Raw genomic sequence first — 72,089 nt, 5'->3', positions numbered from 1 at the left:
AGTCCTAGACGGTGTAAGAATAGAGATAACAAGACTGAATTCTAGTCAGTGTGCACGCCATGATTCATTGTTCCCCACCCGTGGCTAGCACTGGACTGTAAGCTGTTTCAAGTCCCTGTTCCTCCAGTTTCCTCCAACAATGGCTTGCAAGCTGGAAGTTCGAACCAGATACATTCTTTTATGTTGCTTTTGTCTGGGTATTTTATCACAGAAATAAGAAAGGAAACTAAGAGGTGAGCATAAACATGTTGCTTGTTGCTTAAAATGAAGTGATAATTTACATCCTGTGGGGTACTGAGCAAGTTCATAGAAAATGGCTAATCTCATCAGATAGCATACCATTTTATTTCAATATATATATTTTATTTCACTTCTTCCCATTCCTCCCTCATTACCCCAATTCAGGTAATTATCATTTTATAGATCTACAGTACTGTATTGGGGGGTGGTTGTCAAGTCAGGGTTTTTCTGAATACCCTGCTTCTCTTGGAACTGACTGTGTAAACCAGGGTTGGCTCAAACTCATAGATCCTCCTGACTTTGCCTCAAGCATACTGGGATTAAAGGCATGTATCACCACATTGGCAAGATCTACTCTCTGAACCATGAAGCTATTTCACCCTTGTAATGAACACACCAGTTAGTGCTATAGGACTAGATGGCAGACTGAAATGCATGCATGTCAATCCATCAAACTATATCCCTCAAAAATGTGTAAGCAGAAAGGAGAACTAAGATTTCGTCAAGGGGCCATCAAATCTGCTTTTCCAGGTGTTACAACACATAAAGCATTCACTCTATTTGCTCTTTACTCTGAGATCTCCAGTCTCCCCTCAGAATACCATTTGTTTCAGGACTTAACCTTTGTACTTCTATTTACACTAATGAAAATTTAGTTCTTGGCTCAAAACTCAGTTGGCATATGCCATCTGAATGTGTCTTCTGTTTTCTGACTGCTCTTCGCAAACTTATTTTATACCATCTACCCCATCCTTAAACATAGGTGGTTTATCCATTTTCTGGTATCTACTTCAGACTAAGAACTGAATTTGAATACTGATCTGGCTAATTTGTACTGAAATAAACTCTGTTAATGTATTAAATGTCATTGAACCTCCTCACAACAGGAAAGGATTACACATGATCACTATTCACAGAATAATGAAAATACAAGAGAAAAATAGAGGCTCCCTCAGAGAGGCTAATTAATCCAACTCTGTCCCTGGGGCTTCCTATTCATCACCTCCTGCTACAGTTCTTTTTCTAGTTTTTCTGTTTTTCACAGAAGCCTTCTTTTCTAGTTCAAATCTAAGTCATAGTTATTCTATAATCTCATGTTTTTCATACTCTATGACCTTCCTGGAGTAATCCTTCATATACTCCACTGTCTAGCTCTATCTACCTTTCCCCACCCAAGTAACATTGCTGATAACCTCAATGGCCTTTCCCTGTGTCACTTCTAACTGACTCACCTGGAAACCCGACTCGGTACACATTTGCTTAGTGATTTTTACTTTAATCACTTAATTTCAATTAAAATTAGGAAAGTTTATAAGTTGAGGAATGGCAAATTAGTATAGATAAGCAAACTGCACAATGGAAATTTCTGCATTATGGTAGCAACTTATGGTAAGTACTTACAAATATTTGATGATCCTTTTGGTTATTATAAAGATAAATTGTCTGTACTTACGTCTAAACACCTCAGTGATTACCATGTACATAGTTATAAATGTAATGAGAGTCTTTATAGGAACCATCAAAGGTTAATAATCAGAGTAGGTTCAAAAGCATGGGAATGGAATGATACTAATATTAATGCTAATAGACTCATATCCCAATCTATTTATTATGTTTCAGATAAACCACACTGCATAATTGCCGCATAGCAGGAAACATAAAATCTACTCATTTCTCAGATCCTAATATAATGCCTTTTCTTTCTGTTTTGTTTTATATTATGCCCACTGGTAGGGCAAAAGACATTTAAAACTGAACTGTCGAAAGAAATAAGAACTAGAATCAAACTTAGTTCCTGGTGAGCAAGGTAACTTAGAATCTTGGCTAAATACTGATTTTTAAAATTATTTATTTATCTATTCTCTCTTGCATATTAAACAAACACATTTGCAGCTACCTCTTTTCAGGGTCATACTCAGTGTTTAAAAAAATATTAGCCTTTAGGCCAGTGGTTCTCAACATGTGGGTCATACTACTTTGGGGCCTCAAATGACTCTATCAGAGGTTAATAACAGATAACTTAAATATCAGATATTTGTATTATGATTCACAACAGTAGCAAAGTAACAGTTATAAAGTAGCAGTGAAATAATTGTATGGTTGAGGGACACCACAACATGAAGATGGTTGCGAACCACTGGCAAACTAACTCTTCATTAGCTTTTATCTTTCCCTAATACATACCTGTCTACCACTAAAGTCTTCCCAAGCTCAGAGGTTCTGGACTCTAGAGAGGAGGTTCCTGAAGTATGCTCTTTTCCCTGTGACCCACAGAAAAACTCTTTGGGTCTGGAATTGGACATAGTTATTTTTTAAAAATCAATGTAATATTAATCCATGTAATATATAACTAGTTATTTATTTTTTGAAAAATTGTTTTAATGTATTCAAATATTTAATAAATGTAATACATGTTTATGATGTACAATGTGACCTTTTAATATATATATTATACAACAACAGGTCTGGCAAATTGGTATATCTATTGTTTCAGACATTAACCTTTGCTTTGTATTAAGGATATTTAATATTCTTTCAACTATAATAAAATATTCAGGGGTTAGGGAGAGAGTTCGGATAGTAAAGTGTTCAGATAGTAGTAAGCACAAAGATGTAAGTTCATATTATCTAGCAGCCATATAAGCCCAGGTGTCATGGTATTCACCTATAATTCCAGCAGGCAGAGAGAGGAGGATCTCAGGATCCTGTTCACTGGCCAGCCAACACATATGACATGCTAACTCCCTGTTCAGGAAGAGACTATCTCAAAATATAATATTGGCCTCTAGCTTCTAATTGCATATGCACATGCATGAGAAAGATAAAAATCTAATTAATTATTGTCAACAATGTCTGTAACAGTGCACCATAGAATATAGGTTATATCTCTCAATCCACTATAACTTCATAACAGCCATGTGCCTTGTACTTTCTTTCTCTGTAATCTGTGTTACTGATATTATTTTATTTTATTTCTACAAGATCAACCTGTTAGCTTCCACATTCTACTAAGAATGGGCACTATTTATGTTTAAAGACCGGACTCATTTCACTTAGCAAAATATTCTCCCATTTTGTCCATTGTGTCTGGAAATGGAAGATTTATACATTTTTGTGGATAAATACTGTTCCATGCATTCCACATTTTAAAATCTATTCAAGCATTAGAATTACCGATGCAGATTGTGTGACTGGGGACTCTAAATAGTAAGGCAATACATATGCAAATACGTATGAATTTTTAGCGTACTAGATTCTTAGAAGTGGGATTGTTGGGTCATTGGGTAGTTCAGTCCTAGGGATTTAGGAGCTATGTCTTTGTACTAGCTATGCTATTATGCTAATATGCATGTACTGGCAATGCAGTCACAGTTGCATGAGGCTTCATTATATGCATCTTTGTCATTCTGTGTCATTTTGATTATGTTCCTTCTAATTGAAGTGAGATGACATCTCATTGTGGATTTGAATTTTATTTTTCTGATCATTAGTGAAGTTGACATCTCCGCAAATAAATCTCCTACTTTTAATTGATTATTGTTATTATTTTTGTTGAAACAATTTCTTATATTTTTGGGTTCTAATTTCTCACAATACTGTCTCTCAATCTACAGACTTACTATTCATAGTTTTTCCCTCATTATATGAGACTTTCTTGTTGAAGTTATGCCTGGTTCTGTCTCCCATTCCCATGCTCCCAGAAATAAGACTCAAATTCAAAATATATTTACAAATACCTTGGACATATTGCTAGGCTCTTTTCTGACTAGAATTATAAAGTAAGATAACCCATTTATTTTAGAACCTAAACTCTGCCACATGGCTAGTTACTTGTGCTCAGGTAACATGCATCCATCTCCTCACATCTTCCTAGGCTGATCTCTTGTCTGCTATATCCCAGAATTCTTTCTATTCCTAGCTGACCCACCATTTATTTCCTGCCTGAGCCATAGGATATAGGCTTCCCCCCATCTTTATTAAATTGGGTATTTCTTATTTACATTTCAAATGTTATTCCCTTTCCCAGTTTCCAGGACAACAGCCCCCTATCCCCACCCACTCCCCTTATATGTGGGTGTTCCCCTCCCCATCCTTCCCCCATTACCAACTTCCCCCAACAAGCTGGTTCACTGGAGGTCCAGCCTTGGCAGGGCCAAGGGCTTCCCCTTCCACTGATGATCTTACTAGGCTATTCATTGCTACCTATGAATTTGGAGCCAAGGGCCAGTCCATGTATAGTCTTTGGGTAGTGGCTTAGTCCCCAGAAGCTCTGGTTGGTTGGCATTGTTGTTCATATGGGTTCTCAAACCCCTTCAGCTCTTTCACTCTTTTCTCTGACTCCATCAACGGGGGTCCCGTTCTCAGTTCAGTGGTTTTTTGCTGGCATAAGCCTATTTATTTGCCATATTTTGACTGTGTCTCTCAGGAGAGATCTACTTCCGGTTCCTGTCAGCCCACCTCTTTGCTTAATACATCTTATCTAGTTTTGTGGCTGTATATGTATGGGCCACATGTGGGGCAGGCTATGAATGGGTGTTCCATCAGTCTCTGCTTAGACTTTGCCTCCCTATCCTCTCCTAAGGATATTCTTGTTCCCCTTTTAAAGACGGAGTGAAGCATCGCATTTTTCTCATTCTTTTTGAGTTTCGTGTATTCTGTGCATCTTGGGTAATTCTAGCATTTGGGCTAATATCCATTTATCAATGAGTGCATACCATGTGTTTATTCTGTGATTGAGTTACCTCACTCAGGATGATATTTTCCAGTTCCATCCATTTGCCTATGAATTTCATAAAGTCAATGTTTTTGATGGCTGAGTAGTATTTTATTATGTAGATGTACCACATTTTCTGTATCCATTCCTCTGTTGAAGGGCATCTGGGTTCTTTCCAGCTTCTGACTATTATAAATAAGGCTGTTATGAACATAGTGGAGCACGTGTCTCTTTTATATGTTGAGGCATCTTTTGGGTATATGCCCAGGAGTGGTATGGCTGGATCCTCAAGTAGTGCAATGTCCAATTTTCTGAGAAGCCTCCAGACTGATTTCCAGAATGGTTGTACCAGTCTGCAATACCACCAACAATGGAGGAGTGTTCCTCTTTCTCCACCTCTTCCAAAACATCTGCTGTCCCCAGAGTTTTTGATTTTAGCCATTCGGACTGGTGTAAGTTGGAATTCACTTGAGACTGAAGATGTTCATCATTTGTTTAGGTGCTTCTCAGCCATTCGATTTTCCTCAGCTGTGAATTCTTTGTTTAGCTCTGAACCCCATTTTTTAATAGGGTTATTTGTTTCCCTGCGGTCTAACTTCTTGAGTTCTTTATATATTTTGGATATAAGGCCTCTATCTGTTGTAGGATTGGTACAGATATTTTCCCAATCTGTTGGTTGCCATTTTGTCCTAACCACAGTGTCCTTTGCCTTACAGAAGCTTTAAACCTTTATGAGATCCCATTTGTCCATTCTTGATCTTAGAGCATAAGCCATTGGTGTTTTGTTCAGGAAATTTTCTCCAGTTCCCATGTGTTCGAGATGCTTCTCCACTTTTCCTTCTATTACCTTGAATGTATCTGGTTTGGTGTGGAGGTCCTTGATCCACTTGGACTTAAGCTTTGTACAGGGTGATAAGCATGGATCTATCTGCATTCTTCTACATGCTGACCTCCAGTTGAACCAGCACCATTTGCCTAAAATACTCTTTTTTCCATTGGATGGTTTTGACTTCTTTCTCAAAAATCAAGTGACCATAGGTGTGTGGGTTCATTTCTGGGTCTTCAATTCTATTCCAGTGGTCTATCTGTCTGTCTCTGTACCAATACCATGCAGTTTTTATCACTATTGCTCTGTAATACTGCTTGAGTTCAGGGATAGTGATTCCCCCTGAAGTCCTTTTATTGTTGAGGATAGCTTTAGCTATCCTGGGTTTTTTGTTATTCCAGATGAATTTGCAAATTGTTCTGTCTAACCCTTTGAAGAATTGGATTGGTATTTTAATGGGGATTGCATTGAATCTGCAGATCGCTTTTGGTAAAATGGTCATTTTTACTATATTAATCCTGCCAATCCATGAGCATGGGAGATCTTTCCATCTTCTGAGGTCTTATTCAATTTCTTTCTTCAGAGGCTTGAAGTTCTTATTATAAAGATCTTTTATTTGCTTGGTTAAAGTCACATCGATATATTTTATATTATTTGGGACTATTATGAAGGGTGTCATTTCCCTAATTTCTTTCTCGGCTTGTTTCTCTTTTGTGTAGAGGAAGGCTACTGATTTATTTGAGTTAAATTTATACCCAGCCACTTTGCTGAAGTTGTTTATCAGCTTTAATAGTTCTCTGGTGGAACTTTTGGGATCACTTAAATATACTATCATATCATCTGCAAATAGTGATATTTTGACTTCTTCTTTTCCAATCTGTATCCCCTTGATCTCCTTTTGTTGTCTGATTGCTCTGGCTAGAACTTCAAGAACTATATTGAATAAGTAGGGAGAGAGTGGGCAGCCTTGTCTAGTCTCTGATTTCAGTGGGATTGCTTCAAGTTTCTCTCCATTTAGTTTAAAGTTAGCAACTGGTTTTCTGTATATGGCTTTTACTATGTTTAGGTATGGGCCTTGAATTCCTATTCTTTCCAGGACTCTTATCATGAAGGGGTGTTGAATTTTGTCAAATGCTTTCTCAGCATCTAATGAAATGATCATGTGGTTTTTTTCTTTCAGTTAGTTTATATAATGGATCACGTTGGTGGTTTTCGATATATTAAACCATCCCTGCATGCCTGGAATGAAGCCTACTAGTTCATGGTGGATGATTGTTTTGATGTGCTCTTGGATTAGGTTTGCCAGAATTTTATTGAGTATTTTTGTGTCGGTATTCATAAGGGAAATTGGTCTGAAGTTCTCTTTCTTTGTTTGGTCTTTGTGTGGTTTAAGTATAAGAGTAATTGTGGCTTCATAGAAGGAATTCAGTAGTGCTCCATCTGTTTCAATTTTGTGGAATAGTTTGGATAGTATTGGTATGAGGCCTTCTATGAAGGTCAGATAGAATTCTGCACTAAACCCGTCTGGACCTGGGCTCTTTTTGGTTGGGAGAACGTTTATGACTGCTTCTACTTCTTTAGGAGTTATGGGGTTGTTTAAATGGTTTATCTGTTCCTGATTTAACTTCAGTACCTGGTATCTGTCTAGGAAATTGTCCATTTCCCGCAGATTTTCAAGTTTTGTTGAATATACGCTTTTGTAGTAGGACCTGATTTTTTTTTTATTTCCTCTGATTCTGTAGTTATGTCTCCTTTTTCATTTCTGATTTTGTTAATTTGTACAGTCTCTCTGTGTCCTCTCATTAGTCTGGCTATGGGTTTATCTATCTTGTTGACTTTCTCAAAGAACCAACTTTTGGTTCTGTTGTTTCTTTCTATGGTCCTTTTTGTTTCTACTTGGTTGATTTCAGCTCTGAGTTTGATTATTTCCTGCCTTCTACTCCTCCTGGGTTTATTTGCTTCTTTTTGTTCTAGAGCTTTTAGCTGTGTGTCAAGCTGCTGAAATATGCTCTCTCCTTTTTCTTTCTGCAGGCAGTCAGAGCTATGGGTTTTCCTCTTAGCACAGCTTTCATTGTGTTCCATAAGTTTGGGTATGTTGTACCTTTGTTTTCATTAAATTCGAAGAAGTCTTTAATTTCTTTCTTTATTTCTTCCTTGACCAGGTTATCATTTAGTAGAGCATTGTTCAACTTCTACGTATATGTGGGTGTTCTTCCCTTATTGTTATTGAAGACCAACTTTAGCCCGTGGTGGTCTGATAGGACGCATGGGATTATTTCTATCTTTCTGTATATGTTGAGGCTTGTTTTATGACCAATTATGTGGTCAATTTTGGAGAAAGTACCATGAGGAGCTGAGAGGAATGTATATCCTTTAGCTTTAGGATAGAATGTTCTATAAATATCTGTTAAGTCCATTTGGTTCATGACTTCTCTTATTTTGTCTATGTCTCTGTTTAATTTCTGTTTCCATGATCTGTCCATTGTTGAGAGTGGAGTGTTGAAATATCATACTATTATTGCGTGAGGTGCAATGTGTGTTTTGAGCTTTAGTAAGGTTTCTTTTATGTATGTAGGTGCCCTTGTATTTGGGGCATAGATATTTAAGATTGAGAGTTCATCTTGGTGGATTTTTCCTTTGATAAATATGAAATGTCCTTCCTTATCTTTTTTGATGACTTTTAGTTGAAAATCGATTTTATTCGACAGTAGAATGGATACTCCACCTTACTTCTTCTGACCATTTGCTTGGAAAGTTGTTTTCAAGCCTTTCACTCTGAGGTAGTGTCTGTATTTGTCTCTGAGGTGGGTTTCCTGTAGGCAGCAGAATGCAGGGTCCTCGTTGCAAATCCAGTTTGTTAATCTATGTCTTTTTATTGGGGAGTTGAGGCCATTGATGTTGAGAGATATTAAGGAATAGTTATTATTGTTTCCTGCTATATTCATATTTGGATATGATATTATGTTTGTATGCTTTTCGTCTCTTTGTTTTGTTGCTGAACGATTAGTTTCTTGCTTTTTCTAAGGTGTAGCTTGCCGCCTTATGTTGGGTTTTACCATTTATTATCCTTTGTAGAACTGTATTTGTAGAAAGATATTGTGTAAATTTGGTTTTGTCATGGAATATCTTCGTTTTTCCATCTATGTTAATTGAGAGTTTTGCAAGATACAGTAACCTTGGCTGACATTTGTGTTCCCTTAGTGTCTGTATGACATCTGTCCAGGATCTTCTGGCTTTCATAGTCTCTGGTGAGAAGTCTGGTGTGATTCTGATAGGTCTGCCTTTATATGTTACTTGACCTTTTTCCCTTACTGCTTTTAATATTCTTTCTTTATTTTGTGCATTTGGGGTTTTGACTATTATGTGACGGGAGGAGTTTCTTTTCTGGTCCAATCTATTTGGAGTTCTTTAGGCTTCTTGTATGTTTATGGGCATCTCTTTCTTTAGGTTAGGGAAGTTTTCTTCTATGATTTTGTTGAAGATATTTGCTGCTCCTTTGAGCTGGGAGTCTTCACTTTCTTCTATACCTATTATCCTTAGGTTTGATCTTCTCATTGAGTCCTGGATTTCCTGTATGTTTTGGACCAGTAGTTTTTCCACTTTACATTATCTTTGACAGTTGTGTCAATGATTTACATGGAATCTTCTGCTCCTGAGATTCTCTCTTCTATCTCTTCTATCCCCAAGGGTTTGGGAGCAGTGAGCTGAGGGCCTAAAAACTGAAAGTGTCCAGTCCCAGAGGAATTTTGCCTCTGTGTGTCCTGAGACCACCAGGCAGGTCACTTGGAGCAGAAAAGTTGGTCTTACCTATGGTCCCGCAGCTCCAAGATTCTCTCTTCTATCTATTGTATTCTGTTGGTGATGCTTGTATCTACGGGTCCTTGTCTCTTCCTTTGGTTTTCTATAACCAGGTTGTGCTTTCTTTATTGTTTCTATTTCCATTTTCAATTCTTTCACCTGTTTGATTGTGTTTACCTGTAATTCTTGCAAGGATTTTTGTGTTTCCTCTCTAAGGTCTTCTACTTGTTTACTTGTGTTTTCCTACATTTCTCTAAGTGATTTCTTTATATCTTTCTTAAAGTCCTCCGTCATCATGATCAAATGTGATTTTAAATCTCGATCTTGCTATTCTGGTGTGTTTCGATATTCAGTGTTTGCTTTGGTGGGAGAATTGGGCTCTGATGATGCCATGTAGTCTTGGTTTCTGTAGCTTGGGTTCCTGTGCTTGCCTCTTGCCATCAGGTTGTCTCTGGTGTTACCTTGTTTTGCTATTTCTGACAGTGCCTTGACCGTCCTATAGGCCTGTGTGTCAGGAGTGCTATAGACCTGTTTTTCTTGTTTTCTTTCAGGTGTGTAGTTGTTCCTGTCCACTGGGCTTCAGCTGTTCTTGTGGGTGGGAACCAGAAGGCCCTGCCCCTACTTCTCCTGGGTCCCTGTGTGCAGGGAGCCCAGATGGTGCAAGGCTTTTCCTCTGGAGTCAGAAATGTGGGCAGAGAGTAGTCTCCTCTGGTTTTCCAGGCATGTCTGCCCCTCTGAAGTTCTAGCTCTCCCTCCCATTGGATATGGATGCAGGAGGCTTTTTGACCAGGTCTTTTCAGATCCAGAGGGCAGTCTGGACCACAGGGCTCCTGCAGCTTGGTTGCTGCAATCTTCCCGTGCTCAGAGGCACTATACAGTTTCGTCTTGTGTCAAGGATGTGAGCAAAGGTGGGCAGAAGTGGCAGTCTCTCCTGTCCTGCAGTCTCAGGTGTGCTCACACTTCTGGGTGATCTGTTCTCTCTCCCACGGGGTTTGGAAGCTGGGAGCTGTGGTCAGGGATCAACGAGGTCTGAGAGCCTGCTAGAAACTGGAAGTGTCTGGTCCCATAGGAACTTTGCCTTTGTGTGTCCTGAGTCCACCAGGCAGGTCACTTGGAGCAGAAAAGTTGGTCTTACCTCTGGTCTCAGGCCTGAAGTCGCTCCTTTCAGCTGTCCTTGTTTGGTAACCAGTCGGGCCTGCCCCTACTTATACTGGGTCCCTGTGCACAGGTGGCCTAGATGGTGCTAGGCATTTTCCTCTAGAGTCAGAAATGTGTACAGAGAGTAGTCTCCTTTGGTTTCCCAGGCATGTCTGCCCCTCTGAAGGTCTAGCTTCCCATGGGATTTGGGTGCAGGGAGCTATTTGACTCGGTCCTTTCAGATCAGGTGCAGTCTGGACCACAGGCTCCTGTAGCTTGACTGCTGCAATCTTTCCATGTCCAGAGGCACTATACAGTTTCCTCTTATGCCAAGGATGTGGGCAAGGGTGGGCAGAAGTGGTGGTCTCTCCTGTCTTGCAGTCTCACAATTGCCCACACTTCTGGGCGATCCATCCACAGGCTTTTATGTTGACAGGAGATCATCCATACAATACATAAGGTATCCTTTCTATTCCTTCTTGCTTGATTTAATCTATATGCTCATTTTTTGATGACTATTGTATTGGATGCATGTTGAAAACATCTATGACCAGACCAGTGTTTGAAAACATCAGTCACGGGATATCCTCTACTCATGTCACCACATAGCATTTCAACTCATCTTTAGTTAATGCTTCTATGGTGAACAATAGGTATTTTCTTCCTCCTGTGACTGGATATGCAGTATTTTAAGCATCATTTACTGAAGAGACAGTTGTCCATTTTCTACAGTTGTTAGCCTTGTCACAAACCAGTTAACTGTAAATGCATAGATTTATACATGCATTCATTTTTGTCTATGGTGTTCCATTTCTCTATGTCTCTGTTGGGTGCCAGTGCCATACTGTTTTAGCTATTCTAGATTTGCAGTATGTTTAAATCCAGGAAGTGGGCTATCTCCAACTTTGTTGTTTTCGCTCACATTTACTCTACCCAGTCTATTGTGAGCATGTATAAATTTCATGAGTGTTTTCTACTTCTGTATTCAATGTTATTAGTATCTTGAATGGAATTTCACTGTAACTCTTTTTTATAATACTAATCTTCCCATTCATACATGTGGACTGTAACTCTTTTTTATAATACTAATCTTCCCATTCATACATGTAGGAAATCTTTATAAGCTCTTACCTTTCCAATTTATTTCATTGAAGTTTCATAATTATATTTCTTTATTGGTATCCTTTAAGGACTAATGTTGTTCTTTCCAAATACAATGGCTTTACATGTGATTTATTGTGAACAATGACATCATTCTATATGAACTCAAGCAAACTGTTTGGACACTGAAAGCCTTAATTATACATTTATATATTGGAAACTAAAACTTAGTGCAGTTGCTTTCCCAGCCATGATCACACAGCTCCTGTTACATAGTTATAGTCAGGTCTTTAAATTCCCAATTGGCCTCCACAGTAATGAACTTTCAATCTAATTAATTATCAGTTAAAGAATCAGTCAATAAGAAACCCAAATTTGTAGACAAGACAACTTACACCTATACCTCATTGATAAAACTGGCTTATACTATTTTTACGAGAGACTATCTTAAAAGTCTTAGCATAAAAATTTCCCACATTCTCACTTTTTAAATTATAAAAAGTATAATTAAAAAATAAAAAGTAGTTATTATAGTAGCAAGAAACAGAAGAAATGGTGGTGGTTTTTCCTCCAAAGGTAATTTTGGATGATCATGTATCAATTCCTTAGTGATAAAGGAATGGCAGTCTCTGCAAACTAGTTACCCTAGAACAGTGCCCCCTTTCTTAATAAAATTGTCAGATGTTCTCCCGGGTGGCTTTACTAGATGTTCTCTAGTTGCTGCTATCTCTTCTCTAGTTAAAATGTGTATTTTGTTTATTGTTTGAGAGTTCTGGCTGCCAAGATCATTATTTCCTCATCTTCAATCATCATATTAAACAATTCTTCCCAGACATATATTGGTAGAGGTTACTCTCTCAAGCACACTCACAACATCTGATGCTTTTCCACCCTAGAAATTAAGAAGGCTTTTGGCTCTTTCCATGAATACCAAACTTTTGGTGTTGGGATTTGCTTCTTTTTTTAAATTTTTTAATTGGATACTTTAAGAATTTACAGTTCAAATGTTATTCCTTTCCCTGGTTCCCTCCTTTCCCCATCTCACCTCTTCCTCCCCCTTCTTCAGTGAGGATGCTCCCCCTCACACCTACCCACTCCCACCTCACCTCCCTAATATTCCCAAACTCTGGGGAACCCAGCCTTCACAGGACCAAGGGCTTCTCCTCCTGTTGATGCCAGGCAATGCCATCCTCTGCTACATATGCAGCTGGAGCCATGGGTCCATGTGTACTCTTTGGTTGGCCGTTTAGTCCCTGGGAGCTCTGGGCGGGTCTGGTTGGTTGATATTGTTGTTGTTCCTGTGGGGTTTCAGTCCTTTTTCTAACTCACCCATTGGTGTCTTCGTGCTCAATCTGATGGTTAGTTGCAAGAGTCCTCATCTGTATCAGTAAGTCTCTGGTAAAGCCTCTCAGGAGACATCCATATCAGGCTCCTGTCAGCAAGCACTTCTTGGCATCAGCAATAGTAACTGGGCTTGATGACTGTATATGGGATGGATCCCCAGTTGGGGCAGTCTCTGGATGGCCTTTTCTTCAGTCTCAGCTCCATTGTTTGTCCCTGTATTTCTTTTAGACGGGAGCAATTCTGGGTTAATATTCTTATTGTAGAGACAGTTCACTAGCTTTGTTAGACTTATTTGTACATAATTTGCTTCCTTGATCAACTGTAAATTATGAATAACAATGCTTCCTTTATTCCTTTCTTGGTAATTTCAGTGTTCATGAATAAATGGTAGCTGAATTTACTGTTGATATATATATATATATATATATATATATATATATATGTATATATATATATATATCAATCTTCCTAAATTATTTTATAAGGTATAATAGATTCTTTCATGGTTGTCTTAATTAGGGTTTTATTGCTTTGAAGAGGTACCATGGCTAAGGCAACTTTTAAGAAGAAAATCACTTAATTGGGGCTGGCTTACAGTTTCAGAAGTTCAGTCTCTTATCATCATGAAAGGAAGCATGGCAGAGTGCAGGCAGAGATGGTATGGTGCTAGGAGAATGGAGACGTTTGCATCTTGATCCACAATTAGTAGAAGAGGACTGTGTTCAACATTGGGCAGAGTTTGATAATATATATATATTTGATCTCAAAGCTCATCTCCAAGGTGACATGTTTCCTCCTCCAAGGTCACCCCTATAATAGTGCCAATCCCTATGGGCCAAGCATTCTCACACCTGACTCTATGGGGGAAGGCAAAAGTATTCAAACCACCAAAGTTGTCTTTTTTCTTTTCTACATACATAAAAGTGTGTTGTCATACAAACAGGGTATAATTTAATTTCCTTTTCTCATTTTTATGTCTTTTCTTTTTTTCCACTTGCTTTCTTGGCCTAACAAACACTTCAAAGATGTCATTGAATAATAGTGGTAAAGCTTGAAATCCTATCCTGTTCCCAATCTTTGAGAAAATGACATTAGAGTTTCCTAATTAGGTACTGTGTTGGCTATAAGTTTATCATAAAAAACTTTTTAGTATTGAAGCACATTTCTTTCATACCTTATTTATTAATGATTTTCATGATGAAGGGATGCTAATGTCTGCTAGATTATTTTTCTGTTTCTACTTAGATGATTTTGTGGTTTGGGTATTTTATTTTGTTTTGTTTTACTTTGTTTTGTTTTATTTTGATGAGGTTATCCATTAATTTATATATTTTTTACTTTGATTGTATTTCTTGGACAAATATTTTTAACGTGCTATTGGTTTCATTTTGTTAATAACTGGATGAGAATTTTCCATTTATGTTCATTAAGGACATTGGTCTGCATTTGCATTTTTGTATTTTTATTTGATCGTTTTACTTTATTTTATTTTGATGAGGTTATCATTTCCATTAATTTATAATTTTTTTACTTTGATTGCATTTCTTGAACAAATATTTTTAATGTGCTATTGGTTTCAGTTTGTTAATAACTGGATGAGAATTTTCCACTTATGTTCACTAAGGACATTGGTCTGCATTTGCATTTTTGTTTGTATTTTTATTTGATTTTGGTATCAGTATAAATCTTTGGAATTTGGAAAGATCTCCCTTTCAGTTCATTGGAATAGCTTGAGAAGAATTAACATTTGCTATTCTTTAGAAGATTGGCAAAATTAAACCATCTGGTGAGACCATCTGTGTTTTTTTATTTGTTTGGAGAAATTTAATTAATAATTCATTGGTGCTGATAGTTGTTGGTTGATTCAAGCTCTCTACTTCTTATGGGCTCAATTTTGGTAGGCTACATGAGTCCAGAAACTTGTCCATTTTTATACCCTTCAGATATTTTGGCATATCCATATTCATAGTCTCTGTTGAGTTCTTATGATCTTTTATGTCTTCTTTTTTTTTTCTTTTTTTTTTTCGGAGCTGGGGACCGAACCCAGGGCCTTGTGCTTGCTAGGCAAGTGCTCTACCACTGAGCTAAATCCCCAACCCCTCTTATGATCTTTTACTCTGTGTCCATTCCTTTTTCTGTGTCACATTTCTGCCACACTGAAAATTGAACTTGAGACCTTACATATAAAACAAGTGTTCTATCATTGAACTAAATCACTGGGTTTCGTCTCTAGCGTTCATCTTTTCATTTTTCATCTCTTTATTGATAAGGTTGAATCTCTTTTTCCCTCTTATGTATGAACTAGTGAGTTTCATACTTTTGTGGATAACAATTGCCCTTTTGTTTCCAGTGTAGGAAAATTTAAGGATTTCTTCAAGAATGAATTACTGACAACTAATTTTCTTCTTTTGACTTCTCTAAGAAAGACTTTATCATTCTTTTATATCTTAAAATTATTTTGGTGGTATGTTATTTGAGACTGGAAATCTCTTTTTGGAGATACTATCTCTTTTCCTCAAAATATATGCCAAAATTCTGTACATATGTGTTGTATATAGATTCTTATATATATGTGTGTTCTCCACTCCACGGCAGCTCTCATGATTAGAGCAGGTTTTCTGATAGCTATGAAAAGAGTGGAACCAGTATGGGTATAAAAAAATCCCAATTGATTCCATAGATTATATGAGGATGTTGCCTCTGGTCCAATGTTAACTGATGACTGAAAAAACTCCCAATAAAAAATGGGATTTTCAATTTCTGATGATAGAGTGGGATGAAATATTAACAAGTATTTCAAATTCAAAGTAAAATTAAATACCGAACAAAAATCCTCTTAGTTATATTTTAAAAGATTACTGGCCAGAAATAGTTTGTAGGCTAAACGATATCAACATGACTTCAAGAGTATGGACATAGCACGACAGAACAGTAGCTGCCTCAGGACAATTATCAAGTGGAGATAACTCTTCCAGTCTTTTAAAAAGTCTTATAAAGGTTCCAGAAAAAAATGTAGAGCTTAGCCTTCAAGTTTGTAAAACATTAGAGGATTCTGTCGCAGACTGGAGACACAAATGTTTATATCCTCAATGAAAGGAAAATTCGCCCACAGAAAAAAAACAAGAAAGGTACTTCTTCATTCTAACCATCTATTCCTGCTGAGACACTGTGCAAAGGAGACCATTTGTAACCAAACTTCTCTCCCCATGTGACTGTAAGTTTTAAGTTCATGCTACATATCTGGACTTCATCAAAGTGTTTAGATGATGGCTGGCTAGAAGTAACCCTGACATCTGGCAGAAATATGAAAAGGACATTTCTTATGGAACTTATAATCTTGGTTCTTAATTTTCCCAAAATGGAAGTTTAGCTACACTTTTAGAAAGAAACAGACACACATATCCAAATACACACAAACATGAACACACAGATATACCTCGACGTCCCACAAATGTAAAAATGTGAAAGCAAATAATAATGGTAGAAATTGATCCATCAAATATCCTATTTAAAAAGAGGCAACAAATGGAAAACTACTTTTAGTAAGTTAAAATAACAGTTTAAAAATTTCAGGGGAATTATAAAACTTTAAGCAGATTAAAAATAACCCAATTAAAAATTTAGAAATAAAATAAAAAGAAATAAAATAAAATAAAAACCTCAAAAGAAATGATTATTAGCTCATACTACAGAAAATAATATGGCGAGATTTACATAAAATTGGACTTGCTGACTTTCTAGAAAGTAAGAGAAACATTACCTCTGAGTAGTAGAAGATATTTTGAGTACCAGAAAAAAAACCAACCCAAAGTAAAAATATTCAAATTAGACTTTCTCAAAATACACTGTGCTCATTAAAATACATCATTCAGAAAACAAAATTTCAAAACAGAGATTGTTACAAAAATAAATTCAAAACATTCATCTTACAAGGAACTTGCATCTAGGGACATAAAAATTCTTTACAACCACATTAACATAATACACTCAACATTTAAGTAGCTGCTGACATCCCAGCACTTAGAGGCTGAGTCATGAGAGGAAGAAGTTCAAGGTCAGCCTGAGGTACATATAAGCAACTCTCTTTCATAAAACCAAAATTAAATGGATGAGTAAACTGCACAATTTTAAAAAAGTAAATAAAAGTCCTGAGCTATTGTATTAGCCATTCTGTAAAGGAGGCCTAAGCTAGAAATAGCCCAGTGTTTATCTGTAGTAAAAGAGCTATATGCAACATCCATTCACGATAAAAGTCACAGTCTTGAAACTGAGCAGAGAGTTCTCCAAGGGATATTTACAAATAGCTAGTAAACACCTTAAAAAGTGTTCAACATTCTTGATCATTGGGAACAAGAATATTAAACCTAAGACTGACTCCATCTCTTCCTACTGAGGGTGGCTATTATCAAGAATTCAAATGACAACTAATTCTGGCAAAGATGTGGGAAAAGGGTAACCCTTATTCACTATTGGAGGAAGTGACAACTGGGACAGATACTAAGGAGAGTGTGGAAGAACCTTACAAATCTAGAAATAGAAATATGACCCAGATATACCACTACTGAACACAACCCAAGAAACTTTATACCATACTTCAGAGATCATGCTCACAACTACACTTAATGCTGTTCTTATCACAACAACAAGGAAATGAACCTAACCTAGGTGCCCGTCAGATGATGAATGGACAATTTAAAATAGGAGATATATACACAGTGGAATTTTATTGAGCTGAAAAGAACAAATTTTAAATATTTAAATAAATAAAGAGTTGGGCAAAATGAGCTGAGTGAGATCACCACGCCCAGCATTATAAATGTTACATGTTCTCTTCTAAATTTAGATTATGGCTTCAAATTTTCAGTTGTGTTGTTTAGCTTGGAGTGCTTGTGGAAGCCAGCAAACTTTCAAAACTGCACCATGAGAGACAGGGTGCCTCAAGGGAGTGGTAATAGTACAATCTTGGTAGAGAAGGCAGAGAAGGAGCAAAATATGTAAGAATTGAAATTGATTGAGGGTGGGTGAAATACAGATATGGAGGATGTGTACCAAAACTAAGGATATACTGGAAAGTTATATGGAAATCTAGTATTTTACAATTCAAGTAAATGTAAAATACTAATAAAAGAGATAAAAGGAGGGTACTTTGCATGGGTGGATAAGGCTGCTTATTCAAAGCCAGGGATTACAAAACAAATACTCAAGCAATGGGTAGGAAATACCACACATGAATTATTAGTTACAGAGGACCCAGGCCCCCTAAAAAACCACATTCTTGCCATCCCTCTTAGTTGCCCAACAGAATTAGATGGCAAGACCTGATTGCTGACAATATCGTGGCATCCTTGGTCTAAGATGTAGAGAATCAAAGCTGGTGATGGACTGGAAGCAGCCTCTTTGTGTGCTACCTTTCATACTCAACAGCCAGGTAGGCTGTTCTGGAAAGAAATCCATCAAAGGTCTTACCCAGCTGAGAAAACTATGAATTCCAGTACCAATCTGCCCTACAAGATGTATGCCCATCTGTTTTCTCTGATTGCATCTGAGCCCACTACACTGAGAGAACCTGTGTTTGGTACTATGAACCATGCAAGAGACATGTGTTGGTGAAGCCATAAGGCTCTGGAGAAAGTTATTACAGGTTTTCAGCTAGAAGGGTGAAGTGTCAAGTTGCCTTTCAAATATATGTTTTAGACCTGTAGACAAATGTTACTCTAGCCTTAATCAGAGAATCCTTTTCTGAATTGAAAGGTGGTGAGCTCACGGCAGCTCAAGGTTCTGAGACTGACAGGTGAGGATCTAGCCCTGAACAAGATGTTTTTAACACCTCCTTTAAGGGTCAGGGAACACTGTGGAAGAGTTCATAGAAAGAGCATAAGAATGGAAGAAGGGCTGTGAAATGTCATATTCTGGTCCTGAAACAGCCATGGAAATCATAATAAATTGAGCTCCCAGTAACTGTGATTACCTCTACTGAGCCTGTACAAGATTGACCCTGTCAATAATTAGTCATGAAGGGGGAGGGGTTGCTCACAAGGCCTTTCCTCACATTGCTGAGCTATCAACAACTAACGGATTCTAGGAAGGAAGACTCATTGTCTCTAGTTGGGTATACACTGGGAAGTCCACCAAACTCCAGTATATAGTTCCAAACTCACAGTGACACAGACTGCCTGGTTAAACTCAGTGAGTCACAAAACAAACGATGGCATTCATATAGGAAAGAGATGTGTTGGAAGAGCTTAATTTAAATGGGATGAAAGAGAAAATATTTTTGAATAATAATATTATTAAATAAAATTGTTCTGATAACAAAATAATTTGCATAATAAAACCTGGGTGAAACTGACAAAGAACAAATTCATTAATACCAAAAGAAAATATGTAAGAATTAAATGTAATAAAAAAGACTTCAGAAGGTGAAAACCAAGATAAATACATCAGCAATTTTTGCTATAAACATGATGGGATAGTAATAAAAAGAACTAGTTAGTAATATATGCAGGAATGTAGAGTCACAATTCAAATATATTTATATGTTGTGAAATCTGAAAATGGGCAAAACTAATTTATACTGGAAGGCATCTATGGAAAGAAGACTAATCCAAACAGAACCTGATAGACTTATTCTAGATATGCCAGTGTTGGTCTTCTTACATCTATATCTACATTGCAAATTTTCATCAAAATGGAGACATATCAGTACATTTGTTCTTCAAAAACACATCAATATAAATAAATCCCAAATAACTATCACGAGGTTAATGCATTGCCTCAGCACTTATATTATAAAGTAAGAGGCATTAGAAATGAAGCATTTGATCTAAGATTTTATAAAATTTATTATATATGTATTCAATGAGTAGCAAGATAAACACTTAGCAAATCCACAGCATAGGAAGTATAAGACTGAAATTAAAAAATACTACAGCAGACATTAAAATTTCTGTAGCCTAATAAAAGTCTATAAATATACTAAACATATATATATTTATATATAGGTTATATATAGTTATATAGTTATAGTCTAAGAAACATTGACAGTCTTAGGCAAAAGGCAAAGAGCAAAAGAAAGAAATTGGAACAGTGTCATGAATTAAAATCTGGATACACTTGTTGTAAAAATAGGAAAATAGGGTTTTATGAATGAATCTTCAAAAATGAAGTGAAATAATTGTAAAAGTACACACCTTCCTGAAAAATTTATCCAAATCAACTTGTCACTAGCAGCATAAACTTTGGGTTCAATTTGAACCAATGAGATGCCATCCATAATTTTAACATTTTCAGCATCGGAAATGACACATTCAAATGAGTTTCCGTTGAATTTCTATTAAACTGTTGGGGAATGATTCATTGAAACCTTATAGAAACGCTTCCAGAAAATACCATACGAGCTGCCACTCTCTAACTCATTTTATGAAACTAATATGACCTTGATACATTTCAGTGAAGGAAAACAGCAAAACACAAAATTCTAGGTTATAATATGTATAAACAAATATGAGAAATCCTAGTTAACTTGTTAGCAATTTTATTTAGCAGTGTACACAAAGATAATTGTTGATGATCAAGTCAGGTTAAGTCTAGAAATAGAATACTGATTCAATTTAGAAAAATTACATGAAATGAGTAAATTTAAGAGGAAAATTGACTGTCAAAAAAATAAGGAAAAAAGAACCATACTATTGAATTCAAAATGACATCCTGCCATACTAACAGCCAGTAGGATACTGGGAATAGCTAATTCTCAAGGGAATCATAACATAAGGGGAGAAAACTCATTCTGGTGTCTCCTCTTCACATTTAACTACAAATCCTAAATAAATCCACGGTAGGGAACTGAAGGCTTCACATGCTGAAAGAGAAGAACAAAACCTATGTCATTATGATCGTCCATGTAAGTAGAAAATTAGCTTTTAAATTAGAAGAATGAGTTATGTTTTAGTAAAAACCTCATGTACAAAAATCAATTTGAAAATTAATTGCCTACACCAAAACTACATACATTTAATTTTAAAGTAGCCACCATTTAAAATAGTAACTAGTAACATAGCATACCTAATAACAGATATATAAAACATATAATAAAACATATATGACATAAATAGCTATTTAGATACAATCATAAATAGTCAAATAAATGAGAGGACATGTTATATTTGTGAAGAAAATTCAATTATTCATTTGATAAATTATAAATTCAATTAAAATTACAAAGCTTTACAGAATTTGAAATTGTTTAGTCTAAAACAGTTACTGCTTAGAATGCCAAAGCCTAAGGGTCATAACACACTGATTTTGTTGCTGTATAACAGAGTGCCTTACCTTGCTCTACCTCAAAATCCATCGCAGTCCACAGTGGATTAGACAGCATTATATTCATCCTCTCTTGACTAAATGAGCAGTAAATCAGGCCAGAGAATAGAAATGTCTTTTGTGGAAATGGAAGCTTGATTCATGGTACGGTTTCTGTTACTGAATAGTGAGCAAAGGATGGATTGCTTAATAAACATAGTGGGATTCCTTATCCACATAGACCATGGATATAAAACTGGCTACAAGCTTAATTCAAGAAGGACAGGCACAGTAAGCATTACTAATAGGAGAAAACAAGCCAAAAATATTAAGGAAAGATAAAAGAGGGCATGATTATAGTCTTAAAGTTTACAGGAGCATTTTGAAGAATTTTAAAACAGAACAAAACGTAATTTTATTATTAAGGTCTTTCATTTTTTTCCAATTAAGAACACGATCTGCCTGTGGTAGTACAAAACACAGACCCTAGTACTCCAGAGACAAAGGGTAGAGGACTGTGAGTTTGCTATGGTCCGGGTTATATCCTGTCTCAAACAAACTCACTAAACACAGAAAAATAGGTAAAATTAAGAAGTTTATCAAATGAAACGATTAACAAAAAGGAAATTATGACACAGATTAGAGGTTTTTTTGGTGCATAAAACTTGCAAAAATCCTTTTTTCTAAGACGTGAAATTGATGTGATAAAATTCTGAAATAAATAAAAAGTTAATGAAAAGTAAAAATAGGAAAAGAAGTGGATAAGATGTTAATAGGTACTTTAGAAGTGATGAGTAATAAATTTAAAAAGATAATATGTTGATCACATCAGGTACAAGTTATTAACATGGAAAATATGGGTCTATATCTATTGGCAAAACAAAGCATTCATTAAGATAAAGAATTGATAAGTTTGCATAAAAGTAGAAATTTTAATTTATATTGTTGGAAATATTTTGGAAACTTTTATAAAATACTAATATTACCAATAAGTTATAATAATTTATAATTTTAATACTTTTCTTTTTAAGTATGTTCTTGCTGCCAACCATTACCAGAAGAAAGATCATGGTGGTGGTTCTGGAACATTCTGTCCTCCATTTCCTAGAAGACCACATTCAGTCATCCAACTAAAGATGGATTCACAGGCTTTGGGAAAAAGTGAATCTGTGAGGACATATACAGACCGTGTATTATTACTCCCTGAACAGTTGCAGTTTGACAACATTGCACAGCTTCTCCACTGAGCTGGGACTATAAATCAGTGACATAACTTAGCCTATAGGAAAGATGTTTCTTGCAAACAAATTTACAAGGTGTGTTGGCCACAGGAAGATTCTAGAATCCACAACTCTTTCACTCTGTCTCTAGTGCCAACACTAATGTTCACTTTTATTAGCAAGTTCTGGATTGTTTTCAGTACTTTGAAGTTTGCAAGCATCTTTGCAGTGTGTTTTCTTAAGTTAGGAGAAAAGTATATAATAATTACTTTTGTTACTTTTAAAACAAAAATACTTGTGTGTGTTCAACGTGATTTTGTACTCTTCAAAATTTTCTTTTTCTTTATTCTTCTCTAATATACTACATCCCAACTAAAGCCTCCCATCCCTCCCTTCCTCCTATCCCCTTCCATGGCCTCTTCCTCCAATCTATTACTCCTTCATTTCCCTTCAGAAACAAGCAGGACTCCCAAATATGGCATAACAAAGATGCAATAAAACTAGGCACAAACCATCATATTAAGGTTGCACAAGGCAACCCAGTAGGAGGAAAGGGGTTCCATGAGCAGGCAAAAGAATCAGAGAGACATCCCTATTTACTCTCATTTTTAAGACTTACACACACACACACACACACACACACACACACACACACACACACAAACTAAACATATACGCATATGTGCAAAGAGGATCTTGTTCAGAACCACACTATCTCCATCATTGCCACTTCAGTCTCTGCCGTAAGAGCCCTGCTTAGTTGATTCTGAGGACCACGTTCTCCTGGTGTCCTCACATCTCTGGCTCCTAAAATCCATCTTCCCTTCTTTTTGTACTCTTAGTAAAACTAGGAGTAGTGACATGTTTTTATTTCTAGTGCTGATAATGTTGAAGGGGGTTATTGAATAGCAAGTGTAGCAAAAATGAGACACTACTGGAAATTGTTAGTTATGATTGAAGATTAAAATATCTAGTAACCATAATATCCCATAATACAGCCAAGAAATATTACTAGCTAAAGATATAGTGGAAACGTTTTGTTCTCCTGATTACCTTTTATCAAATTGATGTGTTTGTACCTTTGGCTTACACAGAATAGAAATGGCTGTAGTTAGCAGAGAATGTTTCTGATCTGTTGGCCTCAGGGTTATGGGCCCAGCAGGCTTCTGCTACTCCACTCTGCTAACGCACATCAAAGGGAAAAGAGACCCTTGGTCCTGGGAAGGCTTGATGCCCCAGTGTAGGGGTCAGGGAGGAAGGAGAGGGTGGGGAGGTGGGTGGAGAAGTACCCTTATAGAAGCAGGGGGAGGGAGAAATTGTAGGGGGTTTCCAGAGGGGCGACTGGGAAAGGGATAATATTTGAAATGTAAATAAATAAAACTTCCAATAAAAAACAATAGCTGTAGTTGTATCAACACAGGTAATAAGCTCTTTGCTAGCTGACACTTCTTGCCAACCAGATCTCTAACCTCAAGAGCTTTTACCAAGCAAGGGTGAGTTCTCAGGGCTCTCTGATCTGCAATCAACACACTGCTTTCCTAGAGCCCTTCTGAATAGCTCCTAAATTCATTGTTTGCTGCAGGGCACTCAGTTCTCCTTAAGAAAGCTGTGCCTCCATGAGTACTGAAAAAATATTAGTTTGGCGAGGCTGAGACTCTGCATAACTCCTCCAGAGGAGACTACCTAAGGATAGTGAATATCCTAAAAGAATTGTGTCTGTACTAGGCTATTCAGAAATATTTATGTTGTCTCAGAGCCAATGAAAGACATTTCCAACAGACACTTTCCAAGCTTTTGAATAGCTTTGCTGTAATAACACGATCAGCCTCATATTGTCTGGCTAAAAAGAAAACACTGTCATTAGAAGGGAAAGATAGGGCTTTACTTTCTCTGTGTTAAAGTGGTATTTTTAAGTCTAAGATTATCAATTTGTTTTGCCATTTACAAGTAGTTGCTCTGATTCAATTGCTTCCGTGGTTCTCTGAGTGCTGATTGTGGGGAGATAACTACATTCCCATAAAAGCTGAACTACCTTCAATCAGGATCAATACAAAGTAAAGGTAAATCATATTTATTTGGTGAAATTTAAATCGAACTGATATCTGTGAAGAAATTTATTCTTGTACAGTATGTGAAACATATTATGTTTTTTCATTTTAATTTCCCAGGATTATAATGCTGTTTATAAAATATGTGTTTGTATTATATAGTAGTATACATAAACTGTCTTTGTCTAAAGCAAATTAAAATAAGTAGAAAAATAAAATGAAGTCAGAAAAAATAAAGAAAATACTGTCTTAGAGCAAGTAATTCCCTCTCAAAAAAATTAAAATCATTTTCAAATAGCTTTCCAGCCATCTATAATCCTTATGGGTGGGGGAAATATGGTTTAATCAATGGACTACAAATCTTTTGTGCTGTCTGGTGAACATAGAAATGGAATTTATTGATACGGTTTTTGATAGTTGAAGAAATGTGTTCTAGGTAGTTTTATGTTTACTTAACACAAGCCAGAATCATTGGTACAGAAGGAATCTCAACTGAAAGCTGCCTCCACAAGTGCCTGCTGTAGGTCATCAATGTAATCAATGGAGAAGGGCCCAGTCCATTGTGGCTGGTGCTGTCTCTGGGTTGGTGGTCCTGGGTTCTGTAAGAAAGCAGGTAGAGCAAGGGCATTGTTTGAATTCCTGCCCTGGCTTCTTTTGATGGTGGACTATGATCTGAAAGTGTAAGCCAAATAAACTTTCCTCCTTCACTTACTTTTTGCTTATGGTGTCTCATCCTGGCAATAGAAATTCTAACTCAGACGGAAGTCAGCTCAATTTTTGGTACTCTTGGTTTACAGATCAATCTTCTTAAACTCCAGTGGAGTTGCAGAATAAAGAAAATACTGGAAGTTCTATCACATCTTCTTCTACAGTTTTAGCCATCTCAATGCCAAGTCACCTATAACTTCACAAATTTGTTAGTCACTTCTTCTCTGGAAACAAATCATCATCGTCATCGTCATCGTCATCGTCATCGTATTCGTCAACATCATCACCATCATCACCACCACCATCACCACCATCATTGTCATCGTCGTCGTCATCATCATAATCATATTTCATATTTCAAGAAATAAGGTTTGGGAAGATAAATCAGTCATCAAAATTCTTGTGGCAGAATCAATGGATCCCTGAAACTCACTGGACAGCTAGTCTATATGGTGAGTCTCCAAACAATTATATATCCTGCATCTAAAGAGAAAGATAGAGTATGGGGAGCAAAGGAAGCCCTTAGCAAATGTGAAAGAAGACAATGAAGTTCTGAATGAATGAGTTATCAACGAGTATAGGCATGTCAAGGACCCCAGTGCTTCAGACCCATGGAAATACTAATGGCTTCTTTGGGTGAGGCTCAGAGGTTTAGCAAAGTCTCCCTCTGGTCCAAGTAAAAGTGTTGAACAATCGAACTTCAGCTAAAACCAGTGTACAAAAACTATGGACTGTAGCTTTGTCTTCTGCCATTTACAGCCTGAGATTGCTCCCCATAGAGAGGCCTCTCACCCATACACAATAATCCCTACTCCTCATGATGTACATAAATACTCTGTTTCCAGGTAGCATAGTAGGTGCCCTCCATCAGAGTAAGTGCTGCCCACAGGATCCCAGGTTTAATGTATGTGTATTAGTTGCTTCTTCAAGTCTTCAGTTGTTCATTCCCAGGTCAGCCCAGTTAGGTTTTCAGGACCAAGTCATGCAAAAATGAGACAGTGCATGCACACTCAGGGAAACAATGACTTTTTAAATACTAGTTAAAGATGCTACAAAAGTACATACATGTATATATTTTACAGAGTACACACGTGTACATATTTTAGAGACAACTTTATATCAAGCAATATGGTGCTGACCTGTAACTCAAGATGTTCAGTGCTAGCCTAAGCTATGTATATAGACTTCATTTCAATAAATAAAACTTGTACAAATATATGTGTAAATATGTATACATACATATCTAGGAGAGGGATGAAAGGCAAGAGGGAAGAAAAAAGGAAGAAAAACTAACACTGTAGTTCACATATACTTATCTCTGATAATAAAAATTATGCAGTATATCATTTGATTCTGCTTTTGAAAATCGTCGGTTTCCTTTAAATTTACCCAATAGAAACTTTTGAAAAATACTTGTGAAGCTTTTATTCTACTGGACATTCATTTGATAGTGTCTAAGGAAAAGGACATTATTTCTACATTAAAAGGATTTATAAAGGTATAAGTGTGAAAGTAATTAAACTAAGTTGATGATATCATAAATATATACAGAATTTCATTCAAAGCTCCATAGCACATGAATAGGGAATTAGTCTTTGTAGTAACAAATGAAACAGAGGAATAGTAATGTAAAGTTTGAACTGTCTTTACAAATTGTAGGACATGGTAAGACAATTAGAAGAAATTGTTCTTGTGGGGTTTTCTGCATTTGAATATGAAAAATCAAAAATACCAAGAAATAGAATGAAGAATGGTAGTTCCTGGAAAATCTGCTGAACAATTAATTTCTAGGTATTGTCACCACCCCCTGACTTCCATGTCATAAGGATTAGGTAGGACTTCATATTTATTACAGTTGTGTACAGAATCTCCTCTCTACTTCCCTTCAGAAGCCTTGTAGTTTGGGCCAAGTAAGGATTCATAATTTATTTCATCACTCTATTCTACATGGTAAAACATATTTCATTTTAGATGTTCAAAAAGAAAACAAATTGTGGTGAGTAATCCAGACATTATTAAAGTACAGTCAACTGGAAAACATTTATTATAACTAACAAATGTAGTATAATATTTCACATAGGATAATATATCAACTACAGAAAAGATGCATGGAAATAGAGAATGCAAGTGCCAAAATAATAATAGTTGCCTTGGGAAAGGAAGTGATCTTTTTCTTATACTTTCATCGGGTTTATAGTTTTTCTATGCACGACGCTATTTTGGAGTAATACAAAGTAGATTTTTTAAACACACATCCTTCAAGTCAATGATAAGCCCAGATCTCTCCACTAGGTAGAGGTGACAGATTGTCATAGCCAGTATTGTTCTGGTTACTTCTGCAACCTCTCTTCTGTTATTTTCCCTAATGTCAACTTCACTAAAAAAAGGCAGTTACCATTTATGATCACAATATTGACACCTTTCTCTTACCTAGAGTTTGCCTCAGAAAACATAACCACATTCTGAAAGCTGATCCTCAGGGCTGCAGGTCAGACCCCAGGAGCATCAATCAGTAACACTTCTTTCTGTACGGTTGAACACTCTGAGCATCAGGTATCATGATGGTCTGTTACATTCTTGGCTTTGCCTTTTAGTTCCCACAAAGTCACTTCAGGAAGCCTGGGCTGCTATATTGGAATGGCTTACTTTTTCCATTTTATCTTAGGGGACACTGCTGGGAAAACAGCTACTTAATATGTCTTCTATGTAGCAGAGATTAGAAAGCAATACTGCAGAAAGCCCTTTGTGTTGGCGTGCATCTTGATGAGGTTTGCTATAGTAAGGCTAAGTAATAGTCATTCAGCTCCTTACAGAGATGCTGGCTCTTGGTTTTAATTTTCTCCATCCTTGTTTCCAATACTTGTTTCCAGCCAGTGTCTGGCCTTAGGAGCTAAATTCTGTAGCATGTTTACTGACGAACTGCGGATGAAATACTTTGATCCTATGTAGGCCCCCCCCCTTAATGTGGCATAATATAGCTTATTGTATAAGTTCTTAAAACTTGATATTTATTTATTTATTTATTTATTTATTTATTTATTTATTTATGTATGTCAGTTGTGCTTTGTTTTTGAGAAAAGGTTTACTGGGTACTGAAGGCTGAGGCGGAACTCACTGTTAACCCATGCTATCCTCCAACTTTTACTCATCCTCCAAGCTCACCCTTAAGATACTGAGCTTATAGGAATGCACCACTATGCCCAACTAAATGGCTACACATTGAAGAGTAGAACCTGAAACAGAGCAGGTACAGAGCACCCATTTAGAGGCAAGTGATGTAATTGCTATGGTAATCATGCTTCATAACATCGCTGCGAGGAAAGTAGGGCAAGATAATATGCTGCTCTGGTGGACATTGGGAGAGGTTATTTCTTTTTCTTTTCTTTTACTCTTTTTCTTTTTTGCCCATAACAAATAATGTATTGAAATGAATTCAAATTTAATACTTCTGTCTTAGTCAGGGTTTCACTGCTGTGAACAGACACCATGACCAAGGCAACTCTTATAAAGGACATTTAACTGGGTCTGGCTTACAGGTTCAGAGGTTCAGTCCATTATCATCAAGGCGAGAACATGGCAGCATCCAGGCAGGCATGGTGCAGGAGGAGCTGAGAGGTCTACATCTTCATTTGAAGGTGGCTAGCAGAAAACTCATTTCTAGACAGCTGAGAGTCTTACAGCCCACACCCACAGTGATACACCTACTCCAACAGGGCCACATCTAATAGTTCTACTCCCTGGGCTGAGCATATACAAACCATCACAACTGCTGAAGCAGGAAGGATAAATTCCCAAACATAATTAAGAGGGATGTAGAGGAGATCAAGCAAAAAGAGATTTTAAAGTTGGATTCTAGTTAGATAGAGGTGAAAAATTTCAAATTAGCTTATCATAATGTAAGGCAAAACTAAGGCTTTTCTTAGGATAAATGGTAATGATTTAAGGGGAACCTTTTTTTTCCATTTATATTTTTTCCTGGTCTTATTTTTTCTTTTATTGGATATTTTCTTTATTTACATTTCAAATGCTATCCCCATTTCCCTGTTTCTCCTCCAACAACCCCCTCCCCCATTCCTCCTCCCCCTGCTTCTATGAGAGTGTTCCCTGACCCATCCAGCCACCTATTCCCTCATGCTTCCTTGCCTTGGCATTCCCCCACACTGGAGCATTGAGTATTCAAAGGACCAAGGGCCTCTCCTCCCATTGATGCCCAACATGGTCATCCTCTGCTACATATGTGGTTGGAGCCTTGGGTCTGTCCATGTGTACTCGTTGGATGGTGGTTTAATCCCTGGGAGATCTGGGGTATCTGGTTAGTTGGTACTGTTTTTTTCTTATCGGGTTGAAAAATCCCTTCAGCTCCTTCAGTCTTTTCTCTAACTCCTCCATTGGGGACCCCATTCTCAGTACAATGGTTGCCTGTGAGCATCTGCCTCTGTATTTGTCAGGTTCTGGCAGAACTTCTCTAAAGATATCCATATCAGACTCCTGTCAGCCAGCACTTCTTGGCATCAGCAATAGTGTCTGGGCTTGGTGACTGTATATGGGATGGACCCCCAGGTAGGGCAGTCTCTGGATGACATTTCCTTTAGTCTCTGCTCCACACTTTGTCTCCTTATTTCCTCCTGTGAATATTTTGTTCCTCTTTCAAAGGACTGAAGGACCCACACTTACTATGGTCCTTCTTCTTGAACTTCATGTGGTCTGGAAGAGAGGTTATTTCTTAAACCACATAGTATACTTCCTTATTCTTCTCTGACCTCACAGGGTGAACCTTGGGGGTTAAATTAACATTGACTTACTTGGCATTATTATGTTCTAGAGGAATGGAAATCAAGAAAATGTAAAGAGTAATTTTAGTGTTGGAGGTCCCAGCCCAGGGCCTTCTGACTGAACTATGAGACACAGAAGCTATAGTTCTGGGTCCTGAGATCTAGAAGCCTATGGCTTCAAGTTATAAAGACATGAGACATGTATATGTCTAGATTCTCAGATCACATAATTACTGCTCTGGGCATTGACTTTTGGTGGCCTTGTACTTACTGACCAACTCAAAGCAGAAGCTATAATTGGCAGAAATACATAAAGATCAATATTTTGGTTTTTGAGTCCTTAGTGTTAGCACCTATGTCTCCCCAAAATAGCTGGTGTTAGATCTGCTGGGCATTTAGTGTTGAAAGCCTTGTCTCTTTGGGTCTTGGGTACTCACTGGAACACTTTCCGCAACCAGGGACCACCATCTCTCATCTTTAACACTTTTCTAGAGGAGATTATCTGTCCTGAAAGAAACAAATCTAGAATGCCAAAGTCACTCTCCAAACCTCTTCAGCTACAATGTTTTTGCAACTGCTACTATTGCCTGTGCAAATGCTACTTCTCACCACCATCTCCACATAGCATAACCAGTGCACACGATTCTGGATTTTACAATGGTCATAGGCAAGAAAGAAAAGACCATTCTGTAAGAACCATTCATTGGGCCTCATATTGCCACCTGAGGGAGCAGAAAGGATCTTCTAGGTGACTCAATCTGTAGGCTGAACAGTCTGGCAATGCAGCCAGGAAAGGGATGACATGGTTATGCTATTCGCCTTCAGGATTGTAGCCTGTGCTAATCACACCACAGCTTCCCCTTCCACCATGACAGGTGCTTCATTTCTACAAATCACAAGCTTCGCACTGAGACATTTGAAAAAGTGTTTTCCCCTTTACCTGAGTGAGAATAGCCTCAGAGTAAGTAGATTTCAAGATAGCTTCATTTGCAGTTATGGTTTCCAAGGTTGTTATAGATGATCTGTAATGGCTATAACAGAAATAACATTTTCTGCATAGTGGTTGTTTCGGCTCCATGACACATAACCACCAAACTGGAGTTGTAGTCCTCAGAGTAGCCATGGAGAGAACAGCCAGTTGCCTTGTTTGCCAAACAGCTGCTTAGCTGTTGGCTCATCGCTTAGAGTCAAGTGTTACGGGGGACACTTGACAACTCCACCTCAAGCAGGTGAATGACTTGTCCCTAACAGGTGGTGTTATTAAAAGGGAAAGGAATCAAGGAGCATCAAAGAATTAAGATAAAATTAACATTAATAAGACTATTTGCATTTCTACGTTATGTTGCTCAAATGTAATTAGTCCTTCTCCCTAATGCTCCAATAGAATGCTGGGTCTGTCTAACCTGTCTCAGGAGAGAAAGAAATCTGCAGGACTATAGGAGAAAGCCATAAAAGACTTCATACCTCGATTTTTTGGGGGCTTTATATTTTCCATCTTTCTACATATATTCATAAAATGTGCATAATTATTTTATTTAAAGCTGTATTCATGCATTCAATTTGAAATATCCTTTTAAAGTAATAACCATTATGGCAGTTGAAGAGTTACATAGTGGTGCTATGATTCTCTTACATGAATTAGCTGTGAAGGACTTCTCTTATGTGTTCATAAGCTACAGGTACTATCCTAAGTTGACAGATCTGTTAGCTTGGGGAGTGACAGCCTCTTTTACAGTTCTGGGACACTGATAATCAGAGCAGATCATGAGGTAGAGATTCATGTGGGAAGCATATGTTAAAACAAGTGTTGTGGTGTGGTAACGGAAAGTTTATTCCAGACACCTTTACACCATAATTGCTGGTTGATGCGCTGTTGAGCATTTTTCATTTTAACAGAGCTGTGAGTTTGCACTTGAGCCTCACAATTTCTCTGAAACATGACAGTTCTTAATTACATATTTTCACATTGATAATAAAATTTTTTCTTTCCTTCTATAAGAATATTTGTAATTGTAAATATGCTTCTTAACTATTTATTAACCTGTTCATTAACCACTGATAATAGTACTTAGGCACACAAATCTCTTTAAGGCCTTGAATTTATTTACTTTTTTATCTTACTTATCTTACTTAAGATACTTATCTTACTTTTTTATTGGTTCATAGGTGACAAGTAATCAGGTGCTGTTATTGTGCATTGTCTTGAAAATCTGTATTTTTTAAAAGCACAGATGTTATGGATACTACCAAACAGCAGAGATTACTTGAAATTTTAAGTCTTAGTACAACTGAAGTTAAAACAAAGGGTTTCAAGATGGTGAACAAAGTGTCATTCAATTATCTATTGATACACCTTTTATCATGAATAAAAGCATGATTAGCATATATCTTTTTTCCCAAAGGCTTGAAACAACCAAAGCTTATCTTACTAAATTCCAGTCTCTTATTTGTCACTAGGAAGGTAAGTTCTGACTACCATCTTCATTCTGCCTGGATGTAGTTCTGATCGTCTAAGAGGAGCTTAATGACTCAGGTAAATATCATCCATAGAACTGCAATCAAGGTGAGTCTTTGTGTGAGTTTTCTGTGATGTTTAGAGAAAGAGAATACACTACTAATGATATGCTCCTGGTCTCTAACTGGTGATAACATTTGTGTTCAAACTATATGACTGATATTAAGTCTCTAAAGGAATGAGAATGTATAACAGGACTGATAGAAGCCTTGCGCCTGCTCAAACATGAGGCTACCTATCATAGACTTGTGTTAAAACTCAGTCAAATTACAGGAAACATGAAGGAAATCTGGGTTCAAAATAATTGCCACGTGTTTCACAATTCTGTGTGTAGGAAGCATTTTGAGCTATTTTTAATTGTTAGAAATTCAGGGAGTGTGTTTTTTCTCCAAGTTTTTCTGTCAGTATGTTTTAGGAAATAACTTTTCCTTAAGTTTGGTAGAAACATAGCATTTTCTAATAATTTCTGAATTGGACATTCAAAAACAATATTTTCTTACAATTCTATATTTATAATTTATACTTAGTAATACTATTATTTGTCTTATTGCAGACAATTATTATTGCAATAATAATTTGTCTTATTGCAGAGATGTGAAAGGTCTAGAAGAAACGGAAGAAGTCAGAGATAACATTTGTGGAAATATAAAAATTATGAAAATAAAAGTAATAACTTCTTGAAGTGTTGCTGTTTATCTTGAAGGAAATAAGTTGAAATCTGCTTTAAAAACAAAGAACAAACAGAAAACCTTCTCTACATGCACTGGAGCTGACTGGGATGATCCATGACGTTCTATCATCTTGAGTGGCTTTAGGCCTATCTATATATTAGCTTGTCACTTCATCTGTGTGGAAAGATAACCATAACAAAAAATTGTCCCTTCAAGATGTCACATGGTAATCATCATGAATCTGTCTCATGGATGCTGTTTGATGGAGATAGGAACTTCAGAAGCACATGGCATTTGTCAGTCTTACATTATTTTAGGGCAAGTACATTTTTCATTACATCGATACTAACAATGATAAGGTTGTTTTCTAAATGTACCAGGGATAACTCATCACTTACAGATGTAGACATGAAAATATAGTTAGTCGGGTTTGTTATTTGTTCCCTGAGTGTATCGTAAATTTTTGCTATATCCTGCTTCTTTGTGTCATGGGGATAATAGACTCATCCTGGGGTTAAGGTAGGCTGACCAAAGGGGTTTTAAATTCACTGTGAGTCGATTGCTTTAGATGATCGACAGACTTGTTCTCACCTCATCATAGCTTATAGGTAGGTGGCATATCCCTACATCATGCAATAAGAGCTTGACTTTGATGATCTGGCTTCAGCAGAACCACAGTCTACAAATATCCCTGGGTCTACACACCAGCCTTTGACTTTCTTTCATTTGAAAGTTGCAGCTCTCCCTCCTCTTTCTACTTTCTTGTTCTCTTTTGATTCCTTTCCAGTATGAAAATATCAAAATTGCTATTAGTTTGTGTTAATATGATTAATCAGAATCTAAAAGAAAAATACCTTAGCAACTTCTTAAATTCTAATTGAAATGAATCACTGATCCATTGATGGCTAGATAGAGTTTAAATAGTGTTGCTTTGTTTGTGCTTCACTAGACCATTATTTTTGTGTAATTACTATACAGTATCTATGTTGAAATGTAATTAGCAATTCAGTCTCTAATTACATAATCAGTAGTAATTATTAATTCATTGAGTTTTCATGCATATGTGAGCCAATGTTCTTCTGAATGTTCTAGAATATAAATTCCATGTGATTTGTTTACATGGACAACATTGTAATTCACTGGAAATGAATGCACATTTGTTTCAATAATTATAAGTTTAGACTTTTAGTAGTGTCATAATGGACTAGTTATCAAAATTTTCTAAGCCTGTTTTCTATCTCCAATATTAGGGAATAATTTTCATAGTTCTAAAAAAACAGTTTTTAAAAAGATAAAATTGTTAGTCTTTGAAAAATACAAAGCAAATAAATGTCCAAATTTTACTTAATTATCATGAAGGAAACATTAAAGTTGTTATAATAAATTCAAGGGAGAATTCAAAATTAAATGCAGATATAGACAACTGGAAATGTAGGATAAATTTACAATTAAATAGGGGGAGCAATTATCTCTCTACATTAGTAATCCGTTTATCCCTGTTTAATCAAACACAATGCATTTCATTCATTTTATCCAATATACAGAGATGTAAAGAGTTCAAAACCAATGTAAGATATAAATCTAATAGAATTAGATAACTAAAAAAGGCATGGAGTGAAAAGTACTGAAAATTTTTACTCTTTGAAAATTTTATGCATTTTTTCCTTAAACAGTTGTTCTGGCAGTTAATTATTAAATTGATGGTAAATTTGTATATTATGTGTCATTTTCCTTTTATGTATATATAAATAAATCAGATGCATATACTTAAAATCTTTGAAAGTCTCTCCTTGTGTAATTAGCAAAACTCTTAATACATGAAATATGAATATATATCAGTTCAATAGGATCAGCCATATGAAGATTCAATCTCCTTACTGAATGAATGGAAAAATTCTGACTAAAAGAAGTCTTTTTTTTTTTTTATTAACTTGAGTATTTCTTATATACATTTCGAGTGTTATTCCCTTTCCCGGTTTCCGGGCAAACATCCCCCTCCCCCCTCCCCTTCCTTATGGGTGTTCCCCTCCCCATCCTCCCCCCGCTTGCCGCCCTCCCCCCAACAATCTAGTTCAGAGGGGGTTCAGTCTTAGCAGGACCCAGGGCTTCCCCTTCCACTGGTGCTCTTACTAGGATATTCATTGCTACCTATGGGGTCAGAGTCCAGGGTCAGTCCATGTATAGACTTTAGGTAGTGGCTTAGTCCCTGGAAGCTCTGGTTGCTTGGCATTGTTGTGCATATGGGGTCTCGAGCCCCTTCAAGCTCTTCCAGTTCTTTCTCTGATTCCTTCAGCGGGGGTCCTATTCTCAATTCAGTGGTTTGCTGATGGCATAAGCCTCTATGTTTGCTGTATTCTGGCTGTGTCTCTCCAGAGAGATCTATATCCAGCTCCTGTCAGCCTGCACTTCTTTGCTTCATCCATCTTGTTTAATTGGATGGCTGTGTATGCATGGGCCACATGTGGGGCAGGCTCTGAATGGGTGTTCCTTCTGTGTCTGTTTTAATTTTTGCCTCTCTATTCCCTGCCAAGGGTATTCTTGTTCCCCTTTTAAAGAAGTAGTGAAGCATTCACATTTTGATCATCCGTCTTGAGTTTCATTTTTTCTACGCATCTAGGGTAATTCAAGCATTTGGGCTAATAGCCACTTATCAATGAGTGCATACCATGTGTGTTTTTCTGTGAATGGGTTACCTCACTCAGGATGATATTTTCCAGTTCCGACCATTTGCCTGCGAATTTCATAAAGTCATTGTTTTTGATAGCTGAGTAATATTCCATTGTGTAGATGTACCACATTTTCTGTATACATTCCTCTGTTGAAGGGGATCTGGGTTCTTTCCAGCTTCTGGCTATTATAAATAAGGCTGCGATGAACATAGTGGAGCATGTGTCTTTTTTATATGTTGGGGCATCTTTTGGGTATATGCCCAAGAGAGGTATAGCTGGATCCTCAGGCAGTTCAATGTCCAATTCTCTGAGGAACCTCCAGACTGATTTCCAGAATGGTTGTACCAGTCTGCAATCCCACCAACAATGGAGGAGTGTTCCTCTTTCTCTGCATCCTCGCCAGCATTTGCTGTCACCTGAGTTTTTGATCTTAGCCATTCTCACTGGTGTGAGGTGAAATCTCAGGGTTGTTTTGATTTGCATTTCCCTTATGACTAAAGATGTTGAACATTTCTTTAGGTGTTTCTCAGCCATTCAGCATTCCTCAGCTGTGAATTCTTTGTTTAGCTCTGAACCCCATTTTTAATAGGGTTATTTGTCTCCCTGCGGTCTAACTTCTTGAGTTCTTTGTATATTTTGGATATAAGGCCTCTATCTGTTGTAGGATTGGTAAAGATCTTTTCCCAATCTGTTGGTTGCCGTTTTGTCCTAACCACAGTGTCCTTTGCCTTACAAAAGCTTTGCAGTTTTATGAGATCTCATTTGTCGATTCTTGATCTTAGAGCATAAGTCATTGGTGTTTTGTTCAGGAAATTTTTTCCAGTGCCCATGTGTTCCAGATGCTTCCCTAGTTTTTCTTCTATTAGTTTGTGTGTATGTGGTTTGATGTGGAGGTCCTTGATCCATTGGACTTAAGCTTTGTACAGGGTGATAAGCATGGATCGATCTGCATTCTTCTACATGTTGACCTCCAGTTGAACCAGCACCATTTGCTGAAAATGCTATCTTTTTTCCATTTGATGGTTTTGGCTCCTTTGTCAAAAATCAAGAGCCCTTAGGTGTGTGGGTTCATTTCTGGGTCTTCAATTCTGTTCCATTGGTCGATCTGTCTGTCTCTGTACCAATACCATGCAGTTTTTATCACAATTGCTCTGTAATACTGCTTCAGTTCAGGGATAGTGATTTCCCCTGAAGTCCTTTTATTGTTGAGGATAGTTTTAGCTATCCTGGGATTTTTGTTATTCCAGATGAATTTGCAAATTGTTCTGTATAACTCTTTGAAAAATTGGATGGGAATTTTGATGGGGATTGCATTGAATCTGTAGATCGCTTTTGGTAAAGTGGCCATTTTTACTATATTAATCCTGCCAATCCATGAGCATGGGAGATCTTTCCATCTTCTGAGGACTTCTTAAATTTCTTTCTTCAGAGTCTTGAAGTTCTTATTGTACAAATCTTTCACTTGCTTGGTTAAAGTCACACCGAGGTACTTTATATTATTTGGGTCTATTATGAAGGGTGTCATTTCCCTAATTTCTTTCTCGGCTTGTTTCTCTTTTGTGTAGAGGAAGGCTACTGATTTATTTGAGTTAATTTTATAGCCAGCCACTTTGCTGAAGTTGTTTATCAGCTTTAGTAGTTCTCTGGTGGAACTTTTGGGATCACTTAAATATACTAGCATATCATCTGCAAACAGTGATATTTTGACTTCTTCTTTTCCGATCTGTATCCCCTTGACCTCCTTTTGTTGTCTGATTGCTCTGGCTAGAACTTCAAGAACTATATTGAATAAGTAGGGAGAGAGTGGGCAGCCTTGTCTAGTCCCTGAATTTAGTGGGATTGCTTCGAGTTTCTCTCCATTTAGTTTAATGTTAGCAACTGGTTTGCTGTATATGGCTTTTACTATGTTCAGGTATGGGCCTTGAATTCCTATTCTTTCCAGGACTTTTATCATGAAGGGGTGTTGAATTTTGTCAAATGCTTTCTCAGCGTCTAATGAAATGATCATGTGGTTTTGTTCTTTCAGTTTGTTTATATAATGGATCACGTTGATGGTTTTCCGTATATTAAACCATCCCTGCATGCCTGAGAGGAAGCTTACTTGATCATGGTGGATGATTGTTTTGATGTGCTCTTGGATTCGGTTTGCCAGAATTTTATTGAGTATTTTTGCGTCGATATTCATAAGGGAAATTGGTCTGAAGTTCTCTTTCTTTGTTGGGTCTTTGTGTGGTTTAGGTATAAGAGTAATTGTGGCTTCATAGAAAAAATTCGGTAGTGCTCCATCTTTTTGAATTTTCTGGAATAGTTTGGATAATATTGGTACGAGGTCTTCTATGAATGTCTGATAGAATTCTGCACTAAACCCGTCTGGACCTGGGCTCTTTTTGGTTGGGAGACCTTTAATGACTGCTTCTATTTCCTTAGGAGTTATGGGGCTGTTTAACTGGTTTATCTGTTCCTGATTTAACTTAGGTACCTGGTTTCTATCTAGGAAATTGTCCATTTCCTGCAGATTTTCAAGTTTTGTTGAATATAGGCTTTTATAGTAAGATCTGCAGGCTGACAGGAGCTGGATGTAGATTGCTCCTGAGAGACACAGCCAGAATACAGCAAACACAGAGGCTTATGCCAGCAGCAAACCACTGAACTGAGAATAGGACCCCTGTTGAAGGACTCAGAGAAAGAACTGGAAGAGCTTGAAGGGGCTCGAGACCCCACATGTACAACAATACCAAGCAACCAGAGCTTCCAGGGACTAAGCCACTACCTAAAGACTATACATGGACTGACCTTGGACTCTGACCTCATAGGTAGCAATGAATATCCTAGTAAATATCCTAGTAAGAGCACCAGTGGAAGGGGAAGCCCTGGGTCCTGCTAAGACTGAACCCCCAGTGAACTAGACTGTTGGGGGGAGGGCGGCAAGGGGGGGAGGGGGGAGGGGAACACCCATAAGGAAGGGGAGGTGGGAGGGGGATGTTTGCCCGGAAACCGGGGAAGGGAATAACACTCGAAATGTATATAAGAAATACTCAAGTTAATAAAAAAAAAGTAAAAAAAAAAAGATCTGAAGATTTTTTGAATTTCCTCTGAATCTGTAGTTATGTCTCCCTTTTCATTTCTGATTTTGTTAATTTGGATACACTCTCTGTGTCCTCTCGTTAGTCTGGCTAAGGGTTTATCTATCTTGTTGATTTTCTAAAAGAACCAACTTTTGGTTCTGTTGATTCTTTCTATGGTCCTTTTTGTTTCTACTTGGTTGATTTCAGCTCTGAGTTTGATTATTTCCTGCCTTCTACTCCTCCTGGGTGTATTTGCTTCTTTTTGTTCTAGAGCTTTTAGAGCTTGTGCTGTCAAGCTGCTGACATATGCTCTTTCCTGTTTCTTTCTGCAGGCACTCAGCGCTATGAGTTTTCCTCTTAGCACAGCTTTCATTGTGTCCCATATGTTTGGGTATGTTGTACCTTCATTTTCATTAAATTCTAAAGTCTTTAATTTCTTTCTTTATTTCTTCCTTGACCAGGTTATCATTGAGTAGAGAGCATTGTTCAATTTCCACGTATATGTGGGCATTCTTCCCTTATTGTTATTGAAGACCAGTTTTAGGCCTTGGTGGTCCGATAGCACGCATGGGATTATTTCTATCTTTCTGTACCTGTTGAGGCGCGTTTTTTGATGAATTATATGGTCAATTTTGGAGAAAGTACCATGAGGAGCTGAGAAGAAGGTATATCCTTTTGCTTTAGGATAGAATGTTCTATAAATATCTGTTAAGTCCATTTGGCTCATGACTTCTCTTAGTCTGTCTATGTCTCTGTGTAATTTCTGTTTCCATGATCTGTCCATTGATGAGAGTGGGGTGTTGAAGTCTCCTACTATTATTGTGTGCGGTGCAATGTGTGTTTTGAGCTTTAGTAAGGTTTCTTTTACGTATGTAGGTGTCCTTGTATTTGGGGCATAGATATTTAGGATTGAGAGTTCCTCTTGGTGGATTTTTCCTTTGATGAATATGAAATGTCCTTCCTTATCTTTTTTGATGAATTTTAGTTGAAAATTTATTTTATTTGATATTAGAATGGCTACTCCAGCTTGCTTCTTCTGACCATTTGCTTGGAAAGTTGTTTTCCAGCCTTTCACTCTGAAGTAGTGTCTGTCTTTGTCTCTGAGGTGTGTTTCCTGTAGGCAGCAGAATGCAGGGTCCTCATTGCGTATCCAGTTTGTTAATCTATGTCTTTTTATTGGGGAGTTGAGGCCATTGATGTTGAGAGATATTAAGGAATAGTGATTATTGCTTCCTGTTATATTCATATTTGGATGTGAGGTTATGTTTGTGTGCTTTCACTCTCTTTGTTTTGTTGCCAAGACGATTAGTTTCCTGCTTCTTCTAGGGTATAGCTTGCCTCCTTATGTTGGGCTTTACCATTTATTATCCTTTGTAGTGCTGGATTTGTAGAAAGATATTGTGTAAATTTGGTTTGGTCATGGAATATCTTGGTTTCTTCATCTATGTTAATTGAGAGTTTTGCAGGATACAGTAACCTGGGCTGGCATTTGTGTTCTCTTAGGGTCTGTAGGACATCTGTCCAGGATCTTCTGGCTTTCATAGTTTCTGGCGAAAAGTCTGGTGTAATAATGATAAGTCTGTCTTTATATGTTACTTGACCTTTTTCCCTTACTGCTTTTAATATTCTTTCTTTATTTTGTGCGTTTGGTGTTTTGACTATTATGTGACATGAGGTGTTTCTTTTCTGGTCCAATCTATTTGGAGTTCTGTAGGCTTCTTGTATGCCTATGAGTATCTCTTTTGTTAGGTTAGGGAAGTTTTCTTCTATGATTTTGTTGAAGATATTTACTGGTCCTTTGAGCTGGGAGTCTTCACTGTCTTCTATACCTATTATCCTTAGGTTTGATCTTCTCATTGAGTCCTGGATTTCCTGTATGTTTTGGACCAGTAGCTTTTTCCGCTTTACATTATCTTTGACAGTTGAGTCAATGATTTCTATGGAATCTTATGCTCCTGAGATTCTCTCTTCCATCTCTTGTATTCTGTTGGTGAAGCTCGTATTTACAGCTCCTTGTCTCTTCTTTTGGTTTTCTATATCCAGGGTTGTTTCCATGTGTTCTTTCTTCATTGCTTCTATTTCCATTTTTAATTCCTTCAACTGTTTGATTGTGTTTTCCTGGAATTCTTTCAGGGATTTTTGTGACTCCTCTCTATGGGCTTCTACTTGTTTATTTATGATTTCCTGGAATTCTTTCAGGAATTTTTGTGATTCCTCTCTGTAGGCTTCTTCTTGTTCTCTAAGTGAGTTCTTCATGTCTTTCTTGAAGTTCTCCAGCATCATGATCAAATATGATTTTGAAACTAGATCTTGCTTTTCTGGTGTGTTTGGATATTCCGTGTTTGCTTTGGTGGGAGAATTGGGATCTGATGATGCCATGTAGTCTTGGTTTCTGTTGCTTGGGTTCCTGTGCTTGCCTCTTGCCATCAGATTATCTCTAGTGTTACTTTGTTCTGCTATTTCTGACAGTGGCTAGACTGTCCTATAAGCCTGTGTGTCAGGAGTGCTGTAGACCTGTTTTCCTGTTTTCTTTCAGCCAGTTATGGGGACAGAGTGTTCTGATTTCGGGCGTGTAGTTTTTCCTTTCTACAGGCCTTCAGCTGTTCCTGTGGGCCTGTGTCTTGTGTTCACCAGGCAGGTCACTTGCAGCAGAAAAGTTGGTCTTACCTGTGGTCCCGAGGCTCAAGTTTGCTCGTGGGGTGCTGCCTACGAGCTCTCGCAGGGGCAGCAACCAGGAAGATCTGCACTGCCCTTTCCGGGAGCCTCAGTGCACCAGGGTTCCAGATGGCGTTTGGTGTTTTCCTTTGGTGTCAGAGATGTGTGCAGAGTGCAGTCTCTTCTGGTTTCCCAGGCGTGTCTGCCTCTCTGTAGGTTTAGCTCTCCCTCCCACGGGATTTGGGTGCAGAGAACTGTTTATCCGGTCTAAAAGAAGCCTTAGTTAGCATCACGACTCACCGTTTTGAGACATGAGCATGTGATCAACGATATTAAGACACTTCTGCTTGCTAGTCACAAGATGTTGACACTGCCCTTTGAATGAATAAACATAAAACTTGAATTTATCAGACATAGCAATATTTAATTATCAAGAGCTTTCTATTTTAAGAAATTATTTACTTTGTATCTATGGAGATGAGACACCATAATGTAGGTCAGAGGAGTGACCTACAGTGAGGAGTTGGTCTTCTTGTCTAACACCAGGTGGGTTTTATAGACCATACTCAAGTTGTCATGGTTTGCCGTGAGTGCCTTTACCTGATGAGCTACTATGCCAACTCCACTAAGAAATTTTTAACCTTTGTCTATGAGTTGAATGATAAAAGAGAAGTAGAAATGTGTCCAAATAAAGAGTTACACTTCACTGATCAACCCCTCGTAAGAACTTAGCTAGAGCAGAGCTGTTGCACAAGGTCTGTCTCCTAAAAGCAAATCAGACTTGACAAGAATGAGGGACTCCAGAGAAATGCAGTGAGCAAAAAAAAGGCTCCAGGCTAGGGAGCCTGGACTATGAGAAAGAAGAAATTTGATTCATTTATTCAATTATACTTAGGGCTGGATATTCTATGTTTCAATCTCTGTCCTTGTATAGCCATTGTTTAACCTTTGTTTGAGTTGGACCCTGGAGTAGTTATTTGATGGCTAGTTCACATGTACTCTTATTCATTGACAGCTTCTCACTTTCTAGGTATTTGTACTTTCTGTTGGGTCTGGTCACTTGGAAACTAACACATTTTCTCTTGCCTTTCCTATGCTAGGGTCTGTTTTCAGGACTGTCAGATATATTTATGCTGTTTTACTTTCTTAGTGATATAGATCCCCTTTCTAGGAGTTAATCTTGACTGTCATCTTGATGTGAATTAGAATCACCATAGAAACAGAATTCTTAACCAGTCTGTCAGGGAATTTCTAGACATCATTAAGTGATATGAAAAAACTCACCTACAATATGGATAAGACCTATTTGCTGAGGTACTACACTGTATAAAAATAGGACAGGAATACTCATTACTGCATGCTTCGTGACTGTGAACACAAGGTGATGTGTGATCTCAAACTCCTAACATTATGACTTCTACACCATGACAGAATTGTACCCTGGAACCATGAGTAAAAATAAACCCTTCCTCCTTAAGTAGGTATTTTGTTGCAGCAATGAAAGAAGTGACTAATATAGAATGTAGAACTGAGAAGTAGGCTGTTGCTATGGTAAACCTGACCACATGGTTCTTAGACCTTTGGAAATGGTTTTCAGGAAGAATGTGGTAGAGCTTGAATTGGGGATCAAAAAGGCCTAGAATTCTATGGGTCAAGTTTAATGGGTCATTCCAGTGGGTGACTATTGGAAAAGAATGCCCAGAGAAATGTAGACATGGTAGGTACAGCATGAGTTAGCAGAGAATAGTAACTATTGGGAACTGTATGCCAGATCATTTGAGTTATACTATTAAAGAATCTAGCTACATTATGCCCATGTCATCAGATCTGAATGAGGTTGAACTTAAGATCAAAGGGCTAATTTGTTTGGCAGAAGAAATCTCAAAGTAGTATTAATAGTGAGGCCCTTTCAAGTCTACTGCTTACTGCTCTCATCCAAGTTAAATGTGATAGAGAGTAACAAGAACAGAAAGCTATGGAAAGAGTGTAGTTAGGTGGAGAAAAGGATATGAGTTTGATGTTACAGACAAGTCAAGTTTGGAAACAGCTATAAATGTGAATTAAACTATTGCTATTAAAGAGTAGCTTCTTGGTTCTTTATGCCAAACCTAATAGAGTGCAAGACTATATTCAGTAATGGCTCCATTTTGTGAAATGAAAATTTATTTGAGAGGAGATATCCTATGCTTGGAATGCCTGTGAAGATGTTCCCTTCTCAAAGCCAATGGCCTAGGAAATTATTTCTCCAGGGTCAATGCACAAAGGCCAGAGCAACTATGGTCAAAGGAGAACTGGTTCCTTCCCTAGCTAGAGGCTATTAGTGCTGGTTTTACAAGCACTAAAGATGTAAAGTTGAGGAGCACTGTGGTTCTAGAAAGCTCAGAAGTCAAACAATATGTGGCAGGATAGGAGACCCTATACACAGGCACTGAGATAGCTCTGAATGAGACTGTAGAACTAAAACCATGGTTGCTATAGAAACGCCCATGATGTTGCAGATACCAGGAACATGTGGTACTCGCTGAGGAAATCTGTAGGCTGGAAAATGGAACTGGTTCAAAAGACGGGCTATTTATGGTACAGGGAGCAAAGATGAAGAGATGGGGTTGCTCAAGCCCTTTGAAGTTTAGCAAATTCCACCATAAGCCCCGTGTTGTCTATTTGTCAACTTGATACAAGTTGGAGTCATAGAGAAAGTGGAATGCTCAATTGAGAATATGCCTGTATACGATTGGCCAATAGGCAAATCATTGGAATATTTTTGATTAATAGTTAATGTGAGAAGACATGGTCCACTGCAGGTGCTGCTACCTCTGGGTGGGTGGTCCTGATGTGTATAAGAAAGACTGAACAAAGCATGAGGAGTAAAGGAGTAAGGGTATTCCTCTACGGCCTCTGCATCAGTCTCTACACCAAACTACTGCTTTAAGTTTCTGCTCTGAATTCTCTAGATGATAGAATAAAAGCTAAAAGATGAAATAATTATTTTTCCTTCTCACACTGTGTTTAGTCATTGTCTTCAGGTTTCTATTGCTGTGAAAATACATCATAAGCACAGCAACTCTCATTGAGGAAAACATCGAACTGAATCTGGCTTATAGTTCAGAGAATGAGTCCATTATTGTTATGTTAGAAAGCATGGTGGCATGAAGGTGGATAGGGCATTGGAGAGGTAGCTGAGAGTTATACAAGGACAGGCAGCAGGAAGAGAGAGTGACAATGGACTTAGCTAAAGCATCTAAAACCACAAAGCTACCTCCAGTGACACGCTTTCTCTGACACGGCCACATCTCTTAATAGTGTCACCCCCAATGGGCCTTTTGGGAGCCAAGTCATTTAAACTACCACATTCATGATGTTTTATCACAGTGATAGAAGCCATAACTGAGACAAGCTGTGGTACCATCCATGGAAATACAGGAATTAGAGTAGTATCTCATCTATTGAGTTTCAGTCCTATGAAAGTCTCATCTTCCCTTGTTGGTATACCAATTTCTTCCATTATGAACTGAAATATGCAAGTTGGTTTTCTCTCTCTCTCTCTCTCTCTCTCTCTCTCTCTCTCTCTCTCTCTCTCACACACACACACACACACACACACACACACACACACACACACACACACAAACTCACTGTTAAGTAATTGTCCCGGTCTCAAAAGAGACTATGCACTTCAACTTTCAAAAAACGTTGGAACTTTAAAGACCATGGAGATTTTTGAAGGATACTGAATGTGTTTTGCATCTTAGAAGGCTAGAAGCCTATGATGACAAGAAGCAGAAGGCACTAGCTTAAAGTGATGCTTTTGGATGTGACAGAAGCAAGGAAGGGATGGAACTTTAATGATTAATCCTAACTATCTATTAGTGGCATTTAGAACCACTACAGAAAACAAACTTCTTGGCAGATCTATGAAACGATTACTGGATTGGGTTAATTAGGATCAGAATGACGGATACCCTACGTGTGGGTGGCAACAAAGCGTGGGCTGAATCAAGAACTGAATATAAAGGAGAAAGTGAGGTGAGCCGCAGCGCGTATCACTCTCTGCTTCCTGGAGTCAGACAAGACGTAACCAGTCTCAGCCCCAGGCACCACGTCTTCTTTACCATGGCAGGGTGCTCACTGGAATGTTTGGCCAAAATAAGCTTTTTAGGTAGATTTTTTTCCTGCATATTGTCAAAATAATGAGATAGGTAATTCATACTTGTAACAGTGGCTGTAGACTGTTGACAGAACATCTGTCTTTCAATAACTTTTACTTTCCCTTAAACCTCTGAAATAGTCCAAAGTGCCTAAACCTCTGAAAATATACCAATATTAAGTTTTCATCATAACTACAGCTATGTTTTCTGTTTATTCCCAGTTCACTAGTAAATTCAAGAAGCAAAAAGCTATGATAATCAACAAATTGTTTAAAAAGTAACTCTATTCTTTATAATTATTTAGCATGTATACTTAAATTTCAGAACCCTAAATAAAAGTATGTACTACAAATAATATTTACATACAAGGAAACTGAGGCCAGGAGAGCTTTAATGACTCATGCAAATTACATGTGACTTAAAAAGCCAGATTGTTAATAGGCATGTAATATTTCATAATTAATATAAGTTTCAGACAACCTCTTAAATATATGGCTTCTTTTCCTTTGTCCCATGCATTTTTCTTTCCTAAATAGACCTTTGCTACTATCATAAATTATTTTATATTTCTTGAAATAAGGTCAAGTTGTGCTGTCCAACCTATCTTTGATTGCATAAATCATCTCATTGTATCCTACTTATAATGCTTCAAGATGCAGAACTCAGAATGTTAGCACATTTATTATTAGCTAAGAGAGCATTAATCATTGATAATCATAAAGGCTAAGGAAATTAACAATACAGTTTGCTGGAAATTGTGTTAATCATGTAGAATCTTGAAAATGTTAAATTACAAAAATGCTCCTTCCTCGCTAATATAACTCAATATAATAATAGTAGAGAAAGGTGATCAAACAAAATTATTGTTATTCTTTAAAATGAGTCTTAGTCAAGTGGTGTATATAACAGGCACTTATCTAATGTAAATATATTAAGCTTATACATGATATATAGATATATAAATATACATATATATATATATATGTATATATATTCTTCCTAATGATCCTGCAAGTTATAAAGAACCGTTCATCTCTCAGCAGTAGTAAGATTTTCTAACATTTCAAGGTCATACAGCTCTTAAAAGACAACTAGAATCTGAACAGTGGGCTGACTCTCTGACAACAAATCCTATTGCTTACCAGCAAAGACAAAAACATCACCATAAAATTCTGATTTGTAAAAGATTGGATTATATTCCCATTGTTTAGTGCTAAGGTTTGGCTTGATTTGTCTGAATTGTTTGTCCCTCAGGTTCAGTGAGTCCTAATATTATCCTTCTTTGGCCTCTGGAGTTGAGGGTGCTGCCACAGGGAACAATTCTTGAAAACTGCAGTAGGAGATTAGTGGGAGGTAAGCAGTTTTATAGGTCTGAATTTATGAAGTGTTGGCTCTTCCTCTCAATATTAATATGAAGAAGAAATTTAAGCATAGGCCTGAAACTATATGACACATTAGCTTTAAATGTCATGTGTATTTAATATGTAGGACCTCATATGTTCTTTTATTCTGAATGTTTACAGTGTAAGGCTTCCAGGAAGCTGTTTACTACACTGTGACTGTCAGGAGTAGTCAAGTCACTTAGACAGAAGCCATGGATTAGCATTTTTCTCACGATGGTGTAAGTGAAAGTGATACGGTATATTTCATCAGACCTTCTCTCATGTTGTCATATTATCATTACATAATTAAAAACATTGTCCTACAGCAGCCTCATATGGCTGTTCCCTGAGAGATTCTAATAGCACCTGACCAGTACAGATGCAGATATTCACAGCCAACCATCAGACTGAGCCTGGGGACCCCATGGAAGAGTTAGGGGAAGAACTGAAGGAGCTGAAGGAGATTGTAACCCCATAGGAAGAACAATATCAACTAACCAGACCACCCAGAGCTCTCCGAGATGCCACCACCAACCAAAGAGTATACATGAAGAGATTCATGACTCCAAATACATATGTAGCAGAGGATGGCCTCATCTTACATCAGTTGGAGGAGAGAACCTTGGTGTTGTAAAGGTTTGAGGCCCTACCTAGGAAGGTGCTAGAGCAGTGAGGTGGGAGTGAGTGGTTGAGGAGCACCCTCATAGAGGCAAAGGGGAAGGGGAGAGGGGAATAGGATGGGTGGTTCTGTAGGGGTAACCGGGAAGGGGAATATCATTTAAAGTATAAAAGTTTAAAATAATGAATAAAAAAATCATAAAAGCATCATCCTATATGTTATATAAGTATTGTTTCATGTTTTTAAATAATACTCCAAAGCTAGACCACCATGACTGCTAAGAGAGCAGTCACCAAAGTATTCTTAGGAGGAATCTGCTAGAGCAGTAGAAAAATAGATCGTCTTCCTTCCACAGACACTTGCAAGCTGAGTGATTAGTTCTAGACAGTGTGGTGTTTCTCTGAACTTTGTCACTGCTGCAATTTGGTTTCATCATACTCTGCTTGCATAATATGGGTTAACCCTAGTGTTTTGTTGTTTCTTGGCTCCTCTTTCCACATCTTTTTCTTGGTTTTATTATTATGCCCCAATCTACATTCTAGATCTCACTTTTAAGTTCCTGCTGCGAGAATAAGTTCTTCATCTGTGAGCAGGTAGACAGCACTATATACCCTTCCTTTTTTCCAATGCTTCTGCTGGTCTGCTTGCTCACTGATATCTTATTTTCTTTTAAATGTTCAAATACAAAAGCTTAGAACTTTACTAATTCTTTTCTCTCATTCTCTCCCATCCACAAAGCCCATACAAGTTCTATGTAATCAGTTCATTTCCTTTCCCTCCTCTCCCTCTGTCTCTACTTCAGTATCCAGCACGTCTTCATTAGAACGACAACCTATTATATCCCATAAGAATAACTTCAAATTTTGAATATCATGCCAGACTGTAAGCATTAATTGCTTAATTAATATAATAAATAAACAAGCAACAAGAAAATCTACTGCACAACCCTAAATCTGATTTATCTCTGATTTTAATTTTTGATATTTGGTTTATTTGTGTTTTCATAACACTTCATGCACAATTTCATCTAACAATTTCCACATGCTTTTTGGTGGTTAAGGTGGTAGCGAGAACAGAAGACTTTAAATGTCTCTTCCCTAAAGCATTGAGCTCTTCAAATGTAGAGACACATCTTACTGTTGAGCCCTCTTGTTAAGCACATTGCTTATCGTACAGCAAAAAAAAAAAATAATGTTTACAGAATTATATTCTTAAACATGAAATTGAATTAAATTTCTCCATCAGAAATGTTAACATCAGGAGATATGCAAGGTCTTCTAGCATATTTCTTTGTTTTCAAAGCGCAAAGAAGTACCAGAAATAAAAACGATGTTATATGCCAAGTAGAGAAGAGACGTCGATGCCAGGGTGAATATTTAAGATTTGATGCATTTAGAGATGACATTTTAGAGAAATTCATTAGACAGTGCTCCGTTAACTACATGAGACAAATGAAGGAAAAACATTAGTGAGCTAATTCAGGTATTGAAGTGATTCTCGTGTCAGATTATTAGAGTACAAAGTTTGCCAACGCAAAAGCAAATGGGAATGTGTTGACAAAGGAAAGGTTGAGTCAAAAAATTTCAAGTAGACAAAGTAAAATTGAACTTTAAGGTTTGAGGTAGAAGTGTAGATATGGCAGAAGTTTAAGGTCTTTGTGTTGGTTGATTCTGAATGTGTATAGTCTAATCTTCAAAAGGACCCTCTTGGTAAATTTAAAGAATGGGTCTTGGAGATTCTCAGACCACTGATGAACTGAGGTACACAGTTTGAAGGTCATGGGGGAAATTTGGGGAATTCCTCTCCTAAAACCATCATCTCTGCCTTGGAACAGTCACAAACAGCTTGTCACTTAAGTTTTTTTTTCCAAATGCCAAGAAGTTTAGAAAAATAAATAAATCTAAAAAATATTCATCCTCAGAGCAGCTTGAAGTTAGCATGGGGCTATTCAAGCCCGTAACAATTGTTAATGTTGCAAAATATTATTCAGATTCCAAATACTTCCAGAAAGAAAAGAAATGTCCTTCAAGAACTTGCAACATGGTACTGTCCCTGATGCCTCCAGGGATGAAAACGTGTAAGTGAGATTGAAAGTGACTCCAGAGAGCAAACTGGAGGTGCTTTATCCTTTAAACTGTTGTATAATTTGAAAGGATTTATTTAAAAACTAGTTTAAATTCTGTGACATGAGCAAAGTGCAGTCAGAATATGTTCTTTCTAGAATTATATTTCACAGAAAATGCATTTTTATATATAACAAATCTGGTATTCCTTTAGAAGGTTTTCTCTTGAGGTTGGAGAAGAGAGTAATACACGATTTGGTGTGAAGCACATTTCTTATAGCCATTTAAATGCTCTTTGAGTATCAGCTGATAGGCAGACTATAACCTCCATTACCCCCAATTCTCCTGAAGACAATGTTTTGTTTTTTATTATTAAGTTTGTTCTTTGACAAACATGTCTTTTTGTCTTGTGCTTTTCTTGTGTTTATCCAGAACCATCAGTATGTGCCATGGGTTTGCAACTATACTGTGGATTCTGGTGAGCTCACCAGTAGGTAGACAAATGAAAATATCCACTATCTTTCTCCCAAAAATCTATTCATATGCAATAATATAGCAGGAAAGGGTGGGGCTTCAGGAGCTCCTCCCAGGTTCATTTTTAAATATTGATAAACCTAGTCATGTTCAGGAAACTGTGACTGTAAATTTGATTCCATTGGTGGTGTCATGTTTTGAAAAGGCAACTGTAGCCTTTCTCCCTATCTTCTGTCACTTATATACTTCCCATCCCCTCTTCCACAATGTTCCCTAAGCCTTATAGGGTAGTTTAAGTCGATTTAAGACTCATATCTCTTATCCTTAGCATGTAGAAGAGCCCTGAGTCTCTGTATTTGGCATTGTTCACTGTAATGGGTACCTTGCCTACTAAGTCTGAGAATGACACTGGTCTATGTGTGTGAACACAAATCCCAGGATGTCAGTTTGTTGCCATGTCAATTTAGTGAAACAGTGTGATCCTATAGAATAAAAGAGCAATGTGTAGCACAAAATATTTGTATTACATAAAATGTTATATGTCCTAGGAGAAGGGGCCAGTTTCATAAAGGTACAGTTACCAAAGCTCACGATCAGAAGCTTCATTCATCTTTAGCTAGTGGGCTAATGATGATGTAAATCTCTTAATTTTATCTTTGAACTTCTTTCCTGAGAAAATTCTGGCAGAAGAACACACATTGGAACAAATAATATTTTTACTATTGCCTACCACTCTATTCATGTGGAGCTTCTGCAATTCTCCCCAACACAGAAGACACAGGAGACACAGGAACTAATTGTGTGCACTATGTATACTTCACCTCGAGCACAACAGTTTCAAACATACACTTATCAGCTAGCAATTTCTATTGGTCAGAGCCTTGGGCTTCCCTTAACTGAATCCTCATTGTGATGGCTCAATGGGCTGAATCTTCTCAAGTTGGCTTGATTTTATTCCTATTTGCAGACTTTATACTCTTCTAAGTCTCCAAAAGTTATTGACAGAAGTCATTTCCTTGTTAAACAGAGATGACAGCAGCTTGCTCGTTCAAATCTTTTGAGCAAAGAAGGAAGAACAGGGTGTGGAGTTTAGAGTAGGTCAGGAGAATCTTTATTCTTGTTTCTGGTATCTGACTACAACTTCCTCATAAGACTCCACCCGTGCATGTGGTTCCCACATATTGTAATCTGTGTCTTAGTCGAGTTACCTGGTTCAGGACTTAAAAATATAACAAAATGATGACTTCATGTTTGCTACAGAATAACCAGGGTTGTGGTATGTACCACAATCTGGTATCCCGGGGAGACTCTAGAGGATGCACATACCAAATGATAGACATCTGGATGTCATCCAAGCATTTGCATTACAGTGAACAGTGTGTGGAAGCTCAGTAACACATATTGCATGCCAGTAAATGCAATGATCTGCTAAGGAACTTGGGGCACCCATGATCTCAAGAGGGCATAATTTCTTTTTAAACCATAACCTGCTTTGGATAAGGAACTAAGAAGTAAAGACATCTGTGAATTAGTGTCTTCTGCTGAAAGATGCACCCATGCAGGGGAATGAGAAAGCAAGCAACATATCCTCCTTCTCTCTACTCTTTCTACATTTGTCAGCAAGGCAAAGACAGAGAATATTGGTAGAATGTACACATTAAAGAGGGAAATAAAATCACTGTGTTAGCTTTCTGTACTTTTTCTATTGTTGTACGAAAATGATACATTTCCGTATATAGGCTACAAAAAATGAATGCTACAAATTTGGTATGATTTGAATGCATTTAAGATTGACATAGAACAATATAAAGATGGATAGCAAAACCAGTGTGAATAATTTAAATTTTGTTTTATCAGAAAAAAATTACTCAAAAATAAAATGTCAAGGTAAGTTGAGAATAAGACTCTAGAAGAAAAGAGTAAACTGAATGCTTTAGTTATTTTCAGGACACTTCTCTCTGCATTTTGATGCTAATATTTTTGTTCCCATTGTGCCCTCCGCAGGATAAATCCAAATCTGTCTGCATTTGGGTGCTGATCTGTGGGATCTCTGCTAGCCTCCAGAATGCCTATGACTTAGAGCCTCTTACTTGTTTTTCTTTTCATCTGAATGGTATTCTGTGTGGCATTACCTGGCTCAATTGGCTTTATTTTGACTTAGCTGGAGATTTGAGCATTTCTATGTGCTTCTTTTCAGTATTCAGAGATATCTCTCAGGCTTTTCTGTTATCTCACATCCAACATTTCTCCATCTAAGTTCTCTTTTCCAAAGATATGCTACATAACTTTCTCTTACAGCTTGATGATGATGATGGTGGTGGTGGTGGTGGTGGTGGCCATGATCATGAGCTACAGTTTGACAATTTAACTTGACTCCAACTTGAATTGGGTGTCAATGAGTCTGCACATTAATTTAGAGGTGACTGAGCACTAAAAGTGATATTAGGACATTAAACATCTCTCAATTTATTCCACACATTTTCAGTGTCTGTAGTTTGTTATTGTTGTTGTTGTTGGTGGTGGTGGTGGTGGCGGTGGTGGTGGTGGTGGTGCTGGTGCTGCTGCTGGTGGTGGCGGTGGTGTGTGTGTGTGTGTGTGTGTGTGTGTGTGTGTGTGTGTGTATCTTTCTCACGGTTACTTTTTGACATGGGAAAAATTGGTAAGAACGGTTGTTAAAAATAAGAGTAGAGACGAATGGACATTTTTACTTTCTCTTATTTGTGGCCTGTACTTTAGAATTGCTTGTAATTTCTACATTTCTCCTGGTTGAAGAAATAATTGTTTTAGTCAATACAGAGCAATTCATGCACTAAATTTCAGTTGTCCGAACAACCATTGATTGTTCTAGAATTATCATGTTATTATTTATTTTGAGTGTCAGACAATCAATGTTCTGTTATTTCAGCATTAAGAATGCATATAAGTATTTTCTTCATAAATATAATTAACATAAAAATTAATCTGATGATTAATTCTGTGAAAATAGACATATATACTTATTCAAATCTGATATTAACTTATGTCTGTTTTCTGAGCTTTTGAATAAATATATTTATTCAAATTATGATGAGCATCTCAGGATAAAGCGTTATCTTTGATTCAGATTGTATTGGTGCATTAAGTTTCCCATATTCAGACACTTTAAACTGGTAGGTACGTAAAGACTGAAAACTAAACATGAACTTTCCTTATATATGACATTCTCCCCCTTAGGAAATGAATAATCATGGGAAGTGTGGAAAAACTATAGAACCATCTTGAAAGTTCACTGATTTGAAAAGCTGATTAATGTTTCCATTATATATTCTTTGTAAGAAATATTTTCAGATTTCATCAAATGTCAAACCAGGGAGATAGCGGTCTTTAATCACCTACCACATCTACAGGCTGCCACAGCAGCACAAAACGAGCTGTCATCAGTTAGAATGCCAGTGTTATTTCAAAATACATTTTGTGGTGTGATTATAAGCAGTTTTGAGCTTGGTTTCAAATTCTATATAGTTAGGGCTTGCAAAATGTGTTGTTTTGGGAATTTTCTTTGTGTGAGGTCAGCATCCTTAATTGCTGATGCCTTAGAGAAATTGCCCATGTCCTCAATTTTACCTCTGTCATTTGTCCAATGACCTTGGGAATTAGTCATCTCATAAATAAGTGATCAAACTTGAATGTCAGCATAGTGTTTCTCTCATTCTTCTTTTCCTCCTACTTATTCATTTTCCTCTAATTTTCTGAAATATGTGAATTAATTTTTAGATATTAAAATATACATTTGAGTTTGTGGATATACAACAAAAGAATGGTGGGATTATAAAAGTAAATAAGTAAGTAAGTAAATAAATAAATAAATATTTAGACATTTGGGTTTTGCGATAGAGGTTAAAGAATGTTCAAGCCATAGGAAAACTGGTACCATTTTTCTCTTCTGACAATCTTTCCTGGGCTGAGTTTCTTTACCTTCTTTCATAAATGAAATGACTTCCTTGAAGTTTCTTTTTTTTTTTTTATTTATTTTTTTTTATTAACTTGAGTATTTCTTATATACATTTCGAGTGTTATTCCCTTTCCCGGTTTCCGGGCAAACATCCCCCTCCCCCCTCCCCTTCCTTATGGGTGTTCCCCTCCCAACCCTCCCCCCATTGCCGCCCTCCCCCCATAGACTAGTTCACTGGGGGTTCAGTCTTAGCAGGACCCAGGGCTTCCCCTTCCACTGGTGCTCTTACTAGGATATTCATTGCTACCTATGGGGTCAGAGTCCAGGGTCAGTCCATGTATAGTCTTTAGGTAGTGGCTTAGTCCCTGGAAGCTCTGGTTGCTTGGCATTGTTGTACTTTTGGGGTCTCGAGTCCCTTCAAGCTCTTCCAGTTCTTTCTCTGATTCCTTCAATAGGGGACCTATTCTCAGTTCAGTGGTTTGCTGCTGGCATTCGCCTCTATATTTGCTGTATTCTGGCTGTGTCTCTCAGGAGCGATCTACATCCGGCTCCTGTCGGTCTGCACTTCTTTGCTTCATCCATCTTGTCTAATTGGGTGGCTGTATATGTATGGGCCACATGTGGGGCAGGCTCTGAATGGGTGTTCCTTCAGTCTCTGTTTTAATCTTTGCCTCTCCCTTCCCTGCCAAGGGTATTCTTTTTCCTCATTTAAAGAAGGAGTGAAGCATTCACATTTTGATCATCCGTCTTGAGTTTCGTTTGTTCTAGGGATCTAGGGTAATTCAAGCATTTGGGCTAATAGCCACTTATCAATGAGTGCATACCATGTATGTCTTTCTGTGATTGGGTTAGCTCACTCAGGATGATATTTTCCAGTTCCAACCATTTGCCTACGAATTTCATAAACTCGTTGTTTTTGATAGCTGAGTAATATTCCATTGTGTAGATGTACCACATTTTCTGTATCCATTCCTCTGTTGAAGGGCATCTGGGTTCTTTCCATTTTCTGGCTATTATAAATAAGGCTGCGATGAACATAGTGGAGCACGTGTCTCTTTTATATGTTGAGGCATCTTTTGGGTATATGCCCAAGAGAGGTATAGCTGGATCCTCAGGCAGTTCAATGTCCAATTTTCTGAGGAACCTCCAGACTGACTTCCAGAATGGTTTTACCAGTCTGCAATCCCACCAACAATGGAGGAGTGTTCCTCTTTCTCCACATCCTCGCCAGCATCTGCTGTCACCTGAGTTTTTGATCTTAGCCAATCGCACTGGTGTGAGGTGAAATCTCAGGGTTGTTTTGATTTGCATTTCCCTTATGACTAAAGATGTTGAACATTTCTTTAGGTGTTTCTCAGCCATTCGGCATTCCTCAGCTGTGAATTCTTTGTTTAGCTCTGAACCCCATTTTTTAATAGGGTTATTTGTTTCCCTGCGGTCTAACTTCTTGAGTTCTTTGTATATTTTGGATATAAGGCCTCTATCTGTTGTAGGATTGGTAAAGATCTTTTCCCAATCTGTTGGTTGCCGTTTTGTCCTAACCACAGTGTCCTTTGCCTTACAGAAGCTTTGCAGTTTTATGAGATCCCATTTGTCGATTCTTGATCTTAGAGCATAAGTCATTGGTGTTTTGTTCAGGAAATTTTTTCCAGTGCCCATGTGTTCCAGATGCTTCCCTAGTTTTTCTTCTATTAGTTTGAGTGTGTCTGGTTTGATGTGGAGGTCCTTGATCCACTTGGACTTAAGCTTTGTACAGGGTGATAAGCATGGATCGATCTGCATTCTTCTACATGTTGCCCTCCAGTTGAACCAGCACCATTTGCTGAAAATGCTATCTTTTTTCCATTTGATGGTTTTGGCTCCTTTGTCAAAAATCAAGTGACCATAGATGTGTGGGTTCATTTCTGGGTCTTCAATTCTATTCCATTGGTCTATCTGTCTGTCTCTGTACCAATACCATGCAGTTTTTATCACTATTGCTCTGTAATACTGCTTGAGTTCAGGGATAGTGATTCCCCCTGAAGTCCTTTTATTGTTGAGGATAGCTTTAGCTATCCTGGGTTTTTTGTTATTCCAGATGAATTTGCAAATTGTTCTGTCTAACTCTTTGAAGAATTGGATTGGTATTTTGATGGGGATTGCATTGAATCTGTAGATTGCTTTTGGTAAAATGGCCATTTTTACTATATTAATCCTGCCAATCCATGAGCATGGGAGATCTTTCCATCTTCTGAGGTCTTCTTCAATTTCTTTCCTCAGTGTCTTGAAGTTCTTATTGTACAGATCTTTTACTTGCTTGGTTAAAGTCACACCGAGGTACTTTATATTATTTGGGTCTATTATGAAGGGTGTCGTTTCCCTAATTTCTTTCTCGGCTTGTTTCTCTTTTGTATAGAGGAAGGCAACTGATTTATTTGAGTTAATTTTATACCCAGCCACTTTGCTGAAGTTGTTTATCAGCTTTAGTAGTTCTCTGGTGGAACTTTTGGGATCACTTAAATATACTATCATGTCGTCTGCAAATAGTGATATTTTGACTTCTTCTTTTCCGATCTGTATCCCTTTGATCTCCTTTTGTTGTCTGATTGCTCTGGCTAGAACTTCAAGAACTATATTGAATAAGTAGGGAGAGAGTGGGCAGCCTTGTCTAGTCCCTGATTTTAGTGGGATTGCTTCAAGTTTCTCTCCATTTAGTTTAATGTTAGCAACTGGTTTGCTGTATATGGCTTTTACTATGTTTAGGTATGGGCCTTGAATTCCTATTCTTTCCAGGACTTTTATCATGAAGGGGTGTTGAATTTTGTCAAATGCTTTCTCAGCATCTAATGAAATGATCATGTGGTTCTGTTCTTTCAGTTTGTTTATATAATGGATCACGTTGATGGTTTTCCGTATATTAAACCATCCCTGCATGCCTGGGATGAAGCCTACTTGATCATGATGGATGATTGTTTTGATGTGCTCTTGAATTCGGTTTGCCAGAATTTTATTGAGTATTTTTGCGTCGATATTCATAAGGGAAATTGGTCTGAAGTTCTCTTTCTTTGTTGTGTCTTTGTGTGGTTTAGGTATAAGAGTAATTGTGGCTTCGTAGAAGGAATTCGGTAGGGCTCCATCTGTTTCAATTTTGTGGAATAGTTTGGATAATATTGGTATGAGGTCTTCTATGAAGGTTTGATAGAATTCTGCACTAAACCCGTCTGGACCTGGGCTCTTTTTGGTTGGGAGACCTTTAATGACTGCTTCTATTTCCTTAGGAGTTATGGGGTTGTTTAACTGGTTTATCTGTTCCTGATTTAACTTCGATACCTGGTATCTGTCTAGGAAATTGTCCATTTCCTGAAGATTTTCAAATTTTGTTGAATATAGGTTTTTATAGTAAGATCTGATGATCTTTTGAATTTCCTCCGAATCTGTAGTTATGTCTCCCTTTTCATTTCTGATTTTGTTAATTTGGACACACTCTCTGTGTCCTCTCGTTAGTCTGGCTAAGGGTTTATCTATCTTGTTGATTTTCTCAAAGAACCAACTTTTGGTTCTGTTGATTCTTTCTATGGCCCTTTTTGTTTCTACTTGGTTGATTTCAGCTCTGAGTTTGATTATTTCCTGCCTTCTACTCCTCCTGGGTGTATTTGCTTCTTTTTGTTCTAGAGCTTTTAGGTGTGCTGTCAAGCTGCTGACATATGCTCTTTCCTGTTTCTTTCTGCAGGCACTCAGCGCTATGAGTTTTCCTCTTAGCACAGCTTTCATTGTGTCCCATAAGTTTGGGTATGTTGTATCTTCATTTTCATTAAATTCTAAAAAGTTTTTAATTTCTTTCTTTATTTCTTCCTTGACCAGGTTATCATTGAGTAGAGCATTGTTCAATTTCCACGTATATGTGGGCATTCTTCCCTTATTGTTATTGAAGACCAGTTTTAGGCCGTGGTGGTCCGATAGCACGCATGGGATTATTTCTATCTTTCTGTACCTGTTGAGGCCCGTTTTTTGACCAATTATATGGTCAATTTTGGAGAAAGTACCATGAGGAGCTGAGAAGAAGGTATATCCTTTTGCTTTAGGATAGAATGTTCTATAAATATCCATTAAGTCCATTTGGCTCATGACTTCTCTTAGTCTGTCTACATCACTGTTTAATTTCTGTTTCCATGATCTGTCCATTGATGAGAGTGGGGTGTTGAAATCTCCCACTATTATTGTGTGAGGTGCAATGTGTGTTTTGAGCTTTAGTAAGGTTTCTTTTACGTATGTAGGTGCCCTTGTATTTGGGGCATAGATATTTAGGATTGAGAGTTCATCTTGGTTGATTTTTCCTTTGATGAATATGAAGTGTCCTTCCTTATCTTTTTTGATGACTTTTAGTTGGAAATTGATTTTATTTGATATTAGAATGGCTACTCCAGCTTGCTTCTTCTGACCATTTGCTTGGAAAGTTGTTTTCCAGCCTTTCACTCTGAGGTAGTGTCTGTCTTTGTCTCTGAGGTGTGTTTCCTGTAGGCAGCAGAATGCAGGGTCCTCGTTGCGTATCCAGTTTGTTAATCTATGTCTTTTTATTGGGGAGTTGAGGCCATTGATATTGAGAGATATTAAGGAATAGTGATTATTGCTTCCCGTTATATTCATATTTGGATGTGAGGTTATGTTTGTGTGCTTTCATTCTCTTTGTTTTGTTGCCAAGACGATTAGTTTCTTGCTTCTTCTAGGGTATAGCTTGCCTCCTTATGTTGGGCTTTACTATTTATTATCCTTTGTAGTGCTGGATTTGTAGAAAGATATTGTGTAAATTTGGTTTTGTCATGGAATATCTTGGTTTCTCCATCAATGTTAATTGAGAGTTTTGCAGGATACAGTAACCTGGGCTGGCATTTGTGTTCTCTTAGTGTCTGTATGACATCAGTCCAGGATCTTCTGGCCTTCATAGTTTCTGGCGAGAAGTCTGGTGTGATTCTGATAGGTCTCCCTTTATATGTTACTTGACCTTTTTCCCTTACTGCTTTTAATATTCTTTCTTTATTTTGTGCGTTTGGTGTTTTGACAATTATGTGACGGGAGGTGTTTCTTTTCTGGTCCAATCTATTTGGAGTTCTGTAGGCTTCTTGTATGTCTATGGGTATCTCTTTTTTTAGGTTAGGGAAGTTTTCTTCTATGATTTTGTTGAAGATATTTACTGGTCCTTTGAGCTGGGAGTCTTCACTCTCTTCTATACCTATTATCCTTAGGTTTGATCTTCTCATTGAGTCCTGGATTTCCTGTATGTTTTGGACCAGTAGCTTTTTCCGCTTTACATTATCTTTGACAGTTGAGTCAATGATTTCTATGGAATCTTCTGCTCCTGAGATTCTCTCTTCCATCTCTTGTATTCTGTTGGTGAAGCTTGTATCTACAGCTCCTTGTCTCTTCTTTTGGTTTTCTATATCCAGGGTTGTTTCCATGTGTTCTTTCTTGATTGCTTCTATTTCCATTTTTAATTCCTTCAACTGTTTGATTGTGTTTTCCTGGAATTCTTTCAGGGATTTTTGCGATTCCTCTCTGTAGGCTTTTACTTGTTTATTAATGTTTTCCTGTGCTTCCCTAAGTGTGTTCATGTCTTTCTTGAAGTCCTCCAGCATCATGATCAAATATGATTTTGAAACTAGATCTTGCTTTTCTGGTGTGTTTGGATATTCCATGTTTGTTTTGGTGGGAGAATTGGGCTCCGATGATGGCATGTAGTCTTGGTTTCTGTTGCTTGGGTTCCTGCGCTTGCCTCTCGCCATCAGATTATCTCTAGTGTTACTTTGTTCTGCTGTTTCTGACAGTGGCTAGACTGTCCTATAAGCCTGTGTGTCAGGAGTGCTGTAGACCTGTTTTCCTCTCTTTCAGTCAGTTATGGGGACAGAGTGTTCTGCTTTCGGGCGTGTGGTTTTTCCTCTCTACAGGTCTTCAGCTGTTCCTGTGGGCCTGTGTCTTGAGTTCACCAGGCAGCTTTCTTGCAGCAGAAAAGTTGGTCTTACCTGTGGTCCCGAGGCTCAAGTTCGCTCGTGGGGTGCTGCCCACGGGCTCTCTGCAGCGGCAGCAACCAGGAAGACCTGTGCCGCCCCTTCCGGGAGCTTCAGTGCACCAGGGTTCCAGATGGTCTTTGGCTTTTTCCTCTGGCGTCCGAGATGTGTGTGTAGGGAGCAGTCTCTTCTGGTTTCCCAGGCTTGTCCGCCTCTCTGAAGGTTTAGCTCTCCCTCCCACGGGATTTGGGTGCAGAGAACTGTTTATCCGGTCTGTTTCCTTCAGGGTCCGGCGGGGTCCTGCCGCTCCTGGGCCCTCCCCCACGGGAGCCCAGAGGCCTTATACAGTTTCCTCTTGGGCCAGGGATGTGGGCAGGGGTGAGCAGTGTTGGTGGTCTCTTCCGCTCTGCAGCCTCAGGAGTGCCCACCTGACCAGGCGGTTGGGTTTCTCTCTCACCGGGTCTGGGAGCAGAGAGCTGCTGCGGGCCAGGATCCGCGGGTGGGGGACTTCCGGTAAACACAGAACGTGCTGGGTCCTAGAGAAATTCTGCTTCCGTGTGTCCCAAGCTCACCAGGCAGCTTTCTTGCAGCAGAAAATTTGGTCTTACCTGTAGTCCCGAGGCTCAGGTTTGCTCGTGGGGTGCTGCCCAGGGGCTCTCTGCAGCGGCAGCAACCAGGAACTTCCTTGAAGTTTCTTAAGAACAAGTTAACCAATTTACTATCATTCCTAATGAAATGCATCAAAGGATTGGGTTTGATATACAACAGAGTATATCAATTCTGAACATCTACCAATTTGTTTTCTGTGTAGAGCACTGGCTGTTTTCTGGCCATTTTGTGATTACACCTATTGTTTATAACATGTATATTCTACTTGATCTTTATAAGGACCAAATTATTTAAAATCCTTGTTTAATAAAAATAGCATATATTCCTATTACCTTCTAAAATGTATATGATAATTGTGAAATATCAGGTCTTAATATTTTATCATAATTCACTCTGAAAAAATCATCTGCTAAAATATTAAAACATAGAAAGTAATATGATTCCTCAAGGCTTTTAAAATAACTTTGGTATTATTTGTCCCTCCTGAGACCTTCTTTTTATTAACTGTATTAATTTCTGCCTCCATCCAATTAGAGCTGTCACTCCCGGTTTTAACATCTCCCCTACATATGATCTGTATCCTGCTATTTTCATCTTATGGTCTCGTCCCCCATATTAATTAACTTTCTATTGTCCTGATAAGACACCATAACCAAGGAAACTTAGAGGAGAAAGGAGTTTACAAAGGTTGATCATTTCAGAGGGTTAGACTCCATGGCCATCGTGGTGTAAACATGGCAGCATGGAGGCCGACACGGCACACGAGCAATGGCTAGAAGTTTGTCACTTTATCTACATGTAGGACGCAGAACAGGATGAAGAGAGAGAGAGAGAAGGAGAAGAAGAAGGAGAGGGAGGAGGGGAAGAAAGAGAAGGAGAGGGACAGGGCGGAGGTACAGGGAGAAAAAGAGAATTAGGAATGGTGAATTTATTTGAATCCTCAAATCCCAGCCCCCACTATAACATGCCTTCTCCCACATGGCCACACACACCTCTAAATCCTTCCCAAACAAGTCTTCAAACTGGGGAAATATGTGATCCTATGCGGGACATTTTTATTTAAATCCCTTTGTACTTTCCTGATCCATCTAGTTATTTTATGTTATATACTCCTGTTTGAAAATTTGGAGCTAGGAACAACAGATAGGAGAACATATGGCATGTATCTTTCTGTGTCTGGATTACATTACTGAATATAATTTTTTCAAGGTACAACCATTTACCTTAAATTTTTATATTTCTTTTATGATATGTATGGTTGTCATGCCTGTCCATATGTTCGTATTCCACTTAGGTGCCTGTTGCTTGCAAATGTCAGAAAAGGGAACCAAATCCCTTGAAACTGGAGAGAGAGTTGTGAGTTACCGTGTGGGTATTGGGACTCAAAGTCAGGTTCTCTGGAAGAGCAAGAAGTTCTCATTATGACTGAGCCATCTCTTCAGCCCAAATTTAACTTTACAGCTGAAGAGCATTCAAAAGTGTATGTATAACATATTTTCATTATCCATTAACTTGTTGAAAGACATCTAAGTTGTTTCAATTTCCTATCTATTATAAATGTCATGATAATGATTATGACTGAGCTTTTTCTGTGATATTTTAAGTTTTTTGAGGACTCTCTGCACTGGATTCCAGAGTGGCTACACCAGTTTCACATCCTCCAACAATTAATGTAGGTCTCCCTTTCCCCACAAACTCACTAGCACTTGATTTCAGTTTTTTGTTTTGTTTTGTTGTGGTGGTGGTGGTATTGTTTTGTATTTTATTTTGAATCTAAACCATTTTGACCAGAAAATGTGAAATTTCATATTTGTTTTAATTTGATTTGTTTCTTAATTGCTAATGATGCTGAACAGTGTTTTGAGGTATTCATTAACCATTTTCATTTCTTATATTCAAAGTGCTCTCCTCAGATCCCTAATCCACTTCAATATTGGGCCATTTGTTTCCTTAACTGTTTGGGGTTCAGTTATATGTTTGTTCTGGATATTGATCTCCTGTCAGATATTTACCTGGCAAAGATTCTTACCCAGGTTTTCTTCTTTACTTGATTGCTTCCTAGTTATAAAAAAGATTTATCGGATCCCACTTGTAAGTTGTTGACACTAATTCCTGGATAAATGACATCCTATTCAGAAATTCCTTTGTTACCCCACCTATATCTTATAGTGTAATACCTGTTTTTCCTCCTAGCAGTAAATTTAGTACACACACACACACACACACACACACACACACACACCACATAAACCAACAACTCAAATGAAGGTTTCTCAAGTCTGGTACTGGAGTTTTCATTAGTCTATGGCTCTTGTGGTGAACATTCTTAGCCTATGTGATGTAAATACACATATATTTAAGGACTGCTCAACAAAGGGAGGTCACACTAGGTACTGAAACCTAGCTGACTCCCCTAGGCTAGTAAGGCCACAGATCTTAGAAGAGAACTTACTATTTCCACTTTGCTAGACCAGCATGATTCCTACTTCATTGTAAAACTGACCTTGTACTCACAGTTGAGATTCTAAAACTGACCTTGTACTCACAGTTGAGATTCTAAAACTGACCTTGTACTCACAGTTGAGATTCTAAAACTGACCTTGTACTCACAGTTGAGATGTAACCTTATCAATGAAGTTTCTCTTACTGCAAATAGAGACCATTAGAGTAATGTACAATGAGACAGACTGTAGAAATCAACAGACTGTAGGGAACATATCGCAAGGGAATACATATAGAACCTAACTCCTGCACCTAAGTCTCAGGGAACGTGGTGGAAGACATGGTGGAAAGATTGTTAGAGCCAGAGTACCAGAACATCTGTTATGAGACGTTTTTTCCTAGAAATGACTCATTGAATAACAATATCAACAAACATTCTATTGGGGAAGGGGGAAATCACAAGGGCTTCAATACCAAGACAAACATTGCCAACTAATGACTGCTGAGAGAGGGAGAGATAGTCCCTCCAGGGATGAGCCCCATAATTGGTTATCTAACAAAAGTGGTCAGCCTTAAATTAAACAATATGAACATAAAAACCAGAAACCAAAAACAAACAAACAAAAAAAGATTCAGAAGGATGTATTGACATAAATGTAAATCTTCTAGCACCTTCATGCGTTTTTAAAACACACACACACACACACACACACACACACACACACACACACACACACGGAGAAAGAGGGAGAGAGACAGAGAGACAGAGAGACAGAGAGACAGAGAGACAGAGAGACAGAGAGACAGAAACAGAGAGAGACAGAGAGAGACAGAGACAGATAATGTCATCAATCTGAGAGGGATATGTGGGAGGGGGAGGGATTGGAAGGAGAGAACATAGGATGGTTTAGATGGAGGAGTGAAAGGGAAAAATGATATGATTATGTTTTAATTACAACATACTTAAAAGAAATAAAAGAGACATAGAGAATCATCTCAGAAATTAAGAGAATTCATTGCTTTTACATAGGACACAAATTCAGTTACCTACCCATATCATGGCTCAACAACCACCAGTAACACCAATTCTGGGAAATCTGACACCTTTTTTTTAACTGTTGTGAGTAACAGGCACTCAGGCTGTACTCGTGTATGCAAAAAATTCGTGACCATAAAATAATTAACTAAATCTTAATTTTTGCAACTGAAAAAATAAAGACTAAACAAATAAGAAAGAAATTATCTTTTCTCATTCAAGGTGAATAATATATAAAATGAAACTGTTAAGTATACAAGAAAATCTGTTCATTTATATAATCAGACAAATATTAACAAAAGTTTTCTTTTTCACTTATTTTATTGTTGATAATGGATTTTCATTCCTCATCACATAGACCCATGCACCCTGAGGAATTCAACCTGTTTCAGAGGTGGCTGATCACATAGAAGAACATTCCTGATTTTGAACATACCTGTTGGACCACAACATACTTTTCTACCTTTGAGCCTGAGATAGAATCTGAGTATATCTACCATTGACCTACATTTTGGTTTTTTGTTTGTAGTTTAGTTGTTTGTGGTTTTGTTTTGTGTAACATTTGAACTTTAATATCTTTGGTCAAGGAATTCACTCTCCTAATATGTTCAGGAATATTTGAATCCTCTCAATTTATATTGCAAATAGCAACAAAAGTTATAGAATTATGTAGACATTCCTCTTTAAGACTTACTAGTAATGTTGTGATTGTGTTTTAGTAAAGAATAGCCACTAATGTTTTCACAGTTAATGTTCATTCAAATACATCAATATGGATAGATCAGCAGGTATATATTTATTCTAAGTACTGAATCCCTTCGAAGGTCAATGCTCATGGTGTATTAAATACTTTAAATTTCAATCCTAGTTAATGAAATATCCAATGTGATGTCATGTATGTATATGTTTTGTGTGTCGTATGTCCTATTTCCAGCCATCCAAGTCACCTTATACACTACACTATGTTTGTATGAGAGAGTCCTTCAACATTAGTTGATTCCTTACTTAAGTTTGACTGCTTCCTGTGCTAACAAATGACTTTTTGTTCAAGGATGACAAGAGATCAATTAAGGAGAAGAAAGAATGTTAATCCAAGATAGAAAAGGCCCACCCTAATTGAAGAATGGTGAACAAGATTCTGGTCAATGAATTATAACCTCATTTTAAAAAATCATTCATCCATGTGATAATTAATTCTGATGGCATCTTACATAATCATCAGAGGCTTTCCCTGCAAAGTACACGAAGGTAAATGAGCCTCTACATCAAGCTTGACATCTGTCTTTGGCTCACCATTGAAGAACACATTATAATGAGAGTAGCAGACAGGATGCCCGATAACTCACATTTGGTGAGAAATCAAGTGGGATTATTAATGCCAATGTGTAATGAAATGTATTATGCCACAAAACACCACGTCCTCTACCCTTGAAAGAGATCTGTAATGTTTAGATATATAAATACTACATTTACTTTTTTATAATAAAAAATATGTTTATCAACTTCAGTAAATGTAACAGGAAGGGTTTGCTAAAACCTTTGCTACTGAGAGAATGTTATGGACGGAACAAGCACTTTGCTGAGTTAGGGGTCCATGAGGAAATTCTGGAAACAGAGGGCTTCAATCTCAAAACATAAAATCAGCCCTCAAGTAGGAGTCAGAAGTTTCCCAGAAAAATGCATGGAATATTCCTCTCTGCTCTCCCATAGAGAAATTGTATTGTGGCTTTGGAATTTAGTTTTCATTGCTTGCAGAGCCTTGAGCACTTGAGGAAGCCCCTGGAGGGCAAGTTTTCAGCAATCATTTGTATTATGTTTAATTCAAGGACGTCAGCACACTTCGGCATTACTTTGGTCTTTGTGGTGATAAAATACCTGGACAGTCAACTAGAGGAAAGAGTGGTTTATGTGACTCGTAGTTGGAAGGTACTGGCCATCATAGAGGCAGTTGTGCTGACAGGAGCCGGAGACAGTTGGCCACATTGCATCATAGTGGAGGAGTACACACAAATGGAGTTGGTGCTTAGCTAGCTCTCTCTTTTTTGATTCAGCCCACCTTTCTGTGGAATAGTGCCACCCACATTCAGGGTTGATAATCTCACTTCAATTCATCTCATTAAAAACAAAACAGAACAAAAAACAAAACAAGCAACACCCTCACAGGCATCACTGGAGTCTTGTTTCTGTGACCATTTCAGATCCCTTCAACATGAAAATCAGTATTAGTAAACTGCCAGAAATAAAAGAGTTGAAAAACACTCCAAATACTCCAATATTGAGGACTTTTTGACTTCCTTAAACCAAAGTGCTTAGAAGATTGAAACTCTCAGTTTTCACTACTCATTCTCTGAATGACATACTTTCTGACTAAAATATTGTGGCGAGCTGGGGAAACCTGAGTGAATGCCTATATGGTAGATGACATGTGACAGTTATGTCAAGATCCTCGATTCCTCAGATCTATGGGGCTTAGCAAAGCCTTCTTCCAAGGTGAGGCTCAGAGAGATGGCAAAGCCTTTCCTTGGTTCTAATGTGAATGTTGGCAATGTGGGCTCTCTCTTACAAGTGTTTATAGAAGGTTGACCAAGTGAACCAAAAACTAATAAAACCAACTTCTTCCTCTAGGATACTTACACCTCAAAAGGGAATGCTTGTCTACAAAGACCTCCTATTAAAACTGTCTCACTGATCACCCTGTACTATAGAATATAAACCTTCTAGGTTGGCATAGTGGTTAGGGCTTCATCAGAGCAACACAGTCCACCAGATCCCTGATTTTTCCATGTGTGCCTTTCTGTTCTTTTTTCATGCCCCTGTACCCCATTCAGGTTTCCAGGAGAAAGCTATTCAGTATTTGCTGTAGAGAATTCAAGGTAGGAGCATATGGATTCCTGACTACCCTGAAGGGATGTCTTTATTTTTAGACAGAACTGCAGGGCATGCATCTAGGTGTCATTGCCATGCATGGTGCTCCATAGTTTTCTGGTGCTGCATTTCATAGCTGGTCACCATCCTAAATGTGCCATTTATCTCCAGTGAGCTCCTGCACAGCTGAATAGGCATTTGGAGAAGTTCCTTTCTTTTCCAAGTCTTATCAATTTTCTTAGCATGTCAATCACCAGAAGATAGAAATTTACTTTTTATTAGTTTGTTAACAGCTGATTTCTTAGCAAGGGAAAATATAGCTACATTATACATAAATACATACCGTAAGCAATTGCCAAATCATATAATCTTATACCTGTTTTCTAAAAGGAATGTGTTTACTACCAAAATCAACTTGATAACTCACCCACTCATCTTATCAAGGCAACTTCACCATTTACCAACATTTGATACCTGTGCAAAATTGTCAACTTGTAACTTTTATTTCCCTTATTCTAAAGGCTAAGTAATGATAACACAAGCTGTAAGAAATTCCCAATGCATTTCTCTGAGGTCCAGGCCTTACCTGGCAAGCTAGAGAAGACAGCAGATCAGATAAACAAATAAAAGAAGACAGAATTATGTGTGAAAGTTCCAAGTACTTCTCTTTTTCTTGCATTTAAAAGAAAATTTCTTGACAACCTAGAATTTTCCTTAGCTCGTTTATTATCCGCCTAGTGCTTTCTTTGTAACATTATTATCTTTGCTTTTATCTGTGTATCTTATGTTTTTAATGTGATGTCTTAATATTGTGTTGAGATAGAATCCTCAGAGATAATTCCTAACCAATTTTACACATTTTAATCCACAGTGTAGTGACTCACATGACTCACAATATTAAATACAAATAGGTTTATTATTAAAAAAATACCTCAACCAATGCCTTTCTTTATATTAAAATTATTTGTTTTAAACTTAAAAGTCATATAACTATACCTATGATGGCTGTATTTATGAACATGGTAATTTAAAATAAATCCAGATATATGGATATATACCACAAGAAAAACCCTATAGTCCATACCTGACATCGAAACTCTGAAAATTCTGGTCATGTTGAACCAACTTTGGTGCCAATATCTCTGGTGCCAAGAGTTTAACTTAAAGTCTGAATGTAATGGAAGTTATCAATCACTATGAAGTTAATCATTTCATTTTCGTGTCAAATAATACTCCTATAAGTTATTTATATCCTTCTTTCTAAAAATTTGCAAACAAAGGAAATGGAGCATGAAGTTATGTGAAAACAAGACTTGCTTTTTTCAGTGTGAGATCTCCGAAGGGACCAGATGATAATTGTTCCTGATGATGCTATAGAAGAATCTCATTTGTTTCTGCTCCTGCATTTGCAATGTTACAGAGCCCACAACATTTTCTAGGCATTTAATATATTTTATATCATTAAACTAAAAATTAGAACTATTTAATGCTTTTACTTTATAAGAGTAAACAATTACACGGAAATGCCCCTCACTGTGCCCGAGTATTCTTGGTGATGTCTGCAGCTGTAATGTCAACTCCTCACAAGTTTATAGGTTTCTCTCCTCATGCAGATTTTGGGCATTGTCTCCTCAGACATCAGCAATACTGTGAATGGCTCACTCTGATCTCACCATCTCACCTCTAATGACAGTTAGTGCTTTAATCCTTATTTTCTGTGTATGAGTGAGTGTTTGTGTATGCCTCTGCACACCACTAGGTGCTACAGAGGGAACTGGAGTCACGGACAGTTGTTAACAAGCCTGGTGCTGGAAATAGAGCCTGGGTTTCCAGAAAAAGCAGCCAGTGCTCTGAACACAAGAGCATCTTTCCAGCTCCTTAGTCCAGTCACCTTGATTTCTTCTTATTCAGTTACCAGAGCTTATTGATCCTGTATCTGACTTTCCAAACATCTGGAATCTCAGCATCCCATACCTAATACAATCTCTCTCTCTCTCTCTCTCTCTCTCTCTCTCTCTCTCTCTCTCTCTCTCTCTCTCTTCTTTCTTTAAAACCTCAAAGTTTCATGAAAAGACTCCACAGTAAATTTTGAACTTTAGAAATTAAATAAGTGAAAAACAATATATGTAGACTTACTTGAGGGAAAATATGCTTTAAAATAATTTTAAGTTCATGAGACCATATTAATAGGAAAAACAACAGTACCAAGAGGAATGTTTGATTTTATAATATGATTTCATAACATTATATTTAATAGTAAAAATTGCTTTCATAGTTGTTTCACTAAATTAAAAAATTTAAATATGTTATGATACTTATGTTATAAATTATTAAAATACCAAAGCTAATATTTTATGCTAATATGAATTTTTATTTAGTAATATACACATACACATACACATAAATACATACATACAAACACATGATATATCACATCTGCATGAAATACTTATACATAAAATCTTACCAGGGATCCAGCCCATATATACTATATACAGCCACCAAACCTAGAAAATATTGATGAAGCCAAGAAGTTAATGCTGATCGAAGCCTGATATAGCTGTCTCCTGAGAGGCTCAGCTAGAGCATGACAAATACAGAGGCAAATGCTAGCAGCAAACCATTGAACTGAGAATGGGGTTCCCATTAGAGGAGTTAGAGAAAGGATTGAAGGAGCTGAAGGGGTTTGCAACCCCATAAGAACAACAATGCCAACCAACCAGAGCTACCAGGGATTAAACCACTATCCAAAGAGGACACATGGACAGACCCATGGCTCCAGCTGCATATGTAGCAGAGGATGGCCTTGCTGGGATCAGTGGGAGGAGAAGCCCTTGGTTCTGCCAAGGCTGGACCCCCCAATGTAGGGGAATTTCAGGACAGGGAGGCTGGAAAGGGGGGTGTGGGGAGGGAGAACATCCTTATGGAAGGGGAAGGGGGATGGGATGGGGGCTTATGTCCAGGAAAATGGGAAAGGGAATAACATTTCAAATGTAAATAAAAAATATCCAATAAAAAAGGAGACAAACAAAAAATATTTTTGAAAGAAAATAATTTTTATGAGTATATTAATTTTATTTATCCATTTATCTACTGATGGACATCTAGACTTGGTTCCATTTCTGTTCATTAGTGTTACAAAAAACATAAGATCAATACTCAGGAATGGTACAGCAGGAGCATATGTCAGTTTTACTTTTAGTATTTTGAGGTAGCCCAATATATCTATGTCTATTTTGGGCTATGTTATTAGTAGAATGAGATTTTGTTATTGTTTGGTCCTATTACTTATTAATAGGTGTTCTACTTTTAAACTTGTTTGTTTGTTTGTTTTTTTGTTCTTTTTTTTCAGAGCTGGGGACCGAACCCAGGGCTTTGCGCTTCCTAGGTAAGCGCTCTACCACTGAGCTAAATCCCCAGCCCCTTAAACTTGTTTAATATTGAGAAAATTAAGTTGTTCATTTTTTTCTCCAAGCCCCTCCTTCTCATCTCCCCTCCCTAACGTCCTTATCTTTTACTTCCGTTTTATTTCTTCTCATTTTGTAAGGACGTTAGGACATCATTACTTTCATCTATGTGGATATTTCCCTTTTTTCCTTTTTATTTAGGTCTATGTGTGTGCCTTGTGGGTACTGGTGCCTGTGGAGTCCAGAAGAGTATGTCAGATCTCCTAGGTCTGGAGTCACAGGCAGGCGGGAGCTGACAAACCTGCATTTGTGAGCTGAGATTAGTTTTCTCTATACATTCTGCTCTTACTTAAACAGTGTGTGGTTGTTCATTAACCATGGAAACTCAAAACAGAGTGGCAGCTTACAATCCACCCCAGAACACCATCCTGTGATACCTGGAATCCACAGATATTTCCAAATCAAAGACCATTTGTGCATCTTCTCTGCCTTGTAATCTTTATTCATTTTCAGACTTAAATTCATGCTGAGCAACAGTGTTGACTGACATCTAAACTATCTTATCTCTGCTCATATATATATATGAGAGAGAGAGAGAGAGAGAGAGAGAATGACAGACATAGAGACACAAAGAGAAACAGAGACACAGAGACTTAGAGTTCATATACTATAAGGCTTGTTAATCATACTCTCTCCAAATATATCTATTTTGTCACTTTCTTTTTTCTTTTTAATATTCTATAAAGAAGTCCCTGACAGTCTTTCACCTGGTTCAGTACAGTATCCTTCTAGATTAATGATCGTCCTTCCTGCATACTCTTCCAGAGCACCCATATTTTCTTCTCTCTATATATATACAGTATTATTTTATATATTCTGCATATAAGATAGTGTACAAATTTTTATACTATTAAATATTATTGACTATAAATCTGAATGTATTTTTGTATCTCTACACTTTGAATTTCTTATTTTTAAAGTCTACACAGTAGATTTTAATTATCAAAAAATTTGCTAGCTCATTATAATTTTTAAAATACAATACTGGATAAATACTTTGTCTTCTGCCATATCTCATCATTACCACAAACTTGTAAAACTCGGCTCACATTCTACCTCTTCATACAGTCTACGTAATGCTTCTAGGTAGGAGTGTTAAAAGCTCTCCTTTACCTATCTTCCTATAAAAACACATAATGCCTTTTATAAAAACACAAACTGTATTTCATTGTAATTTTTGTGGGAGGGAGCTATTCTCAAATTTAATACACATGCATGAATACATAACACCATATCTATCTATCTATATGTATATACATACATACATATATATAATCAATCATACAAACATACTACA

General features: G+C 37.5%; 1 long non-coding RNA gene across 1 annotated transcript; it reads right to left on the bottom strand.

Annotated features, from left to right (window-relative positions):
* Window positions 1-20,677: 20,677 nt before the first annotated feature.
* LOC103694213 (uncharacterized) lies at window positions 20,678-63,485 on the bottom strand. The gene is made up of 4 exons (XR_015642962.1): window positions 63,435-63,485; window positions 22,514-22,625; window positions 21,489-21,638; window positions 20,678-21,018 (listed from the first exon to the last, which is right to left on the bottom strand). It is a non-coding gene; the product is annotated as an uncharacterized LOC103694213 (long non-coding RNA).
* Window positions 63,486-72,089: the final 8,604 nt, after the last annotated feature.

This window comes from Rattus norvegicus, chromosome 18, assembly GCF_021556685.1.
Source record: "Rattus norvegicus strain SHRSP/BbbUtx chromosome 18, alternate assembly SHRSP_T2T, whole genome shotgun sequence".
Taxonomy (NCBI): Eukaryota; Metazoa; Chordata; class Mammalia; order Rodentia; family Muridae; genus Rattus; species Rattus norvegicus.
Note: the sequence above shows the minus strand (reverse complement) of the source record. Positions and strands in the feature narration are given on the sequence as shown.